We start from the raw sequence: 66576 nt of genomic DNA, 5'->3' as shown, positions 1-66576 counted from the left end.
TGGTTTACCCTGCTGGTTATCTTCATGCCCGCAAGCCCCCAAGGCAGAACTGATCCGATTGTATTAGTCACCAACTGTGTTGAATAATCCCAATTCCTCCCTTCCCTTCAGCGCTGCTGCCCTGATGTGCTATCTACGGGAAGCTCTTCACTCTTTGGCGCCAGTGTATCTTTCGGCTTCATCTCCCAACATCCCCCACATATCTTGCGCTCTAGCCACCATCATTTCTGTTCCTCCGCGGCCTGTCCTTTCACATTTCTTTGTTCATGAAGCAGCTCCCTCCGCTCTGAATGAGTGGTTTTCCTGATTCTTAGTCTTGTGAAGACCAGTAGAACTCCCGGTGCTGATGTTAGCAATAGAAGCTTTTCCTGACCCCACCAAGTATAATTCTTCCCTCGTTTGCCTTTACAGTTTTATTTATCTTCAACACAGTTTGCCAAATTTTGCTATAGAATGCTGCTTATCCATCTGCTCTTAGACTAAGTTCCCGGGTAGAGATCTACCTCTTCATCTTTAAATCTGCAGCTCTGAGTTTACTGCCCAGGTCAAAGTAAATGCTTGATAATGTTACGTGAACTGAATGGGTGGAACCCATTGCATGCCCCTGGTTTAAGAGGAACACAGGAAATCACCCATTTATTCACTTTTATGTCATGAAGTTAAAACAAGTATTAAAGGCTATTATAATTTCAGCACAAATGAAATATAAATCTACTGAGTTCTAAGCACATAAAGCCTCTATAGTTTAAAATCCAGTTAAGACAAGTATTAATAATAAGCTTATGAAAGAGTTAAATACAAAAAATGAGTTTACTGTCAAGATGAAAGCTTTACGACTAGTGCTTCTGGCATTCAAACAAAGGAGTGTCAGTGACCCTCGGTGGTAGCCAGAGCAGGCTTCATAGGAAGATGTGACTCAAGCTGGACTAAGGAAGTTTCAAATGGACTATTCAGCAAGAAGATTAACAGGAACAAGGAGAAGTGGGGGACAGAGTGGGAGGTAAAGTCTCAGGGCAGGTAGGGGATAGGGAGCCACGAAGGGAGAGCATAGATGGTAAGTTTGGGTAGGTGGTGGAAGGTCTTGTCAATCTGAGGAGACTGAGCTAAAGGCAGTGAGAATTGTGGGTCTTCCTTGTGCCTATGTGGGGGGTGGAATAAAACTGAAAGTGGTTCTTTCATCTTCTAATAGGGATTAACAATAGAAGAGGTTGCCTCAGAAGGTATTATTTCAAAAACTGTTTTAAAAATACCTCCTTGAAGTCAGGCACAATGCTAGATGCTGGTGAACCCAAAGATAAAATAGGATATCATTCCTGCCCTCAAGGAACTGCAGCCTAGTGGCAGAGCCACCCATCCTGGAAGAGTCCTAGTGAAGGCTGAACAGGTAGTAAGACTTTGCCAGAGATGGGGCCCTCCAACCCTGAGATCTCCTGTGGATAAGAGCCTGGCCTAACAAAGGCAAGGGAATAGAAAGCTTATATACAAGAGAGCTTTTAAAAGAGGAAATAACAAGTCATGGCCTTAGTGACCACTTGGATGAAAGAAATTAAGAGGCAGCACTTAAAAATTAAGAGTTTTAATTAGGCAAGACTGGGAGAATGAGCTAGATCCATGGAATAAGAGAAATGAGTTAAGTTCAAGATATGGTTAACCTAGGTGATGGCAGAACATCTAAAACCAAAGAGCCAAGAGGCTGGAAGAAATACTTAAGAGATGGGTCCTTGGCCAGGAGGCAGCTGATGGAATCATGAGAACAGATGAGCTTTCTGAGGAGAGAAAAGCAGGTTAGGCCTCACGGGATCCCCAGAGTTAGAAGGTAGGTGGGGGAGGAAAAGGACTTGAGGGGTGACACCCAAGGCCATCTAGCCCTGGATTCTGTCTCTGAGAGAAGCATTGAAGGACTGCTTGTGGCAGGCATGATGGTGTCAAGTTCAAAAGGCTGACATTTTTCTCCAAGCATCCCAGCTCTGCTCATGTGGTACTCCTGAGCACTCACTCCTGAGTCTTTCCTGTGTGCAAGATGCTGTTCTAGGCACTAGGGATACAGCAGTGAACAGAATAGATTAATCTCTGTCATGGTGCTTATATTCTGGTATGTAAGGGTAGTTGAGGAAGCCCATAAACAAGAGTTTTAAAGAAGCAAAATATATAGAATGAGATAAAAGTAAGGTGGGGAAGGAGAACAGGGAGTGTTGGGACTGTCAGGAATGGTGTTGCCATCTTAGAAAGGATGGCCAGGGAGGGCTCATGAGAGAGTGACTCATGCAGAAATCTGAAAGTGGTAAAGAATGTTCCAGGAAAAAGGGAAGAGTAAGGGCAAAGCCCTGAGCTGGGAATATATTTGGAGTATCTGAGGAGCAACCAGAAGCCAGTGTGGCTGGAGTACAGCAGCAAGGGGAGTAGAGAACATGAGTTCAGAGAGGGGGCAGCAGGGATGGGGAGGGGGAGAGGGACACTGTGTAATGCCTTTAGGCCATTGCAAGGACTTTAGCTTTTACTATGAGTGAGAGAGTATGGAAGAGATTGGCTATTTGCCAACCTGTTTCCTCTTTTTCCTGTGAACCCAGCTAGACTACATTTCCCAGTCTTCCTTGCAGTGTGGCCATATAACTGAGCTCTGACCACAGGAGAGAGGGCAGAAAGGATGTACATGACCTTCAGTACTTGCCATGCAAAGCTGCCATGTGCAATTTTCCAAGCTCTTTCCGTTCCTGTGGCTGGAAGGTGTGTATTGAAGGTGGTAGAGCCACAAGGTAGAAGGAGCCTGGGTTCCTGTTAAAGAGCCACTGACTTACCAGGAAGACCATTTTTGGACTTTTTATGAGTGAGAAGTAAAACTTCTATTAGTTATTTTGTGCCATCGACATATTGTGGTTTATCTCTTAGAGATAGCATTGCCCTAACTTATACCGAGGGGAAGCCATTTGGAAGGTTTTGAGCAGAGAAGTGACGTGATCTAAGATTTTTAAAGGACCACATTAGACTGAATGGGGTATGGTTAGTAACAGGCAGTGCATTAGAAAGCTTTCGCAGCAATCCAGGTGGGTGATGCTGGTGGCTTTTTCCAGGGTGGTAGCAGTGGAAGTAGCGAGAAGAGTCAGATTCTGAGTATATTTTGAATGTAATTTAAAAGGATTTCCTGGTGGGTTGGAAATGGGGTGGAGAGGAAAAGAGAAGTCAAGGATGATGCCAAGGTTTTGGGCAACTAGGAAAATCGAGCTGCCATTTACTAGGATGGAGAAGACTTTGGGGAGAGCAAGTTTTGAAGGCTAATACTGAGAGATTAGTTTTGGACATGTTGAGATGCCTTTTAGACGTTCAAATGGAGATGTCGAGTAGGCGGTTGGATGTGTATCTCTGCCCTTCAGAGTGGCCTGAACTAGAGGTATAAATCTGGCAATAAGTGGTTTACCTGTGGTATGAAAGACATGCACTTTGATTAAAAGAGACCCAAGGACTGAGTGCTGGAAATTTCTAATGTTCAGAGATGGTAGAGGGTTGTTGATGAGAATGACCCAGCAAAGGAACTGAGAAGAAAAGCCAATGAGACAGGAGGAAAGCCAGGAGAGTGTCCTAGAAACCAAGTGAAGAATGAGTTTTAGGGTGAAAGGAGTAATCCTGTGTGTTGCATGCATGCTGCTGACAGTGGGGTGAGGCTGGTTGGCCTTGGGCCTTAGCAATGTGGGGACCTTGACAGGTTCGGTGGGGTCGTGTATGCAAAAACATAATTGGGTGGGTTCAAAAGAGAATGGGAGATAAGAAATTGGAAGCTTTCAAGGAATTTACTCTAAAACGGTGGAGAAAAATGGAGCAGGGGGGAAGAGGGACCAAGAGAGGTTTTGTTTTATTTTGTTCTGTTTTTAAAAGGGAAGAAATCAAAGTGTTAGTTGCTGATGTAGTGAGGATGAAACTGATGCTGTAGGAAAAAGAGTTGCTGGAGCAAGGTCCTTGGGGAGGTGAGACGGATGGGGTCTAGTACAAAACAGGAGAGAAGCCAGAATCTGTGGGTCTGGATGTAGGTAACTAGTGGATGTGGTGGCGAGAGCCATGTTCTCAGTGACATGGGAAGTCTGGTCACCAGGAGGCAATGGCAGTTTGAGGGGAGAGAAGGTATGAAAGAACAATTCAGCAGAGTGAACAGACTTGGAGAATGTAGGATGATTCCAAGCAACATTAAGGACCCTCTTGAGGCTTGTGTTGATGACTTAGAGGTGAGATTGGTTAGTATATCATGTGGTTCTCTCCACTTTCTCTTGCAAGTTCAGTGGCTGGTGCAGGCATGGGGTTGGTGGAGAGCTGGATTTAGCCAAGTCAATAGAAGAAAGTGAAAGAGACACAAAGGTGTTGAGGGTGCATGCAAGGGAGTGATAATAATAGTGACTGATCTTGGAATCTAGGCTACAAGAGAAGAAAATGAGGACATGAAGAGAGCAAGGGATAATGAAAACCTGGTAGGAGCAATGGAGTGCAGGACTGGTGGGCTGAAGGATTATTGGACTCAGGGGAAAGGATAGGAGGTGGTATTGCTGGAGAGTGGGAATAACGGGGTGGGGTGCAGTTATTAATCACAGACTCTAGGGTAAAGTTGGGGGCATCAGTGGCTACGGAGGGTGGAGAACAGTATGACTGAAGGGCAGGAGTTCAGGGAACAGCAATCAGAGTGTGGGGAGGATCATCTATGCACATATTGAAACAGCAAGAATTAGCACACAACTCGTCCTTGGAGCTTGGTGACCCAGGAGCCTACTTTTTAGCCCTCCAACCATTCAGTCTGCAAACTTCTTGAGTGAAGTAAAAGACCTTCCTGGGGTATCTCAAATCAAAGCAAAACACCCCAAAGATCTCCCCAATTGGAGGTTGGACAGTTTTCCTGAAATACTCATAGACTGGTTTTCATTGAATGTGAAATATTGTGCCTTTTTTTTTTTTTAGAGACAGGCTCTTTTTCTGTCACCCTGGCTAGAGTGCAGTGGTGTCACCATAGCTCACTGCAGCCTCAAACTCCTGGGCTCAAGCGATCCTCCTGCCTCCACCTCCTGAGTAGGTGAGACTACAGGCCTGCACCATCACACTCATCTAAATTTTTATTTGTTTATTTAGGTAGAAATGGGGTCTTGCTTTGTTGTACAGGCTGGTTTTGAACTCCTAGCCTCAAGTGATCCTCCTGCCTCCCAAAGTGCTTACCAGTGTAAGCCACCACACTAGCCAATGTTGCACATTTTAAAGAAAGAGGCCAATCCACGGGCCATCTGACAGATGCTCCTTAGTGATTCTGTTGATCTAGAATTTGTTACCCTCTGATTTACCTATACTTGGAGACTGTATCTCCTCTCTCTGGAATCTCTAATTTAATAAGCACTAGCAAGGTATGTCAACATTTCTAGGAGGTGTCAAACACAACAGAAACGGAGCTGGTGTTTGTAGGGTTGGGTAACAGCAAACTTAGGGAGTATGAACACAAAATAGAAATTCACCCTACCCTACACACCTGTCTTACAACCTCCTGTGAGAACCATTCCTCCACCCAAACCCAAACCTCTATTCAGAATGCCAGGACTGGGCTAGCAAGTCCAAGTTAGGGAGCAGGCTAAGGAAGAAGGTACAAAGCTACAGTCAGAAGAGAGGACTTAGCAAGAAAAACTGGCAAACAAGGAAATTGAAGGAGTCTGGCCCTTCATACTTGTCCAGAGTGGTCTGAGCAGAGGAGAAAACACGTTTCTTGTTTTGGTTTATGGCTTTACTTTCAAGTTTTAAATTAGATAAATAGAAGCTTAGGGATGTGTTTCTTCTATTGTCCTCTTTATCTCTTCTGCCAAGTCTCTTCTGTTTCCTTCTGTTGCCACTTCTCTTTGGGTCTCTCCTCTTCTCTGACTTCCTCCCGCCACTTTCCTCTTCACCCCGGTTCTGCTCTCTTTCGCCCCCTCCTCCATCTCTTGCATCTTCCTGGGCCCGCTCTGGCTGTGGGACGGAGGTGGGCTGCGCTGAGGTGTGTTACGTACAGCTGAATGAGGAAAGGCTCTGATGTCTCCGTGAGATGATTCCAGTTTTCCCTTGGTTACAGCTTTCTCCGCCCCTCCAGCCACAGAACCCCTCCAGCTGAATACTGCAGAGTGGTGTTGGCGGGGGTGCATAGATTCTCCCCAGCATGAAAGGGTGGCTCAAATAGAATTGCCTGTGAGTGGAGGAGAGGAAAATGTTCGATAGAATATTATTTACCTAAAGAGCTCTTTTGTGGGCACATAGATACTTATGTTAATTTAAAAAAATTTTTTTTTGGTACAGATGGGGTCTTGCTATGTTGCTCAGGCTGGTTTTGAACTCCTGGTTTCAAGTGAGGCTCTCACCTCAGTCTCCCAAAGTGCTGGGATTACAGGTGTGAGCCACTACCCTGGCAATTTTTTGAAATTGTCAACTATTAATAACAGATATCTTATAAGAGTTAGTGGTTTATTAGTAATATTTTACTTTAGAAAATGTACATCACCCCTACCTTCTTTAGAAAGCTATCTCTGGTCAGGCAGGCACATAGGAAGTACTTCACAAATGTTTATTAACTGAATGAGTGGGCGGATGAGTGCACCTTGAGCATGGACAGAAAAGGGCTGGAACCCCGGGGAAGTCTGACCCTCCCCAGCCCTCCTAGCCTACCTCTCTGCACCCCAACTCCAGCAGAAAGAAAGCTCGCCAAGGGCCTAGGGAAGGAAGAGGGAGGGAGAGCGCACCGGGACTCCCCAGGGCCGGCTGCTCCTGCCCCCCACACAGCCAGGGGAAAGCAGCTCTAGCTGTGACAGCATTGTCCGTTCTCATCTGTCCCTTCAGAGCCACTGTGGGAACTCTGGGGGCTCTGGAGGTGCCACACTTCAGGGTTTTGCTCAACCCAGTTGGAGGCAGAGAACAAAAAGGCAGAAAAAGAGAAGGCTGAGGTTGCTGTGGCCTGCATCTGCCTACCGCCACCCCAAAGCTTTCTGGAATCACCCCCAGGACCCCAGGACCTGACCCAGCCATGAGGTTGAACTCCAGGGCTGTCCCATGACGTCAGTGGGTTAGTCCCATCACTGTACCTATGGGTGGGGCCAGCTGTGGCCTGGTGGAGGCTGCCAGAGTGCTGAGGAGTGAGAGCGGCTGCGGCCAAGAGGGGTTCTCTCTTTCCCACTCTCCATACGTGAACGAATCCCTCCAACTGAGGTCACAGGTACAAGGGATGCTGTCGTCCTCTTTGGAGGGAGTATCTTTCTCTAGGTCAAGGAAAGGAATGCACTTGTTTGTACTCTGGTTCACAGAGCACACACAGAATACAGGCAACATTTGGGGGTGCTTATTACGTGCCCAGCACTGCTCCAAACAATGGCATGCATTCGTGTTCCCTCAGTCCTCACCACAACTCTGTGAGGTCAGCATTGCCACAATCCCCATTGCAGGGATGAGGAATCTGAGGCCCAGAGAGGGTTAGTGACTTACTTATGGTCACATAATGAGGAGGCAAGGTCAGAATTCAAAGCTAGGCAGCCCGGCCCCAGAGCCCGTGCTCTTACCACTACATCACGTGAGCAACACAGTGCTAGTAAAAGGACAGACCCAGCATGGTTTAGACAGATTAACTGAGTAGATTTCCCCAGGAGGTAAAGCTAGCTGAACTGGCAAAGGCCTTGAACCCAGAAGGCCTTAAGCCAAAGCCTGTTCTTTGTCCACTTGGCCCTGGCTACTCAAACGGTGGCCCACAGCCCAGCAGCTTTGGCAGCACCTGGGAGCATGTTAGACGTGCACAATCCCAAGCCCACCCAAACCTAAGGAATTAGAAGCTGCATTTTAACAAGACCCACAGGGGATGGTTTGCACAATAAAGTTTGGGAAGCACTGCAGTGATAGGCCACTCCACCTGCTGGTCGGGAGTTGAAAGTTTCAGCCACACAGGTAAGTTTTGGGCTGCTGGTTTTTCCACTGTAGCTCTCTCTTTTTTCATCCAAAAGTTCCATGAGGCTGGGTGTAACTCTCCTTCCAAACTGAGAGGGTATGCTACCTGGCCCAATGAGAATAGAGGGTCCGGAGGCCATCCCAGGATGGTTAATTGAAATCAGCCTGGGAACATCTGGGTGGCTCCCATGATGCCAGATATTCTGTGACCCTGAAATTCTAGCTCTTCTCTCAAGTGCCAGAAATAAGTTTGAAATATTTTTATTTCTGTTTTCCTCAACCCTAACTTCATGGGGTATATTTTGAGTGTGTATGTTTATGTGTGTGTGTGTGTGTGTGTGTGTGCTTGGATGTATGTGTGAAAACAGAAATGAATCACCACTGTGTCATCAGTTGCATAGCATGAGAAAGCATTCCTAGACTTGGAGAAAACATAGGGAAACTGCAGCTCTGTTCACAGGAGCTGGGAGCCTCCAGGCTGAGTGTGGCTGAATGTGGTCTGCAGATATGTTTTGTTTGCCCACTGTTAGTCTATAATGCACTTTCATTTTTTTACGGGGTGGGGGTCTGTTATATAAAAATCTGGATTTTTGGCTTATCTTGCAAAATCAGAGTATCTGGCAACAGCAGGCCTGGGTTCCAGCATGGCGACAATCAATCGAAGCCTTAGTTGAAACCCTCACTTTCTTGTTGCCACTGTCCTCACCACTCCCTATTGTCTCCTCAATGCTGAACTCAGTGCTGAAACCAAGTGTCAGCTGCCACAGGTTGTTTTATTTATAATAGAATTTAGAGAAAAGTTAACTATTTCTTATATCCATGTCACCCACACATTTATACCACCTGCAGACATATAAGTTTGTAATCCCTGTTTGGATGAAAGTTAGCAGAGCTCCCCTAGGGTCTACAACCTCCTGGAAATTTCTAAATATCTTATAACACGATATTCTGACTGCTTCCTGAGCTGATGTGGAGAAATAACTTATTAGTGGCATGATATATGGATATTTGGTGAACTCTCATTGTGTTCCCAGCCCTGTGCTTGCCGCTGTGGATAAGGGAGAGGTATGAAGACAATTTAGTATTCATTGAAAAAATATTCCTTAAACCTGTGAAACAACTAGGGCATAATGTAAGAAAGGTTATGAGCAGGGAGAGATTAGTCCGGGTAGGAAGGAGTTGTGAGGGGGAGGATTTAGAAGGGGAGGTAAAATTTAGAGTGGCGCCTGGGGGAAAAGGGCGGAGCGGGGATGAAAGAGATTTGGGGAAGCTTAGCTGAACTATGTTGGAGCAGGTTTGGGCTGCAGAAGATGACAAGGCAGAGGACTCCTGTTAAAGCAGTGAGTGATCAGGTGAGATGGGTGAAACAGGAAGTTTTTGCAGGACCATGCATGCATGGAGTAGATCTGGGCTAGAACCTGGAAACAGGGAACAGGCTACTGTTTCCAGAATGTGTCATGCTCCCTCATGCAGACCCTGTCTCTTCTTCCTGGAATGCCCTCTCTCATCTGCTTCAGCCAGCTCACCTGTACTCATCCTCTGAGGCTCAGCTCACACCTACACCTCCCGGACCAGCTTCCTGGGAGGAGCGAGAGACCACCACCTCCTCCTTTGTGCCTCATGGGCACCCCAGGCATGCGCTTTGAATGGTGCCTGGAAGGAGAGGTTTTGTAATTTGGGGATTTCCCCATCTGACCCCACCAAATTGTAAACTCCTTGAAGGGGGCGTGGTGTCTTTTGACATGGTGACCCCAAAGCCTACCACAGTGATTGGCACTTGCAAGGTGCTCAGTGCCTGCTTTTGAATGAAGAAATGGATGAATGAACTAGTGGGAAATTGCTGCAGGCTTGAGATGAGAAAGGACTGGGCTAGGGCAGGGTCTGTGGGGGTAGAAATGAAATAAAGAATATAAGAACCATTGCAAAGAGAGAAATTGGTAAGACTTGATGCCAAATTGACTATGGTGGCCAGAGAGCCTCAAGGAATTCAAACTAAGGCATGGGAGACGCTGGCAGTCCTGGCAGTGCCAGGAAAGTCAGCATGGGGAACTGGAGCGGATGTTATTCTTGCGTCCGCAGAGCAGAAAGCTCTCACAGCATCCTGTGCCCTCCCTTACCTGAGCTGTCCTTGCTGGTCTCCATCTTTTTGCTGCTCCTGAAACTCCAGCCATTTCAGGATCAAGGAAATGAAGGTGGAAAGTAAAGGAAAAGAGCATTAAATTCGTATTTCAGATCTTGTTCCTAGTTATATTTTTCCTGATACCAAAGCTTTAGAGAGGGATATAAACATGAAAAGGCCAGCTGTGGCTATGCTGGATGGCTGTGACATGTATTAAAGTTCCAGAAGAAAGGTAGGGAAGGGGGAGGTGGGAGGGGGTGGGGGGGGCAGAGTCCAAGCTGCTGATTCCGCTGAGGAGCGGGGAGCGGTGACTCCATCTGTTCAGTCCTGTGTCTCAGCCATTTATTTTATTTGGTGTTAAGTTGCATGTTGTTGCCAATGTGTAAAAACTGATAATAATTGCAACCAGACTAGAATGTGCCTGAATGAGGAGAAAAATGACCACCCAGGCCTTGGTTTTGGGAAACTAAAGGAACTAAAACGTCTGTATAAAGCAACTGAGGTAACAGTGAAGTAAAAATTAATTCCCCCCTGCCCTGTTTCTTGCATTCTTCCATCCACTTTGTATGTGACAGCCCAGACTAGGTTGCCATAGCTCCCTAGCTCGTCTCACCACGTCTCTTCTCTCTCCCTCAAATTAACTGTCACAGCAACCGCTAGCATGACCTTTTCAAAATGTAAATTGGGTCACATCACTTCCCTGTTTAAAATGCTGCTAAGGCTCCCATGACACTTAAAGTCTAAATTCCTTCGCATGGCTTCCCAGGCCCTGCCTGGTGCGGCCCCTGCCCACTTCTACTTATTCTCTTCCACCGCTGCCTGCTCTCCCCGCTGGTCTTCAACCGAGCTGCTTGCTCTGGGGGAAGCCTCAGCCTTGCGCCTGCTTGTTCCCTTAAACTGTCACCATCGCCACCCTTTTATCTGTGTGTTGCCTATTTCTCCTTCAGGTCTTAGCCTCCTCTGACCTTCAGGAAATATTAAAAGCTGTCGGTGCCAGAGAATGCCAGGAGGCGCCCAGTAATACTTTTTCCTTTCTCCCTCAGGGGCAAAGCAGATGATTTTGTATGGAGCACAAGGCTATGCAGAATGGAGAGTACATTTCCCAGCCTCCCTTGCAGCTGGGTGTGGCCAGGTGACTTGAGTTGTGGCCGGTGAGATAGAAACAGAAGCCATCCTTTAAATAATAATTTAAAAATCAGTGATTTAGCATTGGTTTAGATCTGGGGTCAGCAAACTATAGCTAATGGGCCAAATCTGGTTTGCCACCTCTTTTTGTAAATAAAGTTTTATTGAAACACAGAAAAAAAAAATCAGTGATTTAGTATTTTGAGACAATCAAAAAGTTGCTTCAAAATATCTTGGTCTATTAGAGTCTAGAGCCCTCTAGCTCAGCAATGTGACATCTTGTCCAGAAGTTCCTTAATTTTAGATCTCTGTGTTATCTATAGAGTGACAATCTCCAGTATATGTCTTTTACACTGGCCAACAGATAGAACTTTCTCTTGTGTTAATACTTTCTAGCTCCAGCCCAAGTTGGAGTCAATACTATAAGCTAACATTTATTGAAAGCTTACTTAGATTTGCCTCTAAATCTGCTGAGGAGCGTGCTCAGTACTTGATGTGTATGAGATCATTTGATCTTGACAATAACTGGATAAGGCGGTCATTATAATCATTTCCATTTTTCAGATCTGAAAACTGAGGCCTAGAAAAGTTAAGCAATATACTCAAGGGTGCAGTTAGAACAGTGACTTGGGCCCAAGTCTACATGAGCTCTTGACCACCATAAGAGATCACATCCTCTGAACCCTACTGGTTTCAGTTTATTACCAGCACTCAGAAAGAAAGGGGATTTGTTCTGCCTCTGGTCCAAATTGTTCCTATAGTGACAAAAATCTCCTCTCTGACACCTCATTTTTCTCTCCTGATGACATTTACTAATTTATTTCTGTTCTCCCTTTTCTATTAAATCACAAATAATATGCACTAGGACCCTGGGTCCCACTTCACCTGGGACTGGATACTCTGGTTGTGATACCCTCTGGTCTAAATGCTCTCAATTCCTGTCTCTCTCATATTAACCAGTCTTAAGACTCAAAGCTAAGTCATCTGTACATATAGGCACATTTCCTTAGGCATGGGGAAGATAGGTCCGTACCATGGAGCTTTCCAGAACAGACTATATATTTACAAGCTCCATAAAGTCCAAGCAGGGACCAGGTGAGTGGGTCAGTGAACCCAATAAGCAGATAATGTTTTAAACAATATTTTGGATATTTCTCTGTAGGACTAGGAACTGGATTAGAAATTAGTTTTTAGAAATTAGGGTTTACTTTTCCCCCTGTGTTACTTACTTATTCTCATTGTTGGAGATTTACTTTTTACGTTTTATGAAATTCCTCCTCTGGAGTCAAGCCTACTATGCTTGCTGTGTGAGGTTACAGTGAGCTACAATGCCACAAAAATAAAATAATAATAATAAAAGACTGGATACTGAGTGGCAGCTTTTCATGCCCCCTCCCTGTGCTCATTAAGCAAGATACTTGATTTCTGGACCTCACCGCAGAGACCACCTGGGCTACACAAAGGAATGTCAGAGGCTGGCCTGATTTAAGTCGTGTACCTGAACTGCTTCTGCTGGTGCAAGTCGGCAAAAATCTGAGAGAGAGCCTCGCTCTCCCCCTTGGCCATTAGCTCAATGAGGCTCTCGCTGGGCTGGGAGGCTTGGGGTTTCTTCTGTACTAACTGTATGGAGAAAAAACAAAACAAAACAAAACAAAACCAGGTGGTTAGGGCCTTAGGGTCTCTGCATTTTCCTAATATCATAGTCCAGATTCTAAATTGTTAGAACGCAAACTCCTCCACTGTGCAGCCTGACCAGCTGCTCGTAGAGGCCTTTCTGAGGCCGTAACTGTTTGTTTACGCTGCCTGTATTGGTATAAATATTCTTCGGTGCCTTAAAGATATGTCATCGTTGCATAATTTTAACATAATTTAGTAGATAACCTATTCCTGTTAATAGACCTTAATATAATTTATTAATAGCCTATTGATATAAACTTAATAAAGTTTATGCTACTTGGTTTTATGCTTAAACGTAGGGGAATCATATATTTATTATAGGAATTTAATGAGTGTTTTTTTTTTTTTTTTTTGAGACAGAGTCTCACTCTGTTGCCCAGGCTAGAGTGAGTGCCGTGGCGTCAGCCTAGCTCACAGCAACCTCAAACTCCTGAGCTCAAGCGATCCTCCTGTCTCAGCCTCCCGAGTAGCTGGGACTACAGGCATGCACCACCATGCCCGGCTAATTTTTTCTCTATATATTTTTAGCTGTCCATATAATTTCTTTCTATTTTTAGTAGAGATGGGGTCTCGTTCTTGCTCAGGCTGGTCTCGAACTCCTGAGCTCAAACGATCCGCCCACCTCGGCCTCCCAGAGTGCTAGGATTACAGGCTAATGAGTGTTTTAAAAATTAATTTGTCTAAGAAAAATCCTATATTGAGCTGCTTTTTATATCTGGGTAAAGTTAATTTCTTTCCTGTTGCCTGTGATATCCCAAAGGTGCTTCAATTGTGCATGCTGTCCATGTTCATTCATTCAGTATCTATTGAATGCCAACTCTGTGCCCAGTATACAGCAGTGAAGAGAACAGATAAAAATCCCTGCCTTCATGGAGTTTATATTGTAAACCAAGTCAGGCTTATGTTCATCATGCTCAAAGACCTGGGGCAAAGTGGCCCAGGTGGCTTCATCGGTCAATTCTATCAAATATTTAAGGAACAAGTAATCAAAATTCTTCACAAACTCTTTCAGAAAATAGAGGAGAAGGGAACATTTCCCAGCTGGGTTCAGTTAGGCTAGTACTAACTTGATGTCAAAGCCAGGGTATCACAAAGATGTCACAAGAAAATTAAAGACCAATATCTCTCATGAACATAGATGCAAAATTCCTTAATAAAATGCTAGCAAATGAATCTAGTAACATATAAAAAAATTATAGATACCATGACCGTAGAATTTATTGCAGGAACACAAGGTTGGTTTAACATCATAAAAGCAATTAATGTAATATACTATATTCACAGAATAAAGGACAAACCACATGATCATCTTAATAGAGGCAGAAAAAGTATTTAACAAAATCCAATACTCATTCATGATAAAAAAAAAAAAAAAGGAATAACCTCAATAAGCTAGGAATAAAGGGAACTTCCTTAACCTCAAAAAGGGCATCTAAAAATATTCCACAATTAGCATCATACTTAATAGCAAAGGATTATTTGTTTTTTCCCTACGATTAGGAAATGGCAAGGATGTCTGTTTTGCCTCTTCTGTCAAACATTATACCTGAGGTTCTAGCTAATGCAATAAAGCAACAAACAAACAAATAGATCCAGATTGGAAATAAAAAAGCAAAACTGTCTTTATTTGCAGAGGCATGAATGTATGTATGTATGTATATATGTGTGCATGTAGAAAATCCCAAGGAATCCACAAAAGCTACTATAACTAATAAACAAGATTAATATACAAAAACCAATTGTATTTCTATATACTATCAATGAATAATCCAAAAGTGAAATTTAGAAAACACAATCCATTTACAATAGCATCAACAAGAAAATACTTAGGAATGCATTTAACAAAAGAAGTACAGAACTTGTTTACTGAAAACTATAAAACATTTTTGTTAAATGTTAAATACTGAAAATTAAAAACATTTCTTTTAATTTAAGAGAAATTAAAGAAGATTGAAAGAAATGGAAAGATATTCCATATCCATATATTGGAAGACTCAACATTGTCAAAATGGCACTTTTCTCCCAAACTGATATGTAAATTCAACATGTGTTCATCAAAATTCTAGCAGGCATTTTTTTTTTTTTGCAGAAATTGACAAACTGATCCTAAAATTTATATGGAAATGCAAAAGATCTAGAATAGCCAAAACAATTTGAAAAAGAACAAAATTGGAAGACCTATACCATCCATTTTCAAAACTTAATATAAAGCTACATTAATCAAGACATTGTGGTAGTGGCACAAGAATATGCAAATACAACAACAGAACAGAACTGAGAATTCAGAGATAAATTCCTACATTCATGATCAATTGATTTTTGACAAAGGTGCCAAGACAAGTTAATGGGGGAAGGACAGTTTACTACTTAGACCCTTCCCTCATTCCATGTATATTTATTAACTCAAAATGGATCATAGACATAAATGTAAGAACTAAATCTACAAAACTCCTAGAAGAAAATATGGAATAAAATCTTTGTGACTTTAAGTTGAACAAAGAATTATTATATATGCACCAAAAACCTGATCCATAAAAGAAAAAGTTGATAAATTACACTTCATCAAAATTAAATGAAAATTCACAGATAAGGAGAAAATATTTTCAAATCATATACCTGATAAAGGACTTGTATCCAAAAGGACTTGTAAAAGAATTCTTACAATGCAATAAGACAAAACCCAATTTAAAAATGGGCAAAAGATTTGAATAGACATATCACCAAAGAAGATGTACAAACAATGAATAAGCCCATGAAAATTCTTCATCATTAGTTATTACAGATATCCAAATTTTTTTTCTTATAGCAACCACTGGCACACAGATATCCAAATTAAAACCACTACACACCTGCTAGAATGGTTACAATAAACAAGAGAGACAATACCAGTGTTGGTGAGGATGTGGAGAAACAGAAATCCTCATGTATTGCTGGTGAGAATATAAAATGGTGCAGCCACTTTGGAAAATAGTTTGCCAGTTTCTTTAAAAGTTAAACATAAACTCACCACATAACCTGGAAATTTCATTCCTTGGAATCTATCCAAGACAAATGAAAATGTATGTCTATAAAAACCTGTACACAAATGTTCATGGCAGCATTATTCCTAATAGTCCCAAACTGGAAACAATCCAAATGTCCATCAACCAGTGCATGGATACAAAAATGTGGTAAATCTACACAAAGGGATACTATTCAGCAACTGAAAAGAACAAACTAGTGATAGCTGTGCCTCTGCCCTGGAGTGGGCGCCATGCTACAATGTGGATGAACCTGGAAAACATTATGCTAAGCCAGACACAAAAGACTTTATGTTGTATAACAGGATTCCATTTATATGAAATATCTAAAAAAGATGAATTTATAGAGGTGAAAATAGATGAATGGTTGCCTAGAGCTGGGAGTAGGAACAGGGAATGGCTGCAAACAGGCAAGATGGACTTTTTTAGGGAGATGGAAGTGTGCTAAAACTGGATTGTGGTGATGGTTACACAATTCTATACATTTACTAAAAGTGTTGAACTGTACATGTACAATGGGTGAATTTTATGGTTGCAAATGATACCTCAATAAAGCTGTTTAGAAAAAGGTGTAAGGCTGAGACCACCTTCACAGGGTGCTCACATACCAGCTAGTGTAAGGTCTACCTCTCGACTCTGGCCTTGGCTGAAGGCTGGCAATGGTGCTCCCTTACCTTGGAGTCTCCTGAGGGGCTGCAGCAGCTCTTGGGTACCAGGCAGTGAGTGACAAGAATCCTAGGGTCTTTGGTGGTGATGGACAGACCCTTCTGCAGAATTTGAACCAGTCGGATCCAGAAGTGGAAGACAGTCGCAGGATGGTTGGGGTGGAGCTTTAGGTAATAGACCTTCTCAGTGACTGTCCTCAACCGCAGGATGCGCTGAAGGTGGTCACACACCCGGAGCTCCACAAACTTCAATGGGAGAATCCTGAAGCCACCAGGGAAGACACACATTGACAATCCCATTGCTTCTGATCCGACCCTATCTTCATTAAAACAAGGAATGTCTCCTTTAGGACTGGGGCTTTGGACATAGAAGAAAGGGTGCTTAGCACAGTGGTGCTGAAACACTGGGGAGATAAGATATACCCGGGGAGGTTAACATGCAAACACCTGAATACACCCTCCTAGATTCAAATTTAGTAGACCTGGGGTATGGCCCTGGCATGATTCTCATGCTGGTAATTCCTGGACCTTGCTTAAGAGAGGCAGCCTAGGAGTAAGGTGGCTGGAGTTGTAGGGTTTTGCAATTTCCTTCTTGATAGCACCAAGGGAGCTGGCCCCACTGTCCAGCTTGTCCATTCATTGACCTTAATGCCTCAATTATTCTTCCCAAAGGAGCTAAAGTCTAAGGAGCTGGCTTTGGATCTAATATTAGCTGGGACTGAGCTATACTTGCTAGAGGTACCTAAGAACATAATGAAGAGGTTCATCACTAAGGTAGCATGGAGAAATGAGGGGTTTTCCTGGATTTCTGGGACTATCTAGAGATTATTGATACATACAACAGATTATTCAAAGAGGCTCAAACATCAAAAAGTGCTGTTCCGAGCCAGACAAGCATGATGTCACTACACAATTATAGTTCTAAGTGAGACTTAGTCCCATTCATTTTACCAATAGGAAAACTGAGGTGTAGCAAATGACTCGTGACTCAAAATGGAGTTTAGTTAGGTGCACACCAAGGACTAGAAAGAACCTGCCTCTCCCAACCCGTGCTCCATCTGCCAGAGCTCCATGGCTCCTTGCCACTCGGCCAAATGCCGAGAGCTTTCCTGAGTTTAGCAGTGTGAGTGCAGCAAGAAGGAAAGTGGGCATGTAGACTGACCCCTCACTCCTGTCCACCTGACACCTCCCTCAGCCACTTGACCTCTGTCCTTCCAGCACACCATCTGTCTCGGGTTACTGTTGACTAAAACAATTAATGTCACTGCTGATGACTTCTCTGCTTTCTCTCCACCCTGATTTTAGTCACCAAGTAGCCTCCACTTTGGGTCCACCCTTCACCCCTCACGTCCTCTTTCCCATCTTTATTGCTTACCTCTTCAGGATGATTTTTGGGGCTGTAGATGGTCTGTTCCATGTCTGGCTCTGCCCCTGGTGCCATTTGACATTGGCCATGAGGAGGATGTTGGGAAGGGGCAGGCAGGGCACAGAGGAGGTCACCCCAAGGGCCATGGTGTTGGAGGCCTTGTAGATGTCTATCCAATTCCTGTCCCTTTTGACCTGCAATGCAGCCCCCAGGCACAGCCTGAGCATTTGGCAAAAGCAGCAGTATGTTTTAGCCAGGGATTCTCAACCTTGGCACTATTAACATTTTGGGCTGGATATTCTTTGTTGGGCAGTGGTGGTCTGGGGGCCTGTCTTACTCATTGTAGAATGTTTAGCAGCATCCTTGGCCTCTAACACTAGATGCTAGTAGCATGCCCCCCCCCCCCCCAACAAAATTGTGACAACCAAAAATACCTCCAAACATTGCCAAATGTCCCTTGACAGTGAGAGACAAAAATCACTGCTTGTTGAGAACCACTCTTTTAACCTATATTGGTTAAACAACTGTAATGGCATTTAAATGACCTACTATTAACAATTGCCCATAAGAACTATAACCCAGGAGTTCTCTGGTATCTATTATATTCCTATGAATCCTCCCTGGACTGTTTTGCCTTCCTTTGGAAAATTTGTCCTCTTAGCCCTTCTCTGAGGGGTCCTATTGTTTCCTGCACCTTCTCTAAACAGGAAGGTCCCTTCCAACTTCAAAGTTCTGTTTGTTCTGGGTTCCATCTGGCCTGAGGAGAGACCAGGAAAGAAAACAAAAATACACTGGGTACCTGTTAAACTAGGTACTTTGCTTGCTGAATTTGCATTCAATTCTCAGGTCAATTCAACCCTTTTACAATAGAGGAAGCGATTCAGGGTACTCTGGTTGCTTGCACAATGATGCCTTCCCAAGGGGAAAGCAGAGGACTGGAATCTGAGCCCAGGTCTCTCTGGGTCCTGAGGACCTGTTTTTTCAGTAATCAGCATTTCTGTTCCTAATCTTTAAAGGGCATCTCATTTCACTGCCTTTTTGTTCATCTGCTTTGGGTGACAGCCTGGGGGATGAAGAAAACTGGGGATTTGAATACCAAACCCTCTGCTCAGAGCAGAGAAAGCTGGACCTCTCTCCCAGGTAACCACTCTGTGTATGAGTAGCCCTGTCTGCGGCTCTGCAAAGCCCAGGTAAATGAGGTAGCCTTGCATTCCAGGCCCAATAACTTCTCCTGGCCTCAATTCTCACTCCACTCTAGTTCCAGGGATGGACTCTCTTGGTCATATTTGGAAACAGGTTTAGAAGAATCAAGAAATGCTATTCTGAGCCACCCAAGCGTACCTGGACAAAGTTGCTTTCAAACACCATGGAGTCAGGAAACAGGTTGAATTCTGGAGAATGAACCAGCTGGCAGAGCAGTCCCTCCTCCACACCCAAGGCCACTCCAGGGTTCGGTTCCCCATCCACAGGCAGGAGGCCCCTGAATTCTTCCCAGGCATTCAGGGAAGGGAAGGTTGGATAGGATCTTGTGACTTTTACTGTCTTCTTCGATTTCTGCCAAGTGTTTCTTTGTGGAACTGATGACATTTCTACACATGCTCAGGGGCCTGCTGCACATTTGTCCTGGGATCTCCCTCTTCCCTCCTGGCCTTGGGCTGCTGGCCAAGCCCTGGGACCACCAATCAGCTCACAATGATGAATGGATGACATCATGAAAAACCAGCGCAGGCCTTCAGGAAAGGGAAATGCAGAGGAGCCTCCCTTTTCCTCCAGAGTGCTTCTGTGACTTATTCATGCCCTGACATTCCCCAGGCCTTGTCGGGGCCCCAGGATATAGCTCTCCCAGAACTTGCTGAGAAAGCAGTGAGCCAGGCAGACAGCAAGGAAGGACAGCTGTCAGGAAGCTCCTCTGCCACGAAGAGGAAAATGCCTTCCCTGGCTTTCAACCCTCCCTTACTCTGAACGCAACCTACCTCAAACTTTCAGGGCTGCCTGTCCATGGGAAACCCAGCCTTCCTGAGCTTTGCATGAGGCCGCCCCCACACCCTGGTGGATCTGCAGCAGCCTTCTCTGCTTATGGAAACAGTTGCAGGGCAGTCGGTGCCTGCTCTGTGCTCTGCTTCAGCGGTCTGGTTCCTTTTGCAGGGTTTATTTCCTGTAGGAGGTCAAACAGAAGGAGCAGGAGAAGTAATTAGTTTCTTACCCAGAGGCTGGCCTTGTGAGGGCGCCAGCTGGGAGGAGTAGAACCCTGATGAGCAGCTCTGCTCGGATCAGCAAGCCATGCCCTCTCAGAGTGACAGCATCCCTCACCCTTGAGCCAGAGGAAGAAAGAGCCCAGATCTTCTGGTAGCTAGATCAGGAGCAAAGAACCAAGCAGGCTGACTACTAGTCAAGCCCATTTCTGGGAGAAATTATATTCTAATTTGGACAAAATTCCAGATGTTATTTATATAAAGTATTAACCATCAAGGCCAAATGTGACAGATTTAGAACAGTTTGACAACCATTATTCACAAAGGTCAAGCTGGGAGTTGATGTTTGCATCTCATTGCAAAGTCAGGGAGAGGGCTGACGCACCAGGTTGCTTTCTCATCTGGTTTCGTGGCCCTCCCACCTGGTCATTTACATCACGCCTCTGCTCAGGCACCTGTTATAGCTCCCGGGTCAGTGAAGCAACTTCTGAGCTCACTTTCCACATTTTCTTTTGTTTACTATGTGGGGAAAATGTCCTCCAGGGTCACATTCTCTAAGAATAGGGTCAGAGACCACATCCTGTGGTTTGCATTTCCCTAGAAACAGCCTGGAAAGGGACACACAGTATAAACATGATGATAATTAATAAACAGATTCGTTGCTTTTCATAGTCAAGGCTTAACCACAACAATAAAGTTTATTGGTTTAGATATGCAGTTTGGATATATTTGGCCATTGCGATATCCCAGAGTTGATTGGGAAGAAGACTTTTTCTCTTTTCCATACAGGTGTGTTAAGCCCACTTCTGTGGTATTCATTAATTCATTAAGAAGGCTTGAGCACCCAGTCTGGAAAGCTAACTGTGAGCAGGAGAGTTTTTGGCTCTAAACAAGATGCTAAGCAATTGTATAAATGGTGCTTTAAGATGTCTACTCCTGGCCAGGCACAGTGGCTCTCGCCTGTAATCCTGGCACTCTGGGAGGCTGAGGCAGGCGGATTGTTTGAGCTCAGGAGTTCGAGACCAGCCTGAGCAAGAGCGAGATCCCGTCTCTACTAAAAATAGAAAGAAATTATATGGGCAGCTAAAAATATATATAGAAAAAATTAGCTGGGCATGGTGGCGCATGCCTGTAGTCCCAGCTACTCGGGAGGCTGAGGCAGGAGGATCGCTTGAGCCCAGGAGTTTGAGGTTGCTGTGAGCGAGGCTGACACCACGGCACTCATTCTAGTCCAGGCAACAGAGCGAGACTCTGTCTCAAAAGATGTCTACTCCTTCCTCCTTGCCCTCACCAAACCTCAGAAACCAGCACATCAAATCTTTTTAGAAACCATACCACAGATGCTTAGTTGTCTATCCCAATACCCATTCTCTCCATTCTTTTAGTAATAAAATACCTGATTTTCAGTTGGGCACAAGCTCTTCTGGAAGGAAGATTATATTTCCTGGCCTGCCCTTTTGCAGCGAGGTAGGGCCATGTGACTATGTTCTGGCAAAAGAGATGTAAACTCAAGTGTTAGGTACGATTTCTGGGAGGAAGCCTTGTGCATTCAGTGATATTGATGCTGCCACAATCACTGCTCTTTGCACATTTGGTGATGAAGAACTTTGTTGACAATCTCCTCAACTATATTGACTATCCTTTGGTTTGAGGATAAAGCCACTTTGTCAGTGCAGTGGATCATGTCAAAGCTTGTACAGGAGATACCAGGATATCTGGTTGTAAGGTGGGGCTGGACCCAGGTTTTCAGGAACTTAAAGCTCATACAATTTTGGAAACCCTTAAAAATAAGAAGGCTGAGTGGAAGGAGGGATGGGGAGTTATCATTTAATGGGTACAGAGTTTCAGTTTGGATGATGAAGTTCTGGAGATGGATGGTGGTGATGGCTGCACAACAATGTGAATGTCCTTCCTACCACTAAACTGCACACTTAACATCATTAAAACGGTACATTTCATGTTATGTATATTTTACCACAATAAAAAGGTACTAGACCTTTAAAAATAAAATAGAACCTCCATAAAAGTATGATACAAAATTGCTAGAGGTCCTCCTAGAGCCTTGTAAGGCCCATGTGGAATTAGAGGCCTGAAGCTTAAACTTTATCATCTTCCTGGTAAGTCTGTCCCATTTAAATCTATGTCACTATTTAAAACACTCTGTTATTACATAAGCAGTGCATATGCTTTGTTGAACATTAGAAAATATAAACAAGTTAAAAAACAACCGCCTAGAGAACAACGCTATAACAACCATGTGTATGCATGTGTGTAAAACCAAATATCATATTCTAAAATTGTTTTATAACTTCTTAATAGTCTGTTTCATTTAGTATTCATTTTGTATTTCAGTATATTTTCATCTTATCTAATTTCTAGGCCATATTATAATTTCTCCAATTTACTCAAATTATTATTATAGCTGGTTTATACAAACCCATACCCAATCTAGGACCACACATTTCCCCTTAGTTTATTTTAATCTAGTGTAGTCCCTTTTTTAGGACCCTAACTCATGAAAACAATTGAGTTGTTCTACAGAATGTCCCACCTTCTAGATGTGTCTGTTTGCATCCTTGTGGTAATGTTTAGCTTAATTCTCTAGCTACTAATTTTCTGTAAAATAGAAGTTATATCTAAAGGGTTTTTGATTCAAGGTAAACATTTTTCTTTTTCTTCTTTCTTTCTTCTTATATATATATTTTTTTGACAAAGTCTTGCTCTGTTGCTCCAGCTAGAGTGCCGTGGTGTCAGCCTAGCTCACAGCAACCTCAAACTCCTGGGCTCAAGCAATCCTCCTGCCTCAGCCTCCCAAGTGGCTGGGACTACAGGCATGTGCTACCACGCCCAGCTAATTTTTTAATTTTTTGTAGAGATGGGGGTCTTACTCTTGCTCAAGCTGATCTTGAACTCCTGACCTCAAGCAATCAATCCTTCAGCCTTGGCCTCCCAAAGTGCTAGGATTACAGTTATGAGCCACAGCACCTGGCCATTTTTTCTTTTTCTTTCTTTTCCCTTCTCCTCCCCTCCCCTTCCCTCCCCTCCCTTCCCTTTCCTTCCCTTCCCTTCTTTTCCTTCCTTTCCTTTCCTTTCTCTCTCCCTCCTTCCCTCTCTCCCTCTCTTTCTTTCTTTGGTGTTACTCTGTCACCCAGGCTGGAGTGCAGTGGCTCACTGCAGCCTTGAACTCTAGCCTTGAACTCCTGGGCTCAAGGGATCCTCCTGCCTCAGCCTCTCAAGTAGCTGGGACTACAGGCATGTACTCCCACACCCAGTTAATTTTTAAATTTTTTTTCTAGAGACGGGGTCTCACTATGTTGCCCAGGCTGGTCAAGGTAGATACTTTTTAAAAACTAAAATATAGTCACTCCTTTTAGTAAAGATATACCATGGGATCTATGTAAGATACTACTTTCTCTCCCAAAGAATGTCGGGAGGAAAATATATATAATGACTACATATTGGAGTGAAATGATTCCAGGAAGAAAATATCTGACAAGAATCCTCTCTGTACTCTTAGGGAAATTAAATATAATGTGGACCCTGTGAAATAAAAAATTAGAGAAACCAAAATAAGATGAAAAGAGGACTGGAAGGAGTAAAGACAGAAACAGAAGAAAAATCCACTAGCTATCTGGAAGTCACAAGAAGTGGAGTTGACAGGACAGAAAACTGAGTCAGTGACGTGGGTGATGGGCGTGAGACTATCACATGATAAAGGTGACACGAATATCACACAATAAAGCCAGGTAGACAGATGAGGTGACTGGAGAGAAATCATAGACTGTAGGACAGTTACGTTGAGCCAACATACAGATAGAATGCCTGATGACAAAGGGAAAGATGGAACTCCAAAAAGTAGTCGAAAACAAAAGAACAGAGTCATTTCTGAAACTTAAAAGACCCAATTTGGCAAAAGAACAGAATTTACTATATTCCAGGTAAACTGAGTTAAGAAATCATTGAGACCAGAATAGCTCTAAAAAAAGCATCCTACCACAAACATCCAGGTAGTAGAAGCAGACAATCTGCTAAAGGGAGTAAAATGAGACTGGCCTCAGACTTTTTCCCAGCAATTTTAGATGGCATAAGGCAATGGAACAATATAGAAAGAATGTTGAGGAAAAAAGGATGTGACCCCATAATTCTATAAATGGCTTAAAATTAATTCAAATGTAAAGGTAGCAAAAATAATCTTAAAATAATAAGTGCACTAAAATAAATAACTCCATAAGCTGTTTCTTTGAAAAAAATTGGTTGAACCACTAGCTAACTGTTTAATTTTTTAAAATATGGGCATAAAACATAAAATTTGAAATAAGAAAGCATAAATATATATAAATAGAGAGGAGGTACAGGCTTCTGGGTAAAGGTAGTGGCACGAAGCTGTGCTACTTAGGATATAGTCCAGGTAGTCAAAGATCTCGAAACTTTTGTGACTTAAACAAACAGAATTCTGATTTTCTCTTACATAATAGTTCAAAGGAAGGCAGTCCAGAGCTGGTACAGTGTTTCTGCCATTCTCCACATGTGGCTTCCACCCCTGAGTCCCAAGGTGGCTGCTCCAGCTCCTGCAATCATGTTGGCATCCTGGCCAGTGAGAAGGGGGAAAAGAAAGGGGAGCACACACTCATTCCTTTTAAGGGCATGACCTGGAAATGGCATAATCACTGTTGCTCACCTCCCATTGGTCGGAATTCAGACACATGGCCACACCCAGCTACAAGGGAAGCTGGGAAATGTAGCTTTTAGCTGGGTGGCCATGAGCCCACCTAGAACTGGGGAATTATTTATTATTTAAGGATGAAGGATATCCGTGGACAATTAGCTGCCTCTGTGAAGAAGCCATGTCATAGAACTACTCCTGCTGACGTACACATTAAGTACATAATAACTTTTTTAATCACAAAAGAGTATCTATTGACAACCTGACAAAGAGGTTGACTCAGGCTGTCAAAGGGTAGGGAGAACATAAAGTCTGGGGATGGCCTGGTGATAGAGAAAAAAGGCTAGTTAATAAAATTGTGCATGGTCTCACAAATTACCCCCCCCACCACCACCAAATTGGAGAGAGGCAGTCTGAGGGAGGGAGTGATCAGCTCAAACAATCCAAGAAAAACGTCAAAAGTAGAAGCCCCTAGAAATCACAGCACTGTCTCAGCACAGGCAGAAAAGCTCAGCAGGGCTCACTGTTTTGCAGATCGTCAGCCTGAGCGGACAGAAAGATTACCCTGTGAGAACAGGATGCAGCCCCAAGTAGAAAAGAGGACATCTTGGCCGGGCGCGGTGGCTCACACCTGCTATCCTAGCACTTTGGGAGGCCTAGGCAGGAGGATCGCTTGAGTTTGGGAGTTGGAAAAGAGAGCATCTAAAAAACTTTCAGGAGAGTTTTCAGTCTTAAAAAGGAAGAAAATCCTGCCATTGGCAACAACACGCATGGACCTGGAGGACATCATGCTAAATGAAAGGAGCCAGGCACAAAAAATCAAATACTATATGATGGCACCTATATGTGGACTCTAAAACAGTCCAACTCATAGGAACAGAGAGTACAGTAGTGGTTTCCAGGGCGTGAGGGGATAGGACAATGGGGAGAGGATGGTCAAAGGGTACATACAAAGTTCCAGCTATACAAGATAAGCAAGCTCTGGAAAGCTACTATACAGCATAGTGCCATAGCTCATAACACTGTCTTGTGTAGTTAGAATTTGCTGAGAGGGTAGATGTTGAGTGCTCTTACCACACACACACATGTAATATTATTATTACAAATAATTATAATAAGGGGACAGGAGAAAACTTTAGGAGGTGACCTATGACCTTGATGGCAGGGATGGTTTTATAGGTATATACTTACCCCCAAACTCATCAATTTGTATACATTAAATGTGTACAGCTTTTTACATATCAATCATACCTCAATAAGGTGGTTTAAAAAAAAAAAACTTTCAAGAGAGCATAGCCCATGTTCTCCGACCAAGGCTACAGACAGCCCCACTGAGTCCCCGTCAGCCTGTACCTTCAGGCTACAGAAGAGGAGCTGTCTCTTTTCATTTTCCCTTCCCAGAGTTTGATGCGGAGCTGCCCTACTGCCTGCTGCGTGGCAGCAAGGGGGAAGGAGGCAGTGATGTGCCCACAGACCCTGGGGACACAGGATGCCCAGGGATGGAGATGGGGTAGATCAGAGAGTTTCCCAAAGGCAGAAGGCTTGCTCAGTCGGGGCAGGTGGCAGGTGACGGAGTCAGCCAGCATGGTTGGGAGATTGGTTATGTTGAACAAACAAATAAATATATCGAGGGTAATGGTAACCAGGTTTCTCACTATTAGAGAAAGGACTTATAAACATGGAAAGTTTGGGAAGGCTAGAAAGAACCCTGAGATAGTTACAGATGCATGAGTGTACAAATATGTGTGTATATGAATCTATACGGGTGTATTTTTTCCCTAAATCTGTCCATCGAGAGGGCCTAGAAGCAGGGACACCACAGCACAAGGAGCATACCTCATGCCCAGATTGGTTCTCTAAATGCCATCTTCCACTAGAAGGAACCAGGATTCCTTGGAGGAATGGCTGATTCCAAGGCTGAGGCAGGAAAAGTACAAGACAAGAGTGGAACCTCCTGCTTGCCAGCAAGGAAGGTGGTGCTCAAAGAACGAAGGGGACAAGGCAAAAGAATGCAGAAGCCAGCCTGGAGGGACTCCCACTGGCCAAATCTGGGACAGTTCGAGTATCAAAGCAAATAACGACAGTAATGAATGACAAATCCTTGAATAAACCCATGAGTCATACTGAAGAGAGAGAGTGAGAGAGCGAGAAAGTGAGCTCTTCCTTACAGTAGAATGCCAACTGTTAATTGTAGAAGGGATACCGGAAATAGAAAATCACCATTTGGCACCATCAGAGTCGTGGCTGATTCAGCCAGGAGCTTTCAACAGAGGCCAAGGCTGGTGAGCAGAGGAGGTTTGCTGAGGAACTCGGTATTGACACATTCCTGAAATATCTTCCCAGAAAATCCTACTGAATTATAGAGGGGGAAATGGTGATGTTATGGTGGAAAAACCTGGCCGACAACAAAATCAGACCCTCTGGTGTGATGCTCTGAGGATAGTATAGCACCATTCCCACTGTATTCCTGCCAGCAAAACATGACCCAAGTCTGATCGTGAGGACACATTAGACAGATTCAGGTGAACAGGTAAAGCCTGTACTGTCTCAAACTGTTGAGAATATGAAAGAAAAGGAAAGGCCAAGAAATTGTTCCAGTTTTGAGGGTGGGGGAGGGTCCTGAGGACACAGAGAAACAAAATTCCACGCACGTTTATGAATGTGAATGTTTATAGCAGCTTTGTCACCCCAGACTGAGAACAACCCAGATGTCCTTCAATAGGTAAATTGATAACCAGTGTGACATCCACACAATGGAATACCTCTCAGCAACAAGAAGGAACAAACTATCGGTTCCTGCAATGACAAAGCTAAGTGAAAGAAGATGGAAAGCTACATAGTGTATGATTCCATTTATATATATTGAACTTTTCTCTTGGCAGTGAGAAAGCCAGCGCTCATCACCCACAATGTGTTGCCTTATTTGTTCAACCCTAATATAAATGTAATACAGTTTCAGAACTACTAACCCATACCCTGTGAGAAACAAATTTATGACTAAAGTACAGTGTTCCTGCACTTCCTTTGTCCTTTAGCTAATCACACAGTTTCCCAAAGTCCCTTAGGTCAGCTCCCTTCTTCTCCACCCCCTTCCGTGGAGTTGTGCCATTCAATTGTGACACAGATTCATTTGTCACAGTCTGCATTCCATTCAGGGTTCCCCTGACATTCTGCTTGGTTTTTTTCTCTTTGCATCCAGTGAAACTCACACTCAGTGGCAAACTCACTCTCTATGGGTTTTGACAAATGCAGAGTCAGGTATCCACCAACATAGGGTCACCCCGGTGAATTCCCTCGTGCTGCTCCTTTTCAGTCAAACCTTCCCCCAACCCCCAGTTGGCACCACTGAACTGTCTACCATCCCAATAAGCACTGCTTTGGCCAAATCCTACACATTTTGATGTGCTGTCTTCTCGTTTTAAATCAGTTAAGTTCGAAATATTTAAAAATTTCCCTTGAGTCCTTTTTGACCCATGGGTTATTTAGAAGTGTGTTGTTTGATTTCCAAATATTTCAGGACTTCCCAGAAATCTTTCTGTTACTGATTTATAGTTTGATTTTGTTGTGGTCTGATTATACAGTTCGTATGATTTCTATTCTCTTAAATTGGTTGAGGTTTGTTTTATGGCCCAAAATGTGGTCTATCTTAATGAACATTCCATGTGTACTTGTAAAGAAAGTGCATTGTGCTGTTATTGGTTGGAATGTTCTATGAAAGTCAATAGGGTCTCGTTAGTGGATAGTGTTCAGTTTTCTACATCCTTATTGGTTTGTTTTCCACTATTTTATCAACTTATTAAGAGAATAATATTGAAGTCTTCACCTATAATTATGGACTTTATTTCTTTTTTTTCAGTTCTATCGGCTTTTGCCTCATGTATTTTGAAGCTCTAATGTTACATGCATATGCCTTTGGGACTGTTAGCTTTTTGGAGAATTGATCTCTTTATCACTATGCAATGCTCCCCTTATCTCTGATAATGCTCCTTGTTCTGAAGTCTACCTTATCTGATATTAAAATAGCCACTCCAATGAGCTCTTTCCTTTAGCCTCTTTGCACTCCTGAAACCTAGATGGGTCACCAGCAGTTTACTGGACCCACCTGTGAAAATGTGGCAAGTGTTCTAGCTCTTGTCATATCTGCCTAAATCGGCTTGATCTGATCAAGAAATAAGGCCTCAGTATGTGCTGCCAGGGTTTCCATCAGTCCTCGAAGGACATAGATTTTATTAAGTTGGACTAAGCAATCTTCCTTGAATGGATTATCCAAGGCATCCGCCCAATGAGAGAAACCATGCTAGTTTTTTTTCCCTTACCCTGTACTTGGAAACCGACATGCTAGTTTTTTATACACATAATAAAAATTTTAAAAAGTTATTCCCCCTTTCTTTTGGTGTTTGTATGTTTTATAGCTTTCTCTGTCCTGTTACTTTTAGCCTGTGTCTTTATATTTATAGATTTCTTGCACAGAGGATACAATTGGGTTCTATTTTCTTTTTAACCCAATCTGATAATCTCTGACTTTTAACTAATGTACTTAGAGTGACCATCCACATTTAATCTGGTTATTGTTACAGCTGAGTTAATATCTACCATATTGATCACCGCTTTCTATTTGTTCCATCTGTTCTTTGTTTCTTTCTCTTTTTCTGTCTTCTCTTGGGTTTATTGATCATTTTTTATGATCCCATTTTATTATCTCTATTATCATATAAATGTATATCACATTTATAATGTATAAAAACTTCTTCTTTTCCAGAAATTTTAGCGGTTGCCCTAATGTTTATAATATGCATCCTTACTTAATCAAAATCTACCTGCAAATAATATTATACTGCTTCCTGTGTAGTGTAAGGACCTTACAACAGGTCCTTCCTACCCCTGCTCCTGTCCTTTCTGCTGTTGTCATACATTGTACTTTTATACCTGCCGTAAGCCCACAATATATTGCTACTATTTTTGCTGTAGGCAGTCAGTTATCTTTTAGGGGAACCAAAATTTAAACAAAAGTGAATTCCATCTTACCTTGTTTCATTCGGTTTCTAATGCTCCTCATTACTTTGTGTAGATCTAAGTTTCAATCTGATACCATACTCCTTCTGTTTAACTGTTTTTTAACGTTTCTTGTAGAGTAAGTCTGCTGGTAATGCATTCTTTCAGTTTTTGCTTGTCTGGGAAAGTCTATTTTTCTGTCATAATTTGAAGGATAGTTTCACTGAGTATAGAATTTTGTGTTGCCAGAGGTTTTTTTTTTTCCTAACTTTCTGAATTTTAAAGATGTCAGTCCATTTTCTTTTCACGTGTGTGGTTTCTGCTGAGAAGTTTGCTGTAATTCTCATTTTTGTTTCTCTGTATGTTAAACAGTTGACTCTTGAACAACATGGGTTTGAACTGCTCAGGACCACTCATGTGAGGGTTTTTCCAACACATAGCCAGTCGGGGTGGGGCGGCCTTACCGTGAAGTTTATGGATGGGGCCACCTGCCGCGCCAAGGGCCTGGGAGGGGCGGAGCCAGCCCCTTGGGTCCCAGCGGCGGCGTGGCGCCACCTGGTGGCCGCTGTTCGCTCTGTTTACGTGGCCGTGGGAAAAATTGGGGTCTTGGGGCCGGCTGGGCTTCCGGCCATCTCTGGGTCCCTTGGCTTGGGCGGGGAGAATACTGGACCCAAAGGAGTGGCCCTCCACCTCCAAGGCTGGTTGCCTGCCTTTCCCTGATGGCTTTGCCCTGCCCTCCAAGCCCCACTCAGAGTGAATCCCGACTAAAATCAGGGTTGGTTAGGGCTTTCGAATCCACTTATTGAATAGGTTTTACTGTACTATGAGCTTTATCATGATTTTCCAAGCTGTGAACAACTTTTGTTCAAGTGCCAAACAAAACAAAGTACCATCTTTCCTAGATTTGCATGATGGTTACATTCCTGGAAAAGTCTGTGTATATTAAAGTGGGAGTGGGGGCGGGGATACCTTTGGCTTACTGAGTTAGGGTCTAGAATAGCTGTAAATGAGATCGTGCAGGATGCTGGCTAGGTCTTTATTCTCTGCCAGACTTCTAGCATCATGGGCCTTACCTTAGATGCTGTTAGAGCCATGGTGACTCCCCCAAACACTCCCTATCAATTAAAAAATTCAAACACCTCCCTCTGAGACTCACTGACTTAGAATCTTAGACTTGGAAAAAGTACACAACATGGTCAGACATCTCAGTCTAGACAGTCTAGTCCCTCTGAGTTGACAGAGGGACTAGAGAGACTTGATACAAAGACATCTAAAATGGCCAAGGGAGCTGGGGGTGGTGGCACGTGCCTGTAGTCTCAGCTACTCAGAAGGCGAAGGTGGGAGGATCCCTTGAGCCCAGGAGTTCGAGGCTGCAGTGAGCTACGATCTTGCCATTGCACTGCAGCCTGGGTGACAGAGCAAGATGCTATCTCTAATAAGGTAAAATAAAATAAAATAGCCAAGGGGACATAGGGGATTACGGGACAGAGAGAGAGAGACAGAGAGAGAGGTTTCAAAGTACAAAAAACAAAAGTGTATAGAAGTTCCACACAAGCATCCACACTTCCTTGGGGATACCTCTTAAAACCTGAAAAGTGAGTTTGTGAAGCATGATATTATTTAACACAATGTATAGTATAGGTATGGAATTCTTTCTATGGAAGACATTAAAGAAAGTAAATAAAAATAAAGTAATATAAAAAAATAAGATGCTCAAGAAAGATTTATGTCTTTCTTCTGAACCGCATTCTTCAGAGTACTAGTGTCAAGGAGTATTATCAGAACTTTCTGAGGACAAAAGTGCTCTCAGTTCAAGTGGGCTGGGGCAGTGCTGTCTATCCTCCCTCATGGTGGCCACAAAAAGGCTGTGTTCAGACCTCTAGCTGCGAGGAGACCCCATCTGTTCCCCCTCTGGATCCACCACTGCATTTGTGCCACTGAGTCCATGCTGACCACAGTTGTTCCTGCCAGTGGCTGAGGACAACAGGGGTGTGGGACTAAGAGGGGCCCATTCCGGGGACACACGGACTCCTCATCAGTCTGCTGGAACTTGCTTAGAACTGTGCTGCAGCCTGAGACTCTCCTACCCCAGCCTTCTTGCTTTCCCACTGGCCAGACCCACCCAAAGCCAGAAGGCACCGGCCCCATGGACCCAGTCCCCAGAGTTCTGTAGCCTGTGGGGCAGAGAGCAGCATGGAGGACGGTGGAGAGTGGCCTGGCCTGGGCTGAGCTGGGCTGGGGCACACAGAAATACGCAGCATACTACCAATGAACTTGGTCTGGCCTACACAGATGGTGACATCTTTTTCTTCAAAGGTTAGAAACAGTGAACTCATTTTCTCACTCATAAGGCCCAGGAGAGCAAACTCCTAGTTATTTCAGCCACTGTTGCCTGGGTTCTCATTGCTCGCAGCTAAACACTGGGCTGACTCACTTACACCCTAAAGAAAGAAGCCAACTTCCTGTGAAGATCATGTAGAACACACAAAGACCAACGGATCAGGGAGGAAGGAGTCCGGGTAAGAACTGAGCAAAGCAATGTCAGTCTTTAGGAAAGAAGGCTGGAAGTTCAGCCTTCAGAACTCCATGCAGAGTATTCATAGTTGGGTGATTGTATTTATGCCTTAATTAACTGCCTTGCAAAATATATTTAGTCTTTATCTCAGGGTGTGAGTTTAGTCATTCTTAACAAACCCTTTTCCTGTGCTCACAACCTCCCAAAGTGCTGTTATGTAAAGATGCATGGACGGGGCGAACTGAATTCTGATGCTCAGAGAGGGAAAATGCTGTGATTGGTACCCCTTACGGAATTGTCTCATCAAAGTTCATTCGAGTTAGGGTGGGCTGTAAGTTGCACATGCACTAAAGCCCACACACTGTTTTCTCATCTTTACTCAGCCTACTTCCTCTGATCTTAGAAATAGGCAACACAAACTAGCCCTCCTCTTTACTCTTAAAAAATATTTACAATCCCAAATTGTTTGCCGAGCACCTTGGCGAGCTTGTGTGTCTTGTTTAGATGTAGGAGCTGGGGAGCTGGGTTAGGCTGCATGTTAGAGGAAGAAGAGCTGGGAGCTGGAAGAGGGTCTGGGAGGAAGGGCTGGGGAGCCAGAGGCCTGGGGAGGGAGGAGGAACAGCACCTGTTAGGTGACCTCTCGCTCTTTAATAGAGTCCCCAGACTCACAAAATGTTTGGGATAGATTTCTTTAGAAGCCAATGAACGGACTGAGTCCTGCGCTCAGCATGGTTGGGGGATTAAACAGTGAGGGCACACACTGGGGCCAGAGCAGAAATTAGCAGAGACGCTGAGAAACATTCGCCCGCCTCTCTAAAGGGCAAGAGGCCCGGGCTACACCTGGGTTACAAAAAATTAGCCGGGCATGGTGGTGCATGCCTGTAGTCCCAGCTACTCGGGAGGCTGAGACAGTAGGATCGCTTGAGCTCAGGAGTTTGAGGTTGCTGTGAGCTAGGCTGACGCCACGGCACTCACTCTAGCCTGGGCAACAGAGTGAGACTCTGTCTCAAAAAAAAAAAAGAAACGCACTCATCTGGTGTCTTGGCTCCCAGGGATTTGATTAAGCCATGAGGAAGACTGTTAGGTACACAGAGAGCTGCTTTAAGAAGGCAGGAAGGAAATGTGGCATTCTAGAAAAGTTTCCAGGGAAAGGATTAAATATTTTCTTTTAAAAAATGCCTAAAGTGATATGGTTTAGTTACCTGCTGGAAACGAGAGAGACAGAGAGAGAGAGAGAGAGAGACATTGGAAAAATGTGAACACCAGATGTTTGACGATGTTACGTACAGCGTGTGGGAAACAGGTCCCACTTTCCAGGGAGGGCTCTGGAGAAGGGCAAGGCCAGCACCTTGGCTGCATGTGCTGGGGTCAGAGAAGGGCTCAAATGCCATGGAAACTGAGTCAACTTGGTGAGGGGAAGGGAAGGTCAGGACATCCACGTGCCCACTACAGGGACATGGCTCATCCCAGACTGCACCTGCTGAAGGTTGAACACCCACGGTACACCCTTCCCTTGGGTGCACTGGCTTAGAAGCTGGGCTGGGCCGAGCCTGCAACCTGAGGTCTCAGTGAGGACAGCTGAGAGGAAGGGGCACAGTGGGGCAGATCCCTAAGAGAAGAGGCCATCGCCCCACTGCCTGCTGCACTCTGAGAATCACAGCTGCCCAGAGCTCACGCCTGCATTCATAGGGCTTATTAATCTGGGCTTTACTTGTCTCACCTGTGAGGTACAGTTAATAATAACAGCTATTTTATACAATGATGAGAATCTCATTAGACTGTAGATGTGGAGACACTGTAAAAAATGCCAAGCATTTATAAATGGAATGTCCTGATATGTGTGTGTGACAATCCCCTACCACATTCTTTTTGCATCTAGATATGGCCCTTGAATGGCAGGGAGGGGAGAGATGGCTGCGACAGACATTCCGTTCCTTCTCTGTCCCAGGCAATGTGCTTAATTGGAGACTTGAGGCAGGTTATAAAACCAACCTAGAATAAGCCATCTATGAATATTTATTTGCATGTCATGGATACATGGTGTGTTTCTGATTACTATGGCAATTATTAACATCATAATAAATTTTTAGTGCTAGTTTACTAAAAAGCATTATCCATATCCCCCATGGAGAAAAAAATTGATTTATTCTGTCAGGCAGAAATCAGAGACAGAGCAAAAACCAGAACTGCCTTCTCTGAGAATCTCCAGATTGCTATACCTCTGATCATTTCCATTGGAATTTACTCCTGCAAGTGGCTTTAGCCTTAGTAACTCTAAATGTTCATTTTTTGTGAAGCGTTACCACCCTCAGTGATTGAAACCATTTGTAAAATCATGGTCTTGGATTTCTGAGACTGGCCTCTTGTGTTTTGTTTTTTCTAAATCAATGGCCTGTGTGTGGTTCTGAGAGTTCATTAGTGAGTCCCTGGGAGCCCTGGGGGTGCAGGTCTAGGTACTCCTAGCTTCTCCGTTTCCCTGCAGGCTGCCTTGTCACCACCAGCAGAGCCCTAATGAACCCCATGTTTATTTTTGCTCTCAAGACTTCCAAGGGCATTTATGAAGCTTTAATCTCATTTCCATCACATATTTTTAAATGGTATTATTCCCTGAGGACATTTTCTCTGTTCTCTGAATTCCACCTCAGGAACTTTAAGATGCATCTTTACATCGTTCTGGAGATTGTTTTTGCAAATGCCACATCCTGGTGGATTTTAGTTGACTCTGGATAACAATGTTTTGCTTCTTTTCTCTTTTAAATGGTGTGTTTATTGATCATTAAACGCTTTAGCCATCCCTTGTATGATGCTATTTTCATCTGAGAAATCAGTTTCAGGGATAAGCCCAGTCAGCAAAGGCTGTAGTTTCTTCCTTTGTTTGAGGGGAGGAAGAGCGTGGGGCAGCCAGAGCTGGCTGTGCAGAAGTGGGTTTATTTCACAATGAACAGACGCTGGAGGACAAGCAGGCACTGGAGGATACACACACGAATGAGACACGTACGTTTGGCATGTTTGCCTACGTGGCATCCACTTTTCTGGGAACAGCACATATCAATTAGACTTCATGGTTGTCCACATAGAAAGTGGCCAACCTGATTCAAAGTGAATTTATTGGAAGACTATTGAGGGCTCTTGACGCCAACTGAAGCTGAAGGAATGAGACACGGAGAATTTGCTGGAACCAAAAGAGAAGCAATAAGCTTCTGTCTCACAGCCAGAACGGCCTGGGCAGGATGCTGTCCCCACTGCCACACCTGCATGGAGATGAGTAGCACCCCAGCGCATGACGCACGACGTGCAATTTGGGACAGGTGAGGGGAGGGAGCGGTTACTGGAACCGGGAAAGAGTCCATGAGAGGAACCCACCATGAAAGGTGCAGTGTCCATCTGTGAGGAACACAGCCAGCCTTGTGTGACCACAAGGGAGGGAACAGCTGTCCTGACCTCATTCTCCTCTCTCTTACCTCCTGCCTGGGCTTCCCATTGGCCAAACCCCCCTGGAAACCAGAGGTGATGGGCCCTTAGATACACCCATACAGATCAGCTTGGAGAACGGGCAGGAACCAAAGGAGTCCCGGGACAATGACGTCCAACTACGGAAGAGAAGGATTTAATCTTCACCCTCCTTCCCCCCGCCCCTTCCCCCCACATGCTTGCCTCTCACCCATCCTCCAAATACAGTTTTTTGTTACCTTTGGTTAAATCTATGTTCATTGTTTGCAATATTATGAATAGTCACAGATATAGTGCATACTTAAATTTCTTTTTTGTACAATCTTTTCCCCTTGGAGTTCATAGTTATATGTATCACTTTTTTGTTTGCTTGGTTTTATAGCCCTACTGCTAACACACCCCTAAACTCTGCCATACCTGTGAGTCTCCTCTCAGTGCGTTCAGACGTGTCAGGGGTCCCACCAGTGTGGCCTCTGCGGAGATGTGTTTAGCAGAGGCCTGGCTCCTGCTGCAGGGAGAGCTGAGCGCTCCCCAGGGCTGCTGCTCTGCTGTTGCTCTGGGCTCCCCCTTCACCAACACCCTCAATATTCCCTTCCACTTCTTTTCTACATTGAACCCACCGCTTTCCTGGGTCCATGTTTTCCTTTTTCTGAATTGGCTTCATTTTTTTTTTTTTTTTTTTTGAGACAGAGTCTCGCTCTGTCACCGAGGCTAGAGTCCTCTGGCGTCAGCCTAGCTCACAGCAACTTCAAACTCCTGGGCTCAAGCGATCCTCCTGCCTCAGCCTCCTAAGTAGCTGGGACTACAGGCATGTGCCACCATGCCCGGCTAATTTTTTCTATTTTTTTTTAGTTGTCTGACTAATTTCCTTCTATTTTTAGTAGAGACGGGTCTCAGTCCTGCTCAGGCTGGTCTCGAACTCCTGAGCTCAAGCAATCCTCTCGCCTAGCTTTTTTTCACCCTTCCTTTTGCTCTCCCTTTGCTGCGACAATGGATCTGGTCATCATCTGTGGCGTATGTACCATGCTCTGTAAACCCATATCTTGCTCTTGCCCTATCATCCTATCTTTCTCTCCTCAATAAACCTCATTTTCATGCTTGCCTTAAAAAAAAAAAAAATCCTCCCACTTCAGCCTCCAGAGTGCTAGGATTACAGATGTGAGCCACTATGCCCAGCCAAGATTTATCTTTTTATTTTTTTATTTTTTGAGACAGAGTCTTGCTCTGTTGGCCAGGCTAGAGTGCCGTGGTGTCAGCCTAGCTCACAGCAACCGCAAACTCCTGGGCTCAAGCGATCCTCCTGCCTCAGCCTCCCGAGTAGCTGGGACTACAGGCATGCGCCACCATGCCCGGCTAATTTTTTCCTCTCTATATATGTTTTAGCTGTCCAAATCATTTCTTTCTATTTTTTAGTAGAGACGGGGTCTCGCTCTTGCTCAGGCTGGTCTCGAACTCCTGACCTCCAGCAATCCACCCACCTCGGCCTCCCAGAGTGCTAGGATTACAGGCCTGAGCTATCGCGCCCAGCCAAGATTATTTTTAATAGTGAAAAAAATTACAAAATAAGAGTGTATGTGGGTTTGGACAGTGTCAGAGAAGGATCTAGGTCTGACAGAGGATGGCAAGGAGTAACAATATAAAACAATGACTAAGCAAGCAGGTTGACTTACCACAATCACATAGGTGACCAAAGCAAGACAGTCTATTACTAGCGGCACAGCAGACAGCAGGAACATCATGACGGCAGTACCGGTTGTCCGGCCCCCAGGCAACACGATAGCCAGAGGAGCACCGTGCATGCCATGGACCTCGCTACGGCTGAAGCACCCAGGGACAAGGGCCAGTGCCCTTTACAGAAAACAATAACCAAACCAGTCCCTTCCCCTGGAGAGCAAGTAGTCATAAAGTAGTCATGCTTAGTCACCTGGACCTACTTAATTGCCTACGTGACTAGCTACAGAAATGGCTCAGAGTCAGAGGACATTTAGGTCTTGAAATTTGCTAGACTTAGCAAGGACGTGTAGAGACACTAGAGGCTCACGCCAAGTGCCTCTCCCAACAGACAGCAAAGAGTCAGACTTTGCTGGACATTCATCAATATCAGTCACTAGACTCCCCCATTTGTTCTTGTGTAACACCCTCAATTTCCTTTGGGAAAGCCACCCAGCCCACTGCGGCCCTCGATGAGATGGTCAATTAGCCACCCCTACCCGAAGTCCTGGAGCCATTCTGGTGTCAGTGCGTCCCAAGACGGGCTCTTCAGGTGCTCTTTGATTCTGTGAGCCAACCCACATCTTTCCAATGAATTGCTTTCGGTTTCAATTAGAGTGAGCCTCTCTCATTGGCAACCAAAGAACTCTGTTATAAAATGAAATCTGTTCTCAAAGAATTCATCACTCCACAAGGAGACAGGTGTGTAAACAAATAACTACGGTGGTGTGAGAAATGGTATCACACACGGCACACGCAGGGCATGATAGCAGCATAGAAGAACTCCATCGATAAGGACAAGGGTCATGAGTGCAACGGGTATAAAAAACGAAAGCTGGACAAGGTGGTGTATACCTGTAGTCCTCCGTACTTGGGAGGCAGAGGCCAGGTGGAGTCGGGGAGACCAGCTGGGGTTGCACAATAGTCTAGGTGAGAGCTGATGGAGGCTCAAACCAAGGCAATAGAAGCGGGGGTGGAAACCCTTTAAATGTTCGTAAACATATCATGTTAGTAGGGTGGCCATAAGATTTGCCATTCATACAGGGACACCTCTGAGAGCTAAATGGGTATATGTTAATAATAACACTAGGACTGCAGGCATAAGTTGGGAAGTATGGTCACCCTTCTCATTAATCTCTTCTAAGTTCGGCTTCTAGATGTCCCTCACCAGCATCAACAATGCTCAGCTTATTTGACTGTAACATGTTGAAAGGAAATTTGCTTTGTTTTTTATTTTTATTGGGTACAGGAAGAAACCCACAAACATTAGGCCCTCTTTCAGCTCAGATGCCTTTCTTGGCCCAATCCAGCCAGGATTTGCCAGCCTAGCTGAGCACACGCAAAGAGGGCAATCGTGTTTTCTCCCCACAGCCCACAGGGCATGAGCCAAGGGAGAGCATGTCCTCCAGCCTTTACTTGCAGACTGGGTGGCTGAAATAACATGTCAACCTTAATGGCCTTCCCACATCTCCAAAAGAGGGCTTGGTGTTTCTCCCATGCCCTCCCTAAAGGCAGGTAACCTGTCCATCTATCTTATCCTCTCTAATATACTCAGCACCGAGCACATGTCTGGCCCCTAGCAGGAGCTTGATAAATATTTATTGAATATTGTTTGTTATTTTCTGAGTATATATCCCGTACTTGTCCAAAGGTTGGCCAAAGCTCCTTCCCCATCCCCCCATCCCCACTACACAAGATGCCTCTGTTTTCCCCTCTCCTTTGAAAGAGGAAGTTGGTTTCTTCCCGGAGGCCCTTTCCTCCAGACTGGCTTTCTTGGGTTTGCTTGGCTGCTTTGTGGTTCCCACTAAGCAGATAGTAACGTTTTCCCCACTTATTTTCCCCATGAGTGAGCTCCTGTTCCCATGGTACAACCTACAACAATTAGGGACTCACTTGGAGGTTTATTGGTGGAAGCACAGAAGCACCTTGTTATAAACACCATCTTACCTCTCTCAGGGTCACTCAGCCTGCAGCGGGAAAACAGTGTCATACGAGGTGGTAGCAAGTGCATGGATGCCAGGGAAGATCACCCTGTTTTGGCTAGGTGTCAGGGTCCCAAAAAGTGCTCTCCTAGGGAACTGGCTACAGGAACATGCTGGAAGTACTCATCCGGGTCCTCTTGTTCCCAGAGGCTGTGGCTCAAGGTGGCTCTCATGGGTACTTTCAAATTGACTGAAGATTCCACTGGCAAGGGTGTCTTGTTGCTGATGAAATTGTCTATATCAATGGCAGTGTTAATGCTTCTGTTGGAGCCCAGAAATTTTGGGGTCATCGAAAGCAATAGAAGAAAAAGAAAACGCTGTTAAAATCTAACTTTAAAACCATTTTTTTAAATCATGTCTTTTCCAGCACAAGTGCCTTGAACATAAATGGAAATATGGGAACGAAAGGCAGTGACAATATGCACATATGGATTGATGTATTTAAGAGCGACCTGAGGAGAGAGAACGAGGAGGAGGAACTGGAGCTAAGGGCTGTCCTACAAAGGGGAGTACAAAACTCTCCAAACCTTAAGCGTTGCTTTGATGTGTTGAGAACCTAACGTGTGTTATGACTCAAAGGCAAAATGCCAGGGACCAAAAATTCAACACCAGAGAAGTAAGTTTGAGCTGGGGCTGCCAGAGGGATTGCCAGCCTGGGGAACCAAGGGCTGTGGTTGTCACGAGTGGAGAGAGTCCTTCGTAAAGAGCTGTTGCCTCCTTCTTCTCAAGCTGAAAGAAAGGGACTTCCTGGGGCCACCCAGAGAGCTGGAGCTGTGGCCCCTGGGCTCTGGAAGACCCAGCAGATGGGGGCACAACTCCTGCCCAGGAACATGGAGGGCAGGAGAGAGGGGACAGTGGGTTTCTCTGTTGGTGCAGTGAAGAAGAGTTGCTTCTGTGTCCAGGAAGCATGGCGTTCCTCTCCAGTGGCTGGCTGAAGTAGAGAGGACATTTCTTGAGGACTGGACGTGGACTATGCCAGAGACAGAGAGAGAGAGAGAGAGAGAGAGAGAGAAAACGCCAGCCTGGAGCCACAGTAAGGCCTACCCAAGAGGAGTCCTTACAGGGGTGAGGGGACTCTGACAGCTAGTACCTGGGTGGCATGGACCCCTGCAGAGCCAGGGCCTGAAGGTGGTGGTGGCCAGATACAAGAGAGGTGTCACAGCATCACCAGAGTTGCAGGTGAGGGGCCAGGGAGGGGACTTCAAAGAATGCAAGAAAGCTCCTAAGAGAAAAAGTCAGCTTTAAACATTAGGAAACAGAGAAGAGGAGTGACGACACCGTCGCCCACTAGGAAAGGCCATCTTGACAGGGGGCAAAGCTGAGGGTAAGGGATAAGGTGTGATAAGTTCGGAGTTTTGGTAATTTTCAGGCACTGGACATTTTAATTTCAGAATTGAGGCTGCTTTTATCATTTGAAGGGATAAAAGCACCTTTTATGTCTAAGGGGGGTCCACGTGCTATGGGGCCTGCCCAGAGAACCAGCTCTTATCCAGGGGCAAGAAGAAAACTTCTCCCACTGAAAAATTACAAAAGGGAGGAAGAAAATAAATTTGCATTTGGCGACCCCCTGCAAGTTGTGCTTGTTCAGGGTGTTGGTCGCACTCCCTTGCTTTAGGTTTCTATCCCTTGCTACAGAAAGAGTCTAACACATTGGTTAGCAAATGAATAATACTTTGGAGCTAGTGGCAGTGTCCCCTTTGGGGTCCTGTCTTCTCTGTCCATTTTACAGAAGAGGCAGGTGAGGCAGAGCACCAGGATCTTACACAAGGGAGCTTGTGAGCTGGGGTGGGAAACGGTAGCTAACTCCACGAACCCGCTTCATTCACTTACACTTCTTTGAATTAATGTACTCATCACCCATTCCTTTTACTGAGCACCTGTCTTTAGAAAACACTGCCATTTGCCTAGAGAATGAATACTCAGATCACAGATCCTGTTCTCTTCCAAGAACAGGCTTACAATAAAGTTGACAGAAAAAGTCAAATGCATGACTACCTAGAATAAAAAGAAGGAACTGAGATAGTTGGCAGGGTGTCACTGACCCCAAGACTTCATGCTGGGGAGAAGGACGCCAGAGCCAACCCAATGGAGGACGCACCTGTCTGCTGTGAGCTGGGGCCTTGATGAGAGTTGTGAGAAGCTGCCACTGGTCTTCTCGGCCGCCACCAGCATGAGGGTCTCGCTGGGCTGGGAGGATGATGGGAGGCTGCTTTCAGGCTAGATGGAGAAATTCAGAGTCAGAGGGCCAGGTCTGCTCACTTAGAGTCCTGGGCCTCCTTGGGGCAGGAGTTTGAAGGAACTTGTGGGCTTGAACTTGAGTTCCACAGCCCGGCCCTGGGAGCCCGTGTGTTAAGCATTAAGCCCCAGAATCATCGGACCAAAACTGGGACCCCAGGCAGGACCCAGTGGCTGCTCTGTCCAGACAACAAGATCTGGACGTTCAGAATCAGAGCAGTTGGGCTACAAAACAGCTGAACTTTTCAAAGTCAATAATAACAAACCTAAAGCATACAACTTAAATGAGAGAAGAAAAGCATCTAGATTCTGAAATCTGAAGGTTTGAGGCAACCTAATCTATCAAGCTCCCCTCCTTGTGCTTCCACACCAGGCAGGTCCTCGAAAGTCCCTATCTGTGTCCAAAAAACACCAAATAAACTGAAGGGGAAGAGCAAATCCTTGAGGAAATATTTATAAAAACTTGTAATTAAAGGGTCAAAAATCTTGATGTATAAAAATCTTTATTTTACAAATCAATTTAGAAAAACACAAGATTGCCAATAGAAAGATGGCCACAGAGCACAACAACAACAAAAAAATAAATATATATATGTACACATGTATGTAAGAATGTTCAAATTCATTGAAAATCAGAGATGTCTTGATTGACTATCCTAACTAGGGAAATAAAAAAAAAATAGATGTCACTTTTTACCTATCATATTAGAAAATTTATTAAAACTTACACTACTCAATTGTGATAGGATACAGTGACACAGACACATATTATTGGTGAGAGCTTAATTTGGTGTGAAATTTATGGAAATAGTCTGGCAATATGCGTCAAGAGCCTTGAAAATGTGGCTCTTGATTTCTGCTTCTAAAACCTTAGCTGAGAAAGTAATCAGAAATGTGGATGATACATACACATGCTTGTTTTAGCATTATTTATAATAATAAAAAATTGAAAACCTTAAATGTCTACTATTAGGGGACAATTTTAATTTTAATTCATACAACTGATTAGTATGAAATTATCAAAATACCGTTTACAAAGCACTTTTAAAAGACATGGAAAAGTGTATATGATATAAAGTGAAAAAGCAGTATTCAGAAATATATATTTACATATATGCATACCCCCATACATACACATGACTGATCTTGGCGGGAGGGCCCCACTTACTGTTGTCTCGGTGCAGTTGCTGGACATCTTGGGCACCAGGCAGTGAGTGAATTGGATTCTCGGGTCTTTGGTGGTGATGGACAGGCCTTTCTGCAGAATTTTCACCAGGCGCATCCAGAATTGAAAGACAGCCTCTGGGTGTTTTTCGTGCAGCCTCAGGTAGTAGATCTTTTCTGTCACTGTCCTAACCCTCAGGATGCGTTGGAGCCGGTCACAGATTCGTAGCTCCACGTACTTCAGGGGGAGAATCCTGGGCATAATCAGGAAATTCCCATAGCGGAGCCCGTGAGTTTAATCAGCCTTGTGGGTGCCTACTTCGAGCTTGGCCTCCCACCTCTGATCGGGGGATGGCAAAGGCAGAAAGCTCGAGTTCTAAGACTGACTCTGATTTTCAGGACTTTAGATATTAAGGAATCTGCCCACTTCAGTAACAATGGCTGATACTGATGTATAATATCTCATGTAATTCTCACACAACCCTTTAATGAAGGAAAGATAAGTATTAATAATCCCACTTTACAGATTTTGAAGCTGAGGATCAGAGAACCAAGTGATTTGCCTCAGTTTAGATCTTACTAAGCAGGCCCTGGAACTGCGGTGCTCTGCCTCCATTCCTAGGCCTCCTTCTCCCTGTGTCCTGATTCGCCGTGTGAAAGGGGGAAGGGGAAGGATGGGCGTCTTCTATTTGTGCAGTATTCTTTCTCAGTCTTAACACCTCAAAGTCCTATTTGACTTTATATCCCCACTTTTTCTTTGGAAATCCCCTACATCTATATTGACAAAATAAAAGCACGCAAAAGCTTCTCGGTGTATAAGTTCTACGTGAAAAAAAAAAGTACACAAAAGCCAAGATCCTCAAAAACTAGGCTTGAGACAGGGATTGTGTACCGCTCTGTCCCAACATGAAGCACAGTGCTTGGTACATAGAGATATTAAATAAGCACTTGTTAAAGGAATGAATGAACGAATTCTGCATTGTTTATACACTAAAGAACACTATCCCTTCTTTTGATCTAAAATCCAGCTGTCATATTAATACAATGTATATGCCAGTCAATCGTCCTACCCCTTCTGACCCCTCCCTCATGCTTTTCTTTACCTGCGGAGTGTGATGACAGGAGCATGGCCAGGTGTGTTCTGGGTGGAAAACCGACTCTGGGGCCAGGTGACATTGGCCATCAGGAGGACGTTGGGGAGTGGTAGGCAGGGCACTGAGGAGGTCACCCCAAGGATCATGGTGGTAGATCCCTCACAGACATCCATCCAGTTCCCTGGCTCAGTGACCTGGAAATCAGCCCCAGGTACACAGGTCAGAAAGGAGCAGGAGACAAGGGTGAAAGGACACAGGTGCTAGACAGGGGCACTTCATCTTGGTGACAGGTGTGCAGCACACTGGGATGGGCCCCAACCTGCTATCGATCTTTTTTGTTGACTGATAAGCTTTAAGCTCATTGGCAACAGGCATTCCGTGTTGCACTTCTTCATGTCCTCTGTTTTACCTAATTGCGAAAAGATGCACTAGTAAGAACAAGCTGAGTGGCCCTGAAATCTTTATTCCCTCACCCTTGGGTAGGATAAGCCAGCACTGGCTTCTAATGGCCAAGACAGGAGATTATGTGAAGAAATTTCAGGAAGGGGAGGAAAGTGCTATTGAATGGGGAAGACCCAGACAGCCCAAGTTGAGGAAGGTTGAGGTTCTTCCCCCAGGATGACAGAGGGTCTGTCTTGTTATTGGGTCTTCAGTGGAACAAGGACTGTTCTCTTGAAGCACCTGTGGACTGTGGCAGGGCGGGAGACAGGATGCCCAGGCTCTGGGCCCAATGTCTTAGCTAAGACACCCCCTACCTCACTGTCCAAGGCTAGCAGGAAATCACCAGAGCTGTGGCTACCAAGGAGCCACAGGGACCAGGGTAAGGAACAGATGAGGAGACCCCTATGTTCCCAAGGCCAGAGCACCTTTTCCCAAGGTTCTAGACTTTGTGAGCCCATCGGCACCATTGCACAGCCCCTGGGGGAAGTGGGGACAGAGGAAAGCCCCAGGAATGATTGACATTGAATTTCCTATCAGCCAGTCCAGAGGGTGCTCCAAGAAAAGTAAATTTTGATTTTAAAAGAAAAGTGACATTTCTTGGAGCCCATTTGTGGAATGAAATTCATATTTCCTACAAAACATAGAGGATTGCACACATCGAGAGAAAGTGCTTAGTGAATGTTTGTGGGTGACGCTGCTTTGGGGTGATGACAGTGATGGTGCTATAGAGAAGGGAAGAGAGGCGTCAGCGTGACCACACTGTGACTACAACAACTGTGACCGTGGGGGCTGCATCATCTCAAGCAAACTTTGAACTCTGCTGTGAGTCCGCCTCTCCCTGGCAAGCTCTGTGTTTCCTGCTGCCTGGGTCACTTCATATCCATTCAGAGAATCCAAACAGTTTTAACATTAGGCCCAAGAGAACATATTAAGAGAACAAACCTGCTGCCAAAACACCACACCCAAACAGAAATGACTAAAAATTAGATCTGAGTCTGGATTTCTCATGTTACTGCTCCTTCTCCACCAAGAATGTTAGGAATGACCACGCCCCCAGGTTTGCTAGTTGACCACCCGATTACCAATTATGCACACCCGCCCACTCCCGCTGGAGGCAACACAGGGACCACAGAACACCAGGAGCTGTGGACACAGCTCTTGGAAATCTGGGGGCTCCATTAGACAATAGCTCACTGCTCTGTGGAGAGTCGCCCAATTAAGCCCAAGACCCACCTTAAATTGTTCCCACCTCTTTCCTACAACTCCTCACTGCTTTTCCACTCTATTCGAAAGGATTCTTGTCTACATACCTCTCTGTGCATTCCAGCCCCCCTACCTTTCTGTATCCAGGTACTTTGAAGTCCCTCTGTCTGGGATATCCTCATCCCCCATCCCAACTTGTACACTTTCCAACATCTCAGCAATGCCTCAAAGAATGGCTTATGACCTGTCTGGAAAGCCTTCAACTGCTAAAGTCCAGAGAGAGTGCTCTGAATGCCTCAGCACCCACTGTCTGTACTCATGCCTTGGGGATCAGCTGGTCCAAACTCTCTGACACACAGCTTGCTTGGACAGTTACCATTTTATACCAAGCAAACCAAACTTACAAGCTTCCTGGCCAGGGACACTCTCTGATCTTTCTTTGCACCTCTTGCCCTACACATAGGCGGGCGTTTAGTACGTGCTTGCTGGCTGATTAACGGGTTATGCCACACCTGCAAAGGAGCACAGGTGCACGGATCCAGGCTAGACTGCTAGAGGGAGGCAGGCAGCACCTGGGTAAGATTTCATATATATGAAAATGACCATCCCCCCCCTCCCAGTGGCTCGACCCCAGGCCACAAATGCTCACTTCCGTTGGTCATATCACCACCCCCTTGGGGGATGGTAGGAGCTGGGCAAGGCCGATTTACCCCAGTGGCTTTGGTTTCAAATAAAGTTGTTTCTAAACCATCCCAGAGAGAGGAGGTTGGATTTAAAAGCAGGGTTTCTACCTTCGTTCCCTGTAACCACCCAGTTTAGAGACTGAGCTCTAATCCTTTTGTAAGGTATAAATCTATTTCCTTAAGTCATATGACCTGCAGGGAGCTCCATCTTGCTCTAGGCATAAACAGAGGTGAGCGTGGGGCCAAAACCTTCTCCTGTTCTCTAGCCTTGGAGGCTTTTTTGTCCTCCCCAGGGCTTTCAAAGGCCACAGCATTTCCTTACCAACTCCTAGGAACGGGTTTTGAAAAAGCAAAGACAGCTGGCCCTGAGCTGCACAAGGGTACCTGGATAAAGTAGCTTTCAAATACCGCTGAGTCGGAGAATAAGTTGAATTCTGGAGAATGAATCAGTTGACAAAGAAGACCATCTTCCACCCCAAGTTCCACTCCAGGGCCTGGTTCCCTGACCTCAGGTGGGAGGCCCCTGATCTTATTCATCGGTTCTTGGAGGAAAAGGGCTGGGGAACATCTCTGGGGCCCCACACAGACCCAGCCCAACTCCAAGCTGTTGATGTTGGTGTGACCACTGCCCACCCCCCGCCCCAGCTCCACCTCCCCTCCTTACTTGCGGGCTGTCCCCCAGGGCCGGGAGGCCTGTCAGCTCACAATGGCAGGAATGACATCAAGGAATGTGATGGCTAACAGCAGGAAAGGAAAAATAGAAGAGGAAAGGGAGGAGAGAGGATGCACAGGGCTCTTTTTTCCCCATTTCTACCAGTTACAAACCAGCAGTAATGTAGCCTATCCCGCTTTTCAAGCGTTCAGTCTTACCCCAGATGAGAAAAATGATCCTCTCCAGTTGTACCAAGGCAGCAGTGAGCTGGCCAGGACAGTAAGCAAGGCTCCCAGGGAGCACACAGGCTCTGATCCTCTCCCCTCACAGCGAAGCCTCTCACAAAACTTCCTCTGTAAGTAAGTGCGACTTGTTCACCTAAAGTCAGGCCCTGACCTGCCCAGAGGAGTCTCAGGGCAGGGGAAAGGGAGTTCCTCTTAGTAGCACAGTGGTACACTGCAACCAGCTCCAAACGAGTCATGAGAGCTGGTTGTTAGCGTTTCAGGAATTTTACAAGCCAGTTGTTAAACAAAACCATTATGAAAATATAAATGCTATGAACTTACACTTAAATAACATATCGAAAACAAAGGTAATAAATTAATTTCTTAATTGTTTTACTACTTCTTAATTTACTACTCTAGATTCTTGAGCTTATTTGCGTCTATTGTATCTACATGGTAGAAACAGTGTATAACGGTGTGCTGCTGTGTGTCCGCACAGTGTGTGCTCAGGAACCTCGTGTTAGCAGCTAGCTTGAAACATCAGCCCTGTTGGGAGTTATTTACACCATGGGAATCAGCAAATGCTGCAAATCCGGGCTTGCTTTCTTGTTTTGTTGATTGTCTAAAGTGACAGAGAAAATGTTAGTGATGCAGATTAAACTTGAAAGTGTGTCTGTAGCTATTACATTGTGGGCACAGAAAAATCTGAGGAAATTGTCTTCCAGTACTTGAAGACTATTATCTAATTTCACAAAGAAGTTGCTCATGTCATTGACAGATGAATAAAGTTCCAACATACAACTTCGTTATTTCATTTTTGCCTTGCTCATTTAACGCAAATGAAAATATCAACCAATATTCACACAATGCTGCGGTCCTGCACGTGATTAGGGTTAAATCTCCTGGTACTTCTCTTATCCTCAGGAGGAACACCTGCTTCTCGTTGGTGTTTCCCCAAAGCTTCAACACTGGAAACAGGAGCTTGCTTAGATCTCACTCGCTTATTTCTTCCTAAGATTCACTCATTAGAAAAGGAATATTGGTTGAATATTGGTTGCCTAACAAGAGGGTGATACAAAGTTAGCAACAGCACTGATGTCACTGTGCAGCTGATCTGTATCAGGGTGCCTCATTTTCAGAATTAGGACTTTTCCACCTTCTACAATTTCTGAATGCATTATCAATTTTGTCCGTTTTTTTTTTTATTTTAAATGGGGGATCTTCCAGTGAGAACCAGAAAACCTGTTAGATAAATTCTAAAAGAGCTGTAACACTAATTTTGTCAGTTTTTGAAATCAGAAAATCTTTTAACATAACTTTAAAATTATTTAAGAATATTTGTATCTTAAAATGTTACAAAAGTAATATATGCTTATTATTAAAAACTTAAATATGATATTTAAGGTAAAAAGAAAATGAGGAACATTAAGATCCACATCTAATTGCTAGGATCATAAATTCACTGTGTGCAGTAGTCCTATGTCAGTATCACATGCATACCCTATATGATATAAAAATATAGATACTGATGCATCATTTGCAGATTTGTCCCACATTATCATACTCATTTTTTAAAAAGTCAGTATTTCCATGTCAACAGTAATAAAAAACCAAGCGGAAATATAACTGGTCCAAAATCTATCTTTTCTCTATTTTCTTTTAAAATTATATTTGGTGCATTGAAATGATTCTGCAAAAATAAGTAATTTTTAGACTCATATATTTGCTGTCTTGATTTGGTCAAGTTCTTGTAACTATTAAGGCCCCAGGAATACTCTGTCCAGGAAATCTTGTTAGCCACAATTAGACATGTCAAACTTTCTAGACAATATTACTTCAGGAAGATTGTCAGGTCACTTTCTTAGCTCTTCCTGGCAGATATTCATACATATGCCCAATTAGACTTTGAGTGTGCTAACATATGAAATTTTGATTCTCCTCCCTCCAGTTCAACACTTTATAACTATCTTGGCAACAATCTATTCATTGTTTTGTTGCAGAGGCTTGTGCAATAAGAGCCTGTGCAACATGTATCCTTCAGTTATGCCCACAGCCATCTCCACAGCAACGAAGTCCTTGTAAGTGGCCTGAAAAGGAAAAGGTAACTGTGGTGGCCAGTCTTCAAGAGGGCCCCAGTGATCCCCACCTCCTGGTCTGCCAACCTTTAAGAAGCCCCCAGGTCCCCATCCAGACCACAGGGTTGGTCTGTGTGACTACAAGAATAAGGCAGAAGTGGTGGTATGTCAATTCCAAGATTGGGTTATAAAAGCTACTGCAGTTGCCATCTTGGTAGTTTGTTCTCAACTTCTCTCTCTCTCATCATTCACTCGGGGGGAGGCCATCTGCCATGTCATGAACTGCCCTGTGGAGAAGCCCACAGGGTGAAGAACTTAGCTGCCCCCCCCAACCCCACCAACAGCCATCCAGGAACTAAGGCCAGCCAACAGCCTCGGGAGTGAGCTTGTAAATGACCCCCCACCCCAGCTGCTATAAGACTTCAGATAACTGCGTCCCAGTCCTGGCCAACAGCTTGACCTCAACCTCATGAGAACCACCCAGCTAAGCCACTCCCACATTCCTGACCATCAGCAACTGTGTAAGATAATAATTGTTTGAAGCTGCTAAGATTAGGGGTAATTTGTTGCACAGCAATAGACAATTAATATACTAACACCAACAAATACAACCCACCACATCACCACCACCACACCACCAAGAAATGTCCTAGAAAGAAGGGAAAGCTTTACATAAAAAGGGAGAGGGAAGCAGCTTTCTTTTTGGTTACCAGATAATAGTCTAGTTTTCCTTTGAAGCGCTTTTAACATACTTCCAGTAGGTCTTGTCTTCCCTTCTCTGCATTTTTCCATCGAATTGTTAATTTCCTTCACCCCTGTACACCTAAGATCTATCGAAATCTGAGGACTTTATACAGTATTCATTTATTTAACATTATATATTGCTAATAAGTCTTATGAATATAATGTTCTACAAATTTAGAATTCCTCAGATTACATAAATCCACCTATTTTATCAATTATTTAATTCTGCTCGTTATAATGCTAGGTTAAAAAAAAAAAAGGAAAAAAGGCCAAATTGCAACCATACAATTACAACAATATAGAAATGCCCCCATGTGCATGGATATGGTCTAGAAGGAAAGAATAATGACAACTGTGTTCAAGCAATGAATTATGAGTTTCTAATTTGGTGTATTTTTGCCATATAAAACAAATCAATTCTATAGGCACAATCGATGGTCTATGCACAAAGCAGTATGCAAACATTCTAAGTTATACCCATTTTATGATTTTGAATTTATTTACAATAGATTTTTTTAAAATCCCACATGTTCCCACATAAACAGTGCCTTGGGAGGGAAAGAGCTCATTATTAACATGCTTTGTTACACTGCATTTGGGAGTCCTAGAAAAAGAAGAAAAAAAGCAAGCTGTAGAGAATAGTTGCATACTGTGAATTGACCACCCATTGGCACAATGATAACTGTCTAAGTCCCTTAGTCTTCTTTCATCAATTTCCTCAGCAGCAAAATGAAAAGATTGGGCCAGACCTGCACTGTGCTATGCAATAGCCACTAGCCTACCACATGTGACTATTGAGCACTTGAAATGTCATTAATCCAAGTGGAGACATGTTGTAAGTGTAAAATGCCCACCAACACAAATACACACTTGGTACAACAGAAAAAGAATTTAAAGTGTCTCATTAATAACATGTTATGTTAACTATATGTTGAAGTGATAATATTTTTAATATATTGGCTTAAATGTTTTAAAAATATCTTCTGTTTCTTTTTTTTAATGTGGCCACTAGAAATTTTTAAATTATATATGGGGCTTGCATTATATTTTATTGGACAGTGCTAGACTAGATCATATCTTCCAGCCCTTAATATTCTGATATCTATCTTAAGCTTTAGAAGCACAGCCTTCCAAATTCAGACAGCATTACACAGCATACAGTGTATGAAGTAGTCCCTTCTTCCTTAGAGTCCACTAGATGGCACTAGAGTTCAGGCCTCAAGCTAATAATAGAGATTTAAAATTTGTACTTGTAGTTTTCTAACTGTGCTGTGCATAGGCTCATTTCCACGCCTTTGCTCACATTGTTCCCTCCACTTGGAAACCCTTTGCTAACTTGGCCAGAAATCCCACAAACCTTCTCATTTTAAAAAATTCAGATCCTCCTAAGAAGCTTTTCCTTAATATTCCCCTCCTGCCTACAAATAACTTTATGTACAGTCTTATATTTCTATCATAAAACCATGACGCATTATTTGTTCATGTTTTCCACCATGTACACTATCTTGTGTACATTATCTGAGGTAGGTACTGATGAGGTCTTAGCTGATGCCTGGCATCTAATAGGTGCTGTATGCATTATATCAGTCAGGATAGGCTAAGGTACACTGCAGTAACAAAAATCCCAACCCTCAGTGGTTTAACACAAAAAAGGTTTATTCGCCACTCATCAGGGATCAGTTGAGGGCTCTGTTCCATGGCATCCATACTCCAGGACCTACACTAATGGAATAGCTCCTTATGGAGCATTGCTGGTCACTGCACAGAGGCAAAAAAGAGGGCCTTGTCAGTTTTTGAACCAGCACTGAAATGCTCTGACCTAGAATTAACACAAGTCACTTCTGCTCACGACTCATTAGCCAGAACTAATTACATGGTCCCACCCAACCACAAGGGGGTCAGGAAGTGCCTGGAAGGCACAGGCAGAAATATTTGGAGAACATCAATGACTACCACTAATGACCCTTCTCATCAATAAGCATGGAATACACTCACTACATCTTCCCCAGTGGAAACAACCCAAGAATTCCATTTAGCTACAATATCAAGTTCAAATTTAAGAATCTCTGAGTGGAGTTTGAGGTTGCTGTGAGCTACGCTGATGCCACGGCACTCTAGCCTGGGCAACAGAGCCAGACTTTGTCTAAAAAAAAAAAAAAAGAAAGAGTGATGCACAAGTTTCTATACCAGTTTCAGATGCAGCTTGAGCTGGAGACCTATAAACCAGAAAGATAAGCCATGTGTCCCCACACATTTAATACACAACAGTGGAATAGGGACAGGCTAAATGCAATAAGGGAGAAGAGGGAGAATGGGTGACATAGCAGCCTAGTGATTATGACATCCGACGAACTGAGCAGAGGTGGTGAGAGCCCCTTTCCCTGGCGGATGGACTATGCTTTGCTTAGGCCCCCCAATTCTGCTTCCTGGGAGGGGATCCTTAGGCAATTGTTTTAAGTTTCTGAGATTTTAGGGTCCTTGCTGCAATATAAACTAAGCTAATGTGTCCTTGACTGATACAGAAATTGGAATCTAGAGGGAGGTGCTACTTGTTAAAAAACAAACAGAAAACTCTAATGTGTGTGACATAACTTACATGAGGGGCAACAAAGAGATCTTACTGGAGGCTGGAAGGAAGGCAATCCTGTTATGTGAAATATTGTGAAATATTTGGTAGAACTGTAGCCTACAGTAACTTCGAAGACAGGGACTTTATTCAATATGTTTGTGTATCTAGGAGAAAGAGTCAAGAGAACAGAATTTTAGCGGCATGAACTGGTTACTGTTGGTTGCCATTGACAAAGCACCACAAGAAAAGAAGAGCTCAGAAGAGAACTGCCCAGCTTGCAAGCAGGCAGAAGAGACCTAGGGAGACCACCGAAATCAGTGGGCTTACAGGGCTGGCAGAAGCAATTGCTTCTCATTAGGTAACAGATAAATAAAACTGAGAACTGTTTGGAGTGACAAAATCCAGTTCAAACTCAGCTTTGTGTGCAGGGGGACCAATTGTCCTGATTTCCTCAGGACTGTCCCTGTTTTAGCACTGAAAGTTCTGCATCCAGGAAATCTCTTCTGGGCAAACAGGGACAGCAGTTGGTCACCTTAATTGTAAGAAAGATGAAAACAATGATATGACCATCACTTCTGTTGCTGAAACCTCCAAGTGTATTAAATTGTCTTAGTGCAAAGACCTTATTAAGGTTGTGGCACACAGTTGACTGCTTCACTTAAACCAAACCACCTGGGGAAGACTTAGGGTGAACCTCTCCAATTGAAAGTCCAAAAGTACCCCCAAATTAGTTAGGCATGAGAGTAAGAAAATATATCAAATCTAAGAAATACATTTAGAAAAGGGCAGCTACAGGCACATGAAACTGCTTGAAGTCAGAGAGAAAAAGCTAACTATATTTTTGAGAGTAGCACTATGCTAACAAAGTAGGAGTCATGTAAACCCAGCCAACCACAAAGGGACCAGCTTACCATGTGCCCAGCTGCCGGGAAGCTTGAAATATTTAATAGATAGCCCTAATGACTACCACAGTGCAATACATAAAAGTGATGCCTAAACCACTGGCTTTCAGGTAGTGGCACTTTTTTAAGTTTAAGAACAGTCCGAAGCAAAACTCGTTTAGCAGAAAACACTGTATTCCATTCTTTCCCTTTGGCAAAAGTCAAATTCATTAAATGATGCACACAGCCAGACAGGAGTGTAAACAGCTGTATTGCCACAGGCAGGGGAGTGAATACATTTGTACATGGGACAGGGGATGGAGGAGTGGTGGACACAAGAGAAAAAAAACCTTCCATTTTTAAGTGAAGGCCAAGTTGCTTAGAACTGGGAGAAAGAATAGAAATATTCATGTGAGGTGTGGACATTTTATCAGCTGACTTTGAATAATCAGAATCAAGTAGTCATTTTGGTGGATAAGGAAAAGACATCGACAAGTACAGGAAAAAAAAAAAAAAAAAAAACCAAGGTCTCCTAGACCGATGGTGCTCTTTCCCCCAGAGACCCAAGATGAAGGGCTGAAGAGGTGATCATTTTCTTCTTCTTTACAGATGGATGGGCATGAGAGGACTGTAATACCCTTGGCCTAGGCTCAGACAACTGGTTGATACAGGGCAGACTCAACTGTTCCTGCCCTCAAATTCAGAGGTTTATTTACACTGTGTTTTAAACAAAGTGATTAAAGCACTTTCCTGGTCCAAAGTTTTAAGATGTTAAACCTCAGATCTAGGAATTAAGACCCTTCCCTACCACTAATTTCAAGGGCAGAAGTCAACATGGCATATGGTAGAAATACATATTCAACTTAATTGCATTAGAAAAATTAAATTAAGCCACATGGTGGCCGTAATGTCCATGTCCTGAGCAGGCTTTGTCATCCCACCCCCCTTCAGTCCACACACACACACAAAATGTTAGAGGAAGGACTTAAAGATGTAAAACAATGAGAACAGGACATTGAATATGTCACCCTCTCTCTCTCTACAGCCAACCTACATACCCCTTCAACTGCTATCCAAACATAAAAGTTTCATGAAGTGAAGCTGAACCCTGGGCAGATGTTTAGGAAGCAGGGTTGAAAACATCATTTCCCAACAGCTGAAGTGGCAGCCCAAGTCCCCATCTAAGAGTTGTCAGAGCCATGCTGCTGAGCACAGCAAAGCACACAGATGCTGGAGAGAAGGGTGAGATCACTCCATCTCACAGCCATAAGCAATCTGTACACACCTGTACATTAAATAGGCTCTTTTTCCAGGACAAGGAGCATCCAGCTGGACAGGTCCTTCAAGGCCTAGTAACAGTTAGTTCCCTGGAAACACCAGTGCTCAGCTTGCCTGCTAGGAAATGGGACACCTGGCTACACACGTTTGGGTCAGTGTTCCAAGATATGGCCAGCACAAAGGGACATCTTTATCGCACTCCTCTGGATGGATGGTCTGGAAGGCCCTTGCGGGGCTCTGTGTTGGCCAGCTGACTTCTAGTGGTCCAGAAGCTCCCAGGTGATGGGCTCTTCAGTAAGCCCTCCAGGGTCTCCATCAGTCTAAACAAGATGAAGAGCACTGACACCACCGCACCCAAGAGGTAGAGGCTCAATGTGCGCCTCATGGCTGAAAGGACCCCACTCCTTTGCAGAGCAGTAGAGTTGCCTTCTGCTTCCAGAGGGCCTCTGGATCCTGAGGAAAGAGAGGAAAGGATTAATCTACCACTTTTGGGATATGCATACATCCAGCCCTGACCCTCTGTCTCCCCAGAGAGCTAAGGAGAGACTCAGCCAGCCAGGGAGACAGGGACCAGTGGATGTTCTTCCATAGCAGAATCTCCAAGTATATTTACACTACAAACCCCATGGCTTCGGAGCCAGTCTTGCTTCCTGGACTAATTCAAAAGTACTTTTTAAAACTTGTACTTCTCTTGAAGACTTTGTTTCTGCCAGGTGCAATGCACAAGCCCTCAGCTACAGAGCAGGTACCACTAACCTTCCTGAAGTATGGGCCGACTCCTTTCATGGGGGGAAGAAGGGAATATAAGAACATGCCCTAGGAAAGCAAGCTGCCTAAAAGTCTCCTCCACACCACACAGTCAGACTTAACATTTCGAAAGTCAAAGTAAGTCTATGAGGGTCAAATCTTTGAAGTTCATTTATTCAACAAATATACCCCAAATATTTGCAATCTGTTAGGCATTCTGGAAGGTATTAGGGCCACATAGCAAACCCTGTAGCCATGAACGGTGCCCCCATAGGGTAGTTACCACACAACACGCTGTGGTAGGAAGGAGATGCTCAGGGTGTTTTGGGAGGACATGGCAGGGACGAGCACAGGATGAAAGGACCACGTGGATCCTAGTTAGGGCCGTCCCAGGAGAAAACAGGGCTAGGGCGGCCAGGCGGGGAACCCGGGTGGAGGTGGGGACCAGGAGGGAGACTCCCGGCAGCGCAGCCGCAGCCCGGGAACTCCAAGTGGCCGTCCCGCCACAAATCCCGGGGATGGGGGCGGGAAGCCAGGGAATCGGATCTCAGTCCAGGGAAGCCCACAGGGCCTCTCACCTTGAGGAGGAAGAGCCAGGAGTGGCTCGCTCTCTGTCGCAGGAGGTCGTGCAGGAGTCGGGAGGAAAGTCGGTCAAGGAGCAGCAGTGCAGGAGCCCGACCGACACGGCCCTGGGAAGACCAAAGCGCGGACCGCCAAACAGCCCGCGGGCGCCCACTTATAGCCGCGGCCCCGCCCCCGGAGGCGCGCGCACGCGCACTGGAGCCCGCCCGCACCCGCCGGGACGCACGTCCGCGGCCCCGACCGGTAGGGGCCGGGGGACTGTCCGCGGTTGCGCGCGGGCAGAGCTGTGTCCGAAAGCACACGGTTCTGAGTCACTGCGGTCTGGAGTGGGACTAGGCGTGTGTGTTAACTGCCACTGCCTTCCCGTGATGTAGGAAACACTGAAGGAGTCGGCACATTTACACCCCCGCCCCCGCTTACCAAGTTGGGGGAAGACATCTAAGGTGACCCAAATCCAAGGGCCTTCGTATCGGATGAAGTCCCAGCCGCGAGGGATGGGTTCCTCACCAGGTATCTCCACAACGTACAATTGTCAGAGGGCACCAGACCACTGTCCCACCCCCAGTTTTTTCCATTTCAGGGACTGAAGAGAGGATTTTGTTTCACTTCTGAGAGATACCAAGATTCCAGACGCCACCCTCCATTCCAAATCCCGAGGTTTAATTTGCATATATATCTCTGGAATGGTGAGGCCCTTCTGCATCACATTAAACTCTGCTTTTCTATGAGAGTTTGTCATATTATTTAAGAAAATGAGAAATATTCCTGACACTGGTGTGGGCTCCTAACTGCACGTGAGCAAGTCACTTTGTATTCACTGGGCTTGAGTTTCCTCATCTAAAATGAGGACATTGGCCGCTAGATGATCTTCAGGGGTGTTTTCGGCTTGACCTCAAGAGCTGGGAGGCCACAGCTCAGATTTGGGGGCTGGGCTGCCTTACTAAGCACCTCCCACCCGCCCCAACCCAGACAATTAGAGCCAACGCAATGGGGGATCTCAGAAAATAGAATCCTGGGGAGACCCGGAATGGGGAGGAACGTCAGTCACGTGAAGGGAAGGCTGTGGGTGCTGTTAGGACAGGCGGTTCCGTGTGCCCGGGTCAAGTGCAGGGGCTGGATGAGCGAGAACCGGGCGATCCCACAGCTCTGCGAGCTCGGCGGGCTCTGTGGAAAGGACTGAACGTACGGGAAGCGAGGAGCCAAATCCCGCCCCGCCCCGCGACCTTTCCCCGACTTCTCAGCCCGCCTGTTGCAGTCTGTCGGGAAGGAGGGGGTTGGGAGGGGTGCTGGCAGGCAGGCACTTGGAAACCGATTTTCTTGCTCGGTCCACAGCAGTTTTTTGGTCTTTCATTATATCAGAATTTCGTCTGTTTTTGTGCTTGGCTCTGTGACTCTCAAGCTCAGAAAGCACACTGCCAGGTGTCCCAAACGCCACCACTTGCGTGTTGCGGGCCTTGGATGAATCCTTTAAACTTGTGCTTTGGTTTTCTTAGCTGTTACGTGGGTTAATAACAGCCCTTACCTGGATATGAAATGAGTTATTCCATATAAAGCACTTAAAACTGTGCCTGGCACATAGAAAATATCTTATCATGGACTGCAAAACGCTCATTAGGAGCCTATGCTGGGTGAATGAATGCAGGAATTCCGCAATGAGCCCTTGGGCTCTGCTTATTGTGAGCTCTAAATTTATATTTTCACACAACTGGAAGGAATAGTTTTCTTCCCCATGTTCATTGCCATTGTCTAAAGGTCATGCCAGGTGGAGATAAGGAGGTTTTGGGTCAGTGTAGCCTGTGCTTTCCCTCTGCTAACTATAAGTGGTAGATACCGGGCGTACATATATCAGGATTTTAGTTCTGTCTCCACCACGTTGGCCAAGTTAACTAACCCCTTTGAGCCTTAGTTTCCTTATCTGTAAACTGGGGAAAGTAATATATAAAACAGAGGTTGTTGTGAGGATTAGAAATAATGCAGATAAAGTGTGTGTCACAAAGTAGATCCTCAGTAAACAGTAGGTATTATTTTACTGAAGAGGGTAAAGCCACCTTCTTGTCCTAAATAAGCTTGTCATCAGGTTAGGTAAACAAGACCTAAAAAAGATAACTAACCACCACGGCAGTATAGGGCAGTGGTTAGAAATTAGTCAGACTTGAGTTTGCATTCTGCTCTGCGGTTTGCGAGCTAGCTATTGTCCTTGGGCTACGCTTGCTTCAGTTTCTTCATTTATAAAATGGGAGTAATAATAGTTCTTACCTACTAAGATCGTTATGAAGATTAAATTAAATAATGGATATAAAGTGCCCTTAGTATATTAAGGGCAAATAAGTGGTAGTTATTAATTTGATTAGCTCCTAAGGTAGACTGTGATCAATGTACTGCTGTGCTTGGGAACTCAGAAATGGAGGAAGAGAGAGAACTGGGTGGTAGAGAAATACAAAGTAAGAACATAGTGAGGGAGTTCGTGACCAGCCTGAGCAAGAGTGAGACCCTGTTTCTACTAAAAATAGAAAGACATTAGCTGGACAACTAAAAATATACAGAAAAAATTAGCCGGGCATGGTGGCACATGCCTGTAGTCTCAGCTACTTGGGAGGCTGAGGCAGAAGGATTGCTTGAGCCCAAGAGTTTGAGGTTGCTGTGAGCTAGGCTGACGCCACAGCACTCTAGCCCAGGCAACAGAGTGAGACTCTGTCTCAAAAAAAAAAAAAAAAAAAGAACATGGCCGGGCGCGGTGGCTCACGCCTGTAATCCTAGCACTCTGGGAGGCCGAGGTGGGCGGATCGTTTGAGCTCAGGAGTTCGAGACCAGCCTGAGCAAGAGCGAGACCCCATCTCTACTAAAAATAGAAAGAAATTATATGGACAGCTAAAAATATATATAGGAAAAATTAGCCGGGCATGGTGGCGCATGCCTGTAGTCCCAGCTACTCGGGAGGCTGAGACAGGAGGATCGCTTGAGCTCAGGAGTTTGAGGTTGCTGTGAGCTAGGCTGAAGCCACGGCACTCACTCTAGCCTGGGCAACAGAGTGAGACTCTGTCTCAAAAAAAAAAAAAAAAAAAAAAAAAAAAAAAAGAACATAAGGAGGGTGGAAATATTTTGCTTGGGAAACTGGAATTTTAACATTCACCATGGTTATTTGAAAAAGAAAAAGTAGAAACAGAATAATCATTCACCAAGTAACTGACATGTGCCAAGCATTTTGCTAAATGCAGTACATGTATTATTTAACTTAATTCTCATGACAACATTATGAGGTAGGACTACAGGCCCTTCTTCATTTGTTAACCATGCTTTCTCCACCAAAGGAAAAATAGACTTCCCTTCACCTAGTCTTTTACTCATCCTTCTTATCTCGAGTCAAACCTGCTTCCCCTGGCAACCCTTTGTGAACCCTCAGACCCTTGTTAGAGGCTTCAGTGGCATGATGCACATTTCAATGTTTGCTTCCCTTGAAAAACCCAAAAACATCAATGAAAGGAGTGTCTGCTCTGATTTGATTATTTTTTTATTTTTATTTTTTTCAAGCACTAAGACTAAATGATTTGATTTTCATTCCACTCCCAACATCTAGGACCACATAGTAGGCTTTCAATAAATATTTTTTGATTGAAGGAATAAATGATTATCTTACCCAGCATCTTCTGTGAGTATTCATTGTTCTAGCAAGGAAAGGTGAATAAGGGCCCCAAGACAAACCCTTTTCACATTCTACCTCCTCCGAAACTGCTAACCAAGGAAAGCTCTTTATGAGCTGCCCTTGCTCCAAAGCCCCTGAAAACAAGTGACTCGAAAGTCTGCCCACGCAGGAGTACCATACTAAGAACACAATATTTTCACAACTTTGATCTTATGATCCAGTGTCCATTTAAAGAACATGTCCCTACATTGCTGGTTGAGTATAAATAGGTATACTCTGTATGGAAATCAATTTGGCAATATCCATAAAAATAAAAGCATGCACATACCCTTTAGCTCGGAGTTTCACTTTTACGGATTATCCTTACAAACAGACTCCTATGCGCAAAGAATGGAGTATGTAGAGATAGTCTTTGTAGCACCGTTTGTAATAACAAAAGACTGGAAAAACAGCTCATCAACAGGGAACTGGTTAAATAAGTTATGGTACGTTCATACAGTGGATTACCATAAAGCCAGCAAAAAAGAATAAGCAGTTCTGTGTTTACTGACATGATCTCCACAATATATTAAGTGATAAAAATTGGCCGGGCGCGGTGGCTCACGCCTGTAATCCTAGCACTCTGGGAGGCCGAGGTGGGCGGATCGTTTGAGCTCAGGAGTTCGAGACCAGCCTGAGCAAGAGCGAGACCCCATCTCTACTAAAAATAGAAAGAAATTATATGGACAGCTAAAAATATATATAGAAAAAATTAGCTGGGCATGGTGGTGCATGCCTGTAGTCCCAGCTACTCGGGAGGCTGAGGCAGTAGGATCGCTTGAGCTCAGGAGTTTGAGGTTGCTGTGAGCTAGGCTAATGCCACGGCACTCACTCTAGCCTGGGCAACAGAGTGAGACTCTGTCTCAAAAAAAAAAAAAAAAAAAAAAAAAAAAATTAAGTGTGTAGTGTGTGTATAGTATGCTATAGTTTGTGTTAAAACAAACACAAAATAAAGTGTACACAGTGAGATACCACCTTCCACTGACTAGGATGGCTACAATAAAATGAAAAAATAAACACACAAAACCAGAAAAGAACAAGTGTTGATGAGGATGCGGAGAAGATGGAACTCTTCTTTTTTTGAGACAGGGTCTCACTATATTGCCCAGGCTGAAGTGCAGTGGCATGATCATAGCTCACTGTAACCTCAAACTTCTGGGCTCAAATGATCCTCCTGCCACGGTGTCTGCAATGAAGAGGAGGACCACTGACCCAGAGTGGCATGTCTCTCTTACTCACTGTTGTGTACTGAACATCTGAAACATGTTCAGTAAATAGTTGGTAAGTGAATGAATGGATGAATGGCTCACTCTCTCACTTCCTCTGGACCCTGGTCAAATGTCATTTCTCAGGGAGGCTTTCCTAATCATCTTATTATACAGCAACATTCACCATCCTCTCCATCTCCCTTACTATGTTTCATTTTTTTCTTCATAGTACTCAACACCACCAAACCTAGTTTTTATTTTCTTGTTGATAAGCTGTCTTCCCCTGCTAGAATGTAGCTCCTCGAGAACAAGGACTTGGACTGTTTTGTCAATTACTATGTACCTAAACCCAGAACTGTGCCTGGTATATAGCAGATGCTCAACAAATATTTATTGAATGAATGAATCATTTTCGTATCTCATATATTTTATAATTTTTTTAAAAAAAGAATACAACAGCTGCTCAATGGCAAATTCTATTTATTGGTATTTATTATGCAAAAACATTGTAACAATCATCATCTCGGGGTGATATGATGAACTCTTTTTTTCTTTCTTCCCCCTAAATTTTCTCCCATGTGCAAGTGTTAACTTTTACTATCAGAGAAAATAATTAAAGCTTAACTAACATTTTATAAATTTATTGCTTGAGCAACATTGTGACAACAGTTATGCAATGAAGGGAAAACAAGGGAGTTTGGATGGGGAAATTGTGTCAAGAGCCCAGGGCAGCTGGAGATGGGAGTGGAGTGGGCGGGCCTGGCAGTGGGCACTCCAGAGGAAGGTGCCCCATGAGAGTTGGGTCCAGCCCTGAAGGCTGGGCAGAGGACACCCAACGTAGGCAGTGGCTTCTTTACCCCCAGCCTGAGCCAGCAGCCTCAATTCTGAGTCTGATTCTGGCACTAACTAACCACTCACCTGGGGCCAGTCACTTCTCCAGGCTTCAGTTTCCTCACCTGTGAAACACAGGTCTGAGGGAGACAAGCTGACTCTCTCCAAGCCTTTCTAGATCAGAGGAGTGTGGGTCCGGCACCTGCACCGAGAGCTTGCAGCGTGGGTTGGGGGGCTGGCTCTGACACTACGGGCCTCTCTGCTCTTGAGCTCCATTTGGGAAATATTGGATGAACAATGCAGAGTAGAAGAAAAAACAGCATCCAAAACTATATGGGCCCTATAAGGTATCCACAATAAATGTGTATATATAGAGAGAGACTGACAGGATATTTACTCTTAAATATTAACTTTTTTTCCTGCTGGGCAGGCTCCTTTTATTCATTACTCACAATAAGCACAGTTCCTGGGGCCTAGAGACTTTTCAAGGACTCTCAAACCTATGTTGAGATCCAGAAAACAAAATATATTGGCTTCAGAAATTTTTTAAAGGCAAAGTTAAAATTAATAAACATTGAATCAATGATCTACAAAATATGACATATGTCACTGGATAATTTCAACTCAGTACAGTAACTTCTGATGGGGGGACCTTAGGCCAAGCATGTCTGGGGCCTGTGGAAGTAAAGTGAGGATAAGGTGGATTGTGGAAGTTTTATGGTTTCCTGAATTTCAAATTTTCTACTATGAGCATGTATTATAAGAAGAAGAGAAAAAATTCAATGAAGAAGCATGTTAGTGAAAAAGCTTAGGAAAGATTTGGGGCGAAGACTTCTCTATTTCCTCATCTCAGTAAAGGCTTGTAGACAGCACTGTCATGTGTTGGTATTAATAATAAGAATCAAAAAGGAAACTCACTGGAAGGATATATTTAAGAGAGTTCACTCATTCTGGGCTGTCCTCTAAGTTATGTCCATCCAGCAATTTAGGATAAATCTGTGTGTTGACACTTTGCTGTCTGCTTCCTTCATGGAATCATAAAACTATTGAAAATAGAACCTAGAGGGGACTGTCCTCCTTGCTGTCATCTCATCTTGGCGGTCACAGTGGGCTCCCTGGGCATGGGAGAGCCCGGGCCAGCTGCAAATGGGCCGGGTCTGGAATGAGCTCTGTGCTGCTTGGAAAGTGTCTGTGGGAGCCACTGGAGGTGGCGAATGTCTTGCTATCCTGGCAGGGAGGTGGAGGCTGGGGTCCAGGGGTGGGAAGGCAGTGGTTTCTCCTGGTTTCTGTACTGCTTTCATTCATAATTATGACAGCTGCTTCCCGCTCTTTTGCGCATGGCCACATACACATGCCCTACATTGGCAGACATGTATGCGTGCACACGGGCACATTCTCCCTCTGCCTAGCTGGCTGGCACCTCTCCCCCAGACGCAGGTGCCCAGACATTTCTGCTGCCAGCTGACTAGCTCCATGGCTCTGCTGCAAGTCAGCTAGTGCAGGGCAAGGGGCCGTCCAGCCAAGGACAGCGGCTGCTGCCGGCAGAGGGGTAAAGACAAGAGGACAACCAGCCTTTGAGGAAACCTCCACCCTCTTTTCCTTTTCCCAGCTGACCCCTCCTGCTTTGGCTATAACTAGAGGACCAGAGAAAAAGGCTGTCCAGTCAGAATCCCTCCCTTCCCTGCAATGATGATGGATCTCTCCTTCCTAAGCCCTGTCCCCACCACGCCCCTCCGCCACTGCCCTGATGGATCCTGAAAGGCAGCTAAAACCGCTTGGTGTCTCAGCTCTCACCTCTCCCATTTTGCCCTGGAAACTTCCCCAGTTCCCCATCCCCGGTTCTTTTGCATGGTGGGATATCACTTGCTGATGTCATAGCATTTGATGTTTATGCCTCTCAATTGATGAGCATGTTCTGTCTAGATAACCTCTTGCGTTATATTCTTAACAATTATTACAAACATTTTACTTTTTTAAAGAGATGCGTCTTGCTATGTTGTCCAGGCTGTACTCGAACCCCTGGGCTCAAGTGAGCCTCCTGCCTCAGCTTCTCGAGTAGCTGGGACTATAGACTACACCACTTGTTCATTCATCTCCTCTGTTAGATTATGATTACTTTGAGAGGGTTATTTGAAGATTTTAAAATATATTGTCTTGGCTGGGCATGGTGGCTCGCGCCTGTGATCCTAGCACTTTGGGAGGTCAAGGTGGGAGGATTGCTTGAGGTCAGGAGTTCGAGACCAGCCTGAGCAAGAGCTGGACCCTATCTCTACAAAAAAATAGAAAAATTATCTGGTTATGGTGATGCATGCCTGTATTCCCAGCTACTTGGGACGCTGAGGCAGGACGATCGTTTGAATCCAGGAGTTTGAGGTTGCAGTGAGCTATGATGAAGCCACTGCACTCTAGCTGGGGTGACACAGTGAGACCCTGTCTCAAAAAAAAAAAAAAAAAAAAAAATATATATATATATATATATATATATATATATAAAATATCCTTAGTCTGTGCCTCATACAGACCAGACACAGTTCTTATCTGTTGATCAATCTCTTATTGCTCACAAGCACTAAAGATCAGTAAACACCCTGAGCTACTGAAACGCTTCAGCTAGACTGAACCTGCCTGTCCCCTCTGGTCACCAGGCTCTGGCACCACCACCTGGCCTGGAGCACTGGGCAAATCTCTTCCCTTCTGTAGCTTCAGGATCCTCATGCGGAAAGCAAAACTGACTGAACTTGATAATGGCTCTAACATTCCCTCTAGCCCATTAGACTCTACAACCACAACTAATTGCTTCTGTAGAGTCCTTGCAGTCTCCCTTCCTTGGTTTTCTGGAATACACTCATTGTTGTCCCCTGCCTCCTCTCTCTCTGCATAACGGAGAAGTCAAGGAGAAGGATGACGAGAGGGATGTGCAGAATCTCCTCACATAGCAAAGCAATGAGCAGCCTTGGGGCTTGCTCAAAAAGGGGCTTTACCCTAAATGATGAGCTTAGTGCGTAATGGGATGTGTACAGCTCAGGGGGCTCTGAGTTGTAAATTAGGACAGGTGTGTGTGTGTACATGACAGCAGGTGTGTGTACACTAGGAACCTTTGCACCTGTCAGTGGCTCCAGGCCTGTTGATGTTTTCATTGCCCGTGTGACTCTGGGCACCCGAGGGCCTGGGCCTGGGCCTGGGCTTTCATGGCCTTCTGGCGCAGGTCTCTGAGTCAAGGGGCATGTGACTGTTGATGGTTTTGTGTACCTGAGACTGTGTGCTGCCTCATCACTTCAGGAAGTTCAGGTTCTTTGGTTGGATTAGTGAATCACCCAGGAAACAGCAGACATGGGCTGCCTGAGCTTCCCTACTTTTTCCAAGCCAAGAAAGAAGGGAAGACCCCCCAGCCTCCACTCCCAAAGGCCAGCATACCCTTCCCACAATGGAGGTGCACTGTGAAAAGTCGCCCTTGATGCCTGAGGATGAGGCTTCATTTATGAGGCCCCTAGAGGGCAGGGCGTAAAGTCAAATTCATTCCAAGGTCTGGAGACAGGGCAAGGGCCAGTAACCAAGTGCAGTAACCAATCCTGCAGTTGCTACGCCTCAGAGTCACTTCACCTGGTTGACCAAGGAAAAGACATTTTCATGTGTCAGACACGACTGAGAAGTTGCTGCTATGGTCAGAGCCCAGGTTTCAACTTAACCCTACTTCTAAGGCTGGGTCACCCTGACCCGCCAGGGTAGGACAGAGAGCTGGCCCTGCTCTGGGGAGGACGTTGTCTTCTTCCTCCTTCTCGATCTCTTGCTCCTCCAACTCTCTTACCAGACTGCAGTCTACTCACAGAGTTGGATTTCCTCCCAAAGGGTGGGCTTACCCTCCGACCCCTTCCCAGTAATGCCATATTTCTGCTTCCAAACAGGGAGTTCACCAGTGTATACTTCTCGATTTTCTGTCTACTTTCCCCAACTTGGGACATCTGATTGTCCTGGCAGGCCGTGCAGCCATCCCTCTCCTGCCCTCTAGCTCATCTGAAAAAGGCTTAACCCAGCTCTGCAGCTGCGTCCTTTTGCATTTTCGAACAAAGTCCCCCTTCACATGCCTGATGTCCACTTGCCCCCAGGTGGTTCCCAATGCTCTCTTGCAAAATTAATGTGCTAAGTTCCAGGAAAGGCATCTCTCCAGTGGCCTCCACCCAACCATTCATTCATTCCATATTTAACACTGACATTTTTCTATTAAAGATTTCATGTTTTTCTTATGAATTTTCTAAGTTCTTGATATATTTAGGAGTTAAGCCTTTCCCTAATGTATGTATGAGAATATTTCCCTACCTATCTGCTTTTAATTTTGTTTATGATCATTTTCCTCTTTTTTACAGTCATTTATTCAACAACTATTTGTTAAACATCAACTACGAAAAAGCAGCAGGCAAAGCATTTTGGAGACTGAACAACAGTGCCTTTAGGACTCTTCCTCTGTCCTACCCTACAGTTATTTAGCTTACAGTTCTGGAAGCTTGATAGTATCGGCCTGCCCTTAGGTGATAAGGCTCTGGGCCTTATCGCTTAAATCACTGAAACTTACATATGACTCATTATATGTAATAAAACTTTAAAATTAATAAAAATATACTTTATGATATCTGTGGTTACTATAGTAACTCAAAATTAGTAAAATGCATACAAAATTGGCATATGAACATTTATTAATTAACTTCCATTGATTAAATTACAGTGAAAAATAAACCTTCCAGGCCTTGTGCTGATTGGTCAGTGAGTGTTTTCTTTCCTTTGTACAAATGTCCACTTGGGGACCCAAAAGACAACAGGAAGTAGCTTAAGCTGTAGAATCAGAGCTAGGGGACCTGGCTAAGGGATTGCGGAGGCAAGTGTCACCAAGCTCCTCCAGCCTGCTGT

General features: G+C 44.5%; 3 protein-coding genes and 1 non-coding gene across 5 annotated transcripts; all 4 read right to left on the bottom strand.

Annotated features, from left to right (window-relative positions):
- Window positions 1-6133: 6133 nt before the first annotated feature.
- GARIN1B (golgi associated RAB2 interactor 1B) lies at window positions 6134-19470 on the bottom strand. The gene is made up of 7 exons (XM_069462071.1): window positions 19225-19470; window positions 17893-18077; window positions 16527-16779; window positions 12654-12775; window positions 10029-10066; window positions 7062-7235; window positions 6134-6172 (listed from the first exon to the last, which is right to left on the bottom strand). Exons 1-7 carry the CDS (start codon window positions 19468-19470, stop codon window positions 6159-6161), a joined length of 1032 nt encoding a protein of 343 aa, XP_069318172.1. The 3' UTR covers window positions 6134-6158.
- A 19761-nt stretch (window positions 19471-39231) lies between these two features.
- On the bottom strand, window positions 39232-46744 carry GARIN1A (golgi associated RAB2 interactor 1A). 2 transcript variants are annotated; one of them, XM_069461601.1, is made up of 5 exons: window positions 46592-46744; window positions 43890-44074; window positions 42791-43040; window positions 41486-41604; window positions 39232-39648 (listed from the first exon to the last, which is right to left on the bottom strand). In XM_069461601.1, the coding sequence occupies exons 1-5, from the start codon at window positions 46742-46744 to the stop codon at window positions 39453-39455; spliced, it is 903 nt and encodes a 300-aa protein (XP_069317702.1). In that variant the 3' UTR covers window positions 39232-39452. The 2 variants fall into 2 exon arrangements, with proteins under 2 accessions (XP_069317702.1, XP_069317701.1); XM_069461600.1 differs by having other exon boundaries at window positions 43890-44102; window positions 46593-46744.
- A 1553-nt stretch (window positions 46745-48297) lies between these two features.
- Window positions 48298-48359, bottom strand: LOC138377711 (U7 small nuclear RNA). Its single transcript, XR_011231867.1, has one exon. It is a non-coding gene; the product is annotated as a U7 small nuclear RNA (small nuclear RNA).
- Window positions 48360-53369: 5010 nt separating this feature from the next.
- Window positions 53370-56054, bottom strand: HILPDA (hypoxia inducible lipid droplet associated). The gene is made up of 2 exons (XM_069461602.1): window positions 55956-56054; window positions 53370-55083 (listed from the first exon to the last, which is right to left on the bottom strand). The coding sequence occupies exon 2, from the start codon at window positions 55013-55015 to the stop codon at window positions 54821-54823; it is 195 nt and encodes a 64-aa protein (XP_069317703.1). The 5' UTR covers window positions 55016-55083; window positions 55956-56054; the 3' UTR covers window positions 53370-54820.
- Between the last annotated feature and the right edge of the window lie 10522 nt (window positions 56055-66576).

Source organism: Eulemur rufifrons, chromosome 29, assembly GCF_041146395.1.
Source record: "Eulemur rufifrons isolate Redbay chromosome 29, OSU_ERuf_1, whole genome shotgun sequence".
NCBI lineage: Eukaryota > Metazoa > Chordata > Mammalia > Primates > Lemuridae > Eulemur > Eulemur rufifrons.
This window is presented reverse-complemented; position numbering and strand designations above follow the sequence as displayed.

Coding starts and splice junctions, on each gene's coding strand:
- GARIN1B (XM_069462071.1), bottom strand. CDS start 19,470: ATGTCATCAGTTCCACAAAGAAACACTTGGCAGAAATCGAAGAAGACA. Junction 12,776..16,526: donor GCCCCTCAGGAGACTCCAAG/GTAAGGGAGCAC, acceptor TTCTCCATACAG/TTAGTACAGAAGAAACCCCA. Junction 7,236..10,028: donor GACCAGCAAGGACAGCTCAG/GTAAGGGAGGGC, acceptor TCCTTGACCTAG/AGAAAGATACTCCCTCCAAA.
- GARIN1A (XM_069461600.1), bottom strand. CDS start 46,744: ATGAATAAGATCAGGGGCCTCCCACCTGAGGTCAGGGAACCAGGCCCT. Junction 44,103..46,592: donor TTTGAAAGCTACTTTATCCA/GGTACCCTTGTG, acceptor CTGCTCCTTTCT/GACCTGTGTACCTGGGGCTG. Junction 41,605..42,790: donor GCAACTGCACCGAGACAACA/GTAAGTGGGGCC, acceptor TTCTCCATCTAG/CCTGAAAGCAGCCTCCCATC.
- HILPDA (XM_069461602.1), bottom strand. CDS start 55,015: ATGAGGCGCACATTGAGCCTCTACCTCTTGGGTGCGGTGGTGTCAGTG.